The 72,089-nt window shown below is 39.0% G+C and overlaps 1 pseudogene; it reads right to left on the reverse strand.

Moving 5' to 3' along the window:
- Positions 1 to 18,051: 18,051 nt before the first annotated feature.
- On the reverse strand, positions 18,052 to 50,034 carry LOC145788417 (uncharacterized; annotated as a pseudogene).
- Positions 50,035 to 72,089: the final 22,055 nt, after the last annotated feature.

A 72,089-nucleotide genomic window follows, 5' to 3' on the forward strand; every position in this document is an offset into this window, starting at 1 on the left:
TGTTTTTAACTTACACCAATTGTAATCACTCAATCACGATTTTAAGGCTTACATTTTGTTTCACATGTGACATTTAGATGACATGCATAACTAATTTTTCCTTATTATAGTAAAACCAAAGATCCAACTGCCTTGAAACCAATACATTTTTATGTTTAATACCACCTAACTGTTTTGTTAAAATTTGAACTGTGTCGCTTTCCTGTAGTAGGCCCGCCAGGATTTGGAGCAAAAATCGCTTTAAGTGTCTCCATGCTTGCTTAACATTTGATGATCAAGCCACTCGCCAGACAAGATGAAAGCATGACAGATTTGCTGATATTGGCACACTGTTTGAAATGTTAAATGATAACTGCTCCAAACATATTATTCCAGCAGAGTTTCTGGCATTGGAAGAAACATTGCATCCCATGAGAAATCGTATTGGTTTCACGCAATACAACCCAAGCAAGCCAGCTAAACATGGAATGCTCTTCAAATCGATTAACGCAACTAACTACAGTTACACTTTACCAGCTATCCTTATTGTGGAAAGCCACTGGAAAATCCCACCGAGTATTGTGTTTGTGAAACGGAAGAAACTGTAAGTACCTTGTAAATAAGCTACAGCTCGGTCATGATTTACAAGGACAAAAACTATCATATGGCAGGCTCTACTCGAGTATTCCACTTGCTCGGTGGCTATCGAGTCTAAATATAACTTGCGTCGGGACATTGCAAAGCAACAGAAAAGGAATCCCTGCCGAAATCAAAGGTGTCGGTCAGCGGTAGGAATTGTCTTATCAGTGATATATCAGTGTCGACAATACTAAAAAACAAATTTACAGCCTGAACATAGGACGAGTATATTCGATACTGGAAATCATCTATATACGATGGCCAGTAATACAGATGATGGCCAACCTATTGCTACTGGGCCGCCATGCCATGTTTTGAAAGGAAATTTTGTTGTAGTGCGGTTTCCAGGACAAAACAGTGCGGCACACTATGTAGGGCAGGTGACTGAGGCGCTTGAAGATGGCGACATGAACTTGAAATTTCTGAAGTGTTGTGGCAATGCAAGAGCTGGTAGTAAACATCGTTCGTTTAGAACAGCACTTAGAACATCAATACGTCATAACCAGCTAACAGACATATTCAGACAAGAACATCCATACAAACGACTGTTCACGCACAAAAACCACAACTCTAAGAGCAGGATAGACAGAATATACATAAATCAACATACACATGAAAATTACCATAACATAACACATGAATACTTCACATCATCCGACCACTGTACATTACCAATAATTCATCTCCAATATCAACAACATACCAAATGGGGTGAATATTTATACAAAATCAATAACAGCATATTACAATATGCACACGTCATAACAGAGCTCGAAACGGCTTGGAAAAACTGGACTATAAACGTACCACAAATGGAACCACCAAACATGCTAATATGGTGGGATCAAGGCAAACAAATGCTGAAAAATCGTCTGATCGAACTCTCGCAAGATGTCGCACTCAAGCGTAGAGAAGACTATTAATTGAGCCTTTGCTCCAGATTTTAAATAATTTTCGTCTCCCACGAGTATTCAAATCGTCCTTGTAGCTAAGCTTCTCTTCCTCGTGGGAGACCCCAAAGTTTATCCGCTCTGCCTACGGGCAGACCGGGTATAGGAGTCAAACGTACCTGTGTTACGGTCACGTGATGGAGACGTGGGCGCTGCCTGGCTTTATAAAACTTCTGTCGCCCGGCCCGTCGTGAGCTGACCTTTTTGCGTTTGCAGAAAGCAAATCCCGTCTCCCTGGCCCGTTCCGCCATTCTAACTTTTGCGGACGAGTCGCACAAAAATCTCGATCCACACTTTCCTTCCACAGGTACCTAGACTCCCCAGCCTGGCCCCCGCGACCTAAGCTGGTGGATTTCCCTTCCGGGTGCATCGCCACCCCATAATCACGCCGCTCCCCGCCTCCACGGGGCGTGGCAGGCCGGTTCTTTAAAGTCTCTGACCTGGCTATGTTTATTGTGTTCTTCTCGCCGTGTCAATTATTTTGTACTCGTGCGTCGTTGACCAAAATAAAACAGTTCATCATCATATGCTCCTCACTCTGGACGCTCATCCAAACCACGTCTTGGAAGAACGTCGACCGGAATTCTTGGAGAAAATCCAAAATTTCTACGATTACAAAGCAATCGGATCTCAAATCAGATCCAGAACAACTCCAACAAGCGATGAAGAGCCCTCCAAAAGCTTCTTCAAAGCAGAAGAAAAAAATTGTAAAAGTAGCTCTATCACTGAGATACATGGCACAAACAACACAACTCTAACCAAAAAAGACATTCTTAAAGAAGTACACAGCTTCTATCACTCCCTATGGGGTGTGGAAGACGACATCAACCCTCAAGAACAAGACAACTACCTGAACATTCTTTGAGAGGCCAAAATTGAGGAAGACGCAGCTGAACAAGCGGAACAGCTGATCAGTCTAAAAGAAGTAAAAACCGCCATCGATTCTCTTAACAAGGATTCTGCACCTGGATCAGATGGTCTCGGCTCATTATTCTACCAAAAATGCTGGCATTTCCTGAAACACGACATTCTAGAGATGCTTACAAATTGCTACTTGAGAAAAACAATGACTCCCTCAATGAGAGAAGCAAAAGTGAAGTTAATCTTTAAAAAAGGTGAAAAAGAAAAGCTCAAAAACTGGAGACCGATCTCTCTGCTCAACACAGACTACAAGATCTTGAGTAAAATCCTCTCCAACAGACTCACACCCATGATCACAAACCTGATTTGTCCGAATCAGAAATGTGGACTGCCAAACTGCAGAATAGAGCATGTCACTATGAACATACAAGCTGCCCTGGAAGCATCCCAAACACAACACAGGGACTTGTACATCATAATAACCGACTTTGAAAAGGCATTTGATAGAGTTAGTCACTCCTTCCTCTATGGAATCCTGAAGAAACTCGGAGTAAAACCAATAAAAAGCAAAATAGAAATCAATGGAGCTTCAACAAAACGAATCAACGTCAAAAGGGGCATTCGACAAGGTTGTCCCCTCAGCATGCTCTATTTCATAATCTGTGCCGACGTGTTGACCCGTCGCATAGAGAAAAACCATCTTATCAACGGTTTTCGCTTTTCCAAGCTGACAATCAAAATCCAGCAATATGCGGACGACACTACATTCATCACAAGAGACATTCCATCTCTCAAAGAAATCAACAGAGAACTAGCCATCTACCAGACGATGTCCGGCCAGAAAGTGAACCAGGGAAAGACCCAGATCCTGGCGTCCAAACCTGACCTGGCCCAAAGAGCTCAGCAGCTCTTTCCAGAAGCTGCGATCTTGAACAACGTCAAGATCCTGGGCATCTGGCTAGAAACAAACAAAACAGAACCCGACAAGATGAACTGGCAGACCATCAAGAAAACCCAGTATAATTCTCCACCCTTCACCCTCTCCCATAACTTTTCCTATCCCCCAACTGTCGGGATCCGCAATTCCAGCCCACAGTTGAACACCCCTTTCTCCCCCCTGAAGCAATCGAACAAATTTCAAAAAGAAAAGGAAAGAAGAAGAACCCAGCTAAGACTGTTATTCACCATTTTTTATTGATATATTTAATTTTTTTTTTAACTTGGAAGATTTTCTGTTTCCATTTAATTAGCCTACCGGTACATTACATATATTACGTTATCGCTAATTCATACTAATCAAGTTAACTTGGCCACCAGTTATCCTTTGGTTCTGAATTTTGGACAGGTCACCCAAACATATATAATACTTGTTGTGTAAATTTTCTGAGTGATTTAATATTCATTTAACTGAATTATTGCAAAATTTCTGTCATTTTTATTCCGTCGTCGTAATATCCTAAAATTTGAACTTTTTACTAAATTCCACCAGTGCTAATTATTTAATCATTAATTTTCTTACCTTTTTATATTTAATAAACCCACTACAACGTTGTATTAAAGTTTGAATCCTGTGAATTACAAATTAATACAAAATTAACCCAAAACAGTTATAAATTCAAATAAGTTCACCGTATAGCCTAATTCATACATTACGTAACCAATTTTTCACACTTATTCAGTTTACTTGGCCTACAGTTATTATTTAGTTCTAAATTTTTCACACCTCATCCCAACATACCCAATACTTGTTCTGTTAAATTTTCTACCAACTTTTGCTAGCCTTTTTAGATTTTTTAAAGTTAGCTAGATAACTAAATAACTAGAAAGTTTAGAAAATAGCCCAAGTCAGCTAGATCGGTGGCCCCCCTTGCTGGGAACCACTGATCTAGGCGAGTAGTTAGCATTTTTCCCTCCCTGGATTTTTTTGGAATTAGCCTTTTCCCCTTAAGGGAATCAGCTGATTGCCACGTAGACAGGTCAGGTAAGAATAGTTAGCTAGCTACAGCGAGTCTAGACAGTACGTGACCAGTTTTTAGGGTGTGGTCAAGTCAGAATTAGCTAAATTTTCCTTCAGAAGGAAAATTTACAACTCTCAAAGTTGAAATTCGGTAAGTCTGTTCATTTTATTTTGATACTTACCTAACTTAACATCCTTAAAAACTCTACTTACTTCATGATGGGCGACTCTAAGGCCAGTGAATTTAAGTACGAAAGAACCTTGATAGTGCAAGCTTCAAGCCAGACCTGGCTCGATGTAAGTACTTTCATAGGATTATTTTTGGAAGGCGGCTTCCTTGCCAAGTATGGAAAGGAGCTTAAACCGGTGCGAACCAAGAGCCTGCGGCAGCACATTTTCAATGCTACTTTCTCAGCTTCTGAGAATGAAACTAAATCCTTGCTGATGGAACAGCTGGCGCTTGACCATCAGTCACCCGTGACCTACAATCACAAGGAAATTGATTACGTAATCAAAGCATGGCGCCCTATGCCACCATGCGACGTGATTACTTTGTATCCAGTGCCAGGCGAGTGGCATCTGGATTTAATCAATGAGTTTGCTTGCCAAGCAAACTGGGGGAAAGTCTACCAGATGACCAAAGGTAGACATAAGCAGCACCCCAATATCTGCAATGAGTTTCTGCATGTCTATCTGCAGAACACTAATTTGGAAAACATCCCAGAAAAGGTGCAGATGTTTGGTGAATGGATCTCCATCACCAAGCCTGGGAAAGAACATTTGCCACTCTGCCAGATCTGCAAAGTCCGGGGCCACCTAACATCCCAGTGCCCCAAGAAACCTAACAAGACCCAGGCCAATCCACCTCGAGACCAGGCATCCAAGGCCGATCCACCTCGAGACCGGGCGTCCAAGCCGAACAAAAATCGGGCACCTACAAGATCAAAACGCTCTCGGGACAGAAGCGACAATGTCTTATGTACGGAAACCGGTTTCCTTGTAAGACGAGTGGAGAAATCCAGATCGTGTTTTGCTGCACCCAAAACAAGCAAAACATATGTGTCAGATTCGTCGCCGACCGGGCAACAGATTGCCTGTCCTGTATGCCGATCAACAGGCTGGCACAAACCTGGCTGCAATGCAAAATCAAAGTTCCGGGAAAACAGTAGGAAGAGGAAGAACCCTCAACGAGCGACGATGGCTTTATCACCGTGGGCAAAGGAGGAAAACACAACCCCAAAACCCCCGTACGCAGCAGCCTATCCTCAGCTGCTGACATGTTGGATAACCACCTTTCCGACACAACGGAGTCAAAAATATCGACTCCAAAACAGCCCTTGCAAAAGCGGAGATCGATTTTCCAACCAGATTCTCCCATGGCGACGAATTCAAGAGACCACGACGCATTCCACACCAGCTCCAAGGATGCTCCGGTCTCAGTTGACAATGACAACTCGTCAACTGACTCGGAGTCCCTTTCTTAGAGAGAGTCTCCGCGGCTGGACTGCCCGGGACCTCTCCTCCCTATCGAAATGTCTTCAGTTCGGTGGGTGAGCTTCGGACTCATACGGCGACCCAGCCATCTACACGGTCTAGTCCAACTTCTTAAACTTTAAACTGCTTTTTCCCTATCTACTGTATAATCATGTTCGCAGATATGGAGAGTGACGATTCGGACGCCAGACTGGGCAACCTCAAGGTTGGCTCAATGAACATCCACGGAATATCCAAGAAATTGCAAGATGTCGAAAAGTTCTTTACATCTCAGACTCTCTGTACTGTAATTATTCTGCGGTGGGACCTCCGTCATCAGAAATCTATACATCATTAGAAAGAAAATAAAAATGTAAAAGTCGTATCTCCAAGCTTTTCTCTGTAAATTTTAAAATAAAAAAAGTTATAGTCGTTTCAATTTCTGCACTTAAATTGCCAAAATTTTCACTGAGCCGCCATTTTGTTTTTATTTTAATTCAACCCATTGGACCAAATCAAAGCTTCAAACCCCAATTAAAGTATACAAGAACTTCCCAACCAATTTGTCAGACCTAAATAACCTCCACCCTCATCCCTATCGTTGTTATCCCTTCCCACCTATCAACTGCCGGGATCCGCAATTACAGCCTGCAGTTGATCCCCTTTATTTCTCTCCCGGAAGTCATCAAACCAAGGACAATTCAGAAAAAGACAAAGAAAAGAAAAAACATAGCTAAGACTACTGTCACATTATTCTATTTTATTCATTGGTATTTATTGTGTTTTGTGCAAAATTAATTAATCAAGTTCACCGTACATTTAAAAAAATTCACCGCACGTTTTAAAAATTCACCGTACATTTCTCACACTTATTCAATTATTTGGCCTTTAGTTATTATTTAGTTCTAAATCTTTCACAATTCATCAATACTTGTTCTATCAAAATTTTTAGTCATTTGCTGATTAATTCACCAATTTGTTAGAAATTTTTTTGTTTTTTTTTCTCCGTTGTCGCAACTTTTCCATTTTTGTCAAATTCGGACCATTTTACTTAAATTTCACCACTGCTAAACAGTTAATCATAAATTTTATTGTCACATATTATTCTCTAAACCCACTACAACGTTATATTAAAGCTTGAACCCGGTACCGTAAGAATTAATACAAAATTACACTAAAACAGTTATAAACTCACATACCCACATATCACATTTTAGACATTTTTGCCAAATTTGCAGCATTGTTTTTAACTTACACCAATTGTAATCACTCAATCACGATTTTAAGGCTTACATTTTGTTTCACATGTGACATTTAGATGACATGCATAACTAATTTTTCCTTATTATAGTAAAACCAAAGATCCAACTGCCTTGAAACCAATACATTTTTATGTTTAATACCACCTAACTGTTTTGTTAAAATTTGAACTGTGTCGCTTTCCTGTAGTAGGCCCGCCAGGATTTGGAGCAAAAATCGCTTCAAGTGTCTCCATGCTTGCTTAACATTTGATGATCAAGCCACTCGCCAGACAAGATGAAAGCATGACAGATTTGCTGATATTGGCACACTGTTTGAAATGTTAAATGATAACTGCTCCAAACATATTATTCCAGCAGAGTTTCTGGCATTGGAAGAAACATTGCATCCCATGAGAAATCGTATTGGTTTCACGCAATACAACCCAAGCAAGCCAGCTAAACATGGAATGCTCTTCAAATCGATTAACGCAACTAACTACATTTACACTTTACCAGCTATCCTTATTGTGGAAAGCCACTGGAAAATCCCACCGAGTATTGTGTTTGTGAAACGGAAGAAACTGTAAGTACCTTGTAAATAAGCTACAGCTCGGTCATGATTTACAAGGACGAAAACTATCATATGGCAGGCTCTACTCGAGTATTCCACTTGCTCGGTGGCTATCGAGTCTAAATATAACTTGCGTCGGGACATTGCAAAGCAACAGAAAAGGAATCCCTGCCGAAATCAAAGGTGTCGGTCAGCGGTAGGAATTGTCTTATCAGTGATATATCAGTGTCGACAATACTAAAAAACAAATTTACAGCCTGAACATAGGACGAGTATATTCGATACTGGGAATCATGCATACGATGGCCAGTAATACAGATGATGGCCAACCTATTGCTACTGGGCCGCCATGCCATGTTTTGAAAGGAAATTTTGTTGTAGTGCGGTTTCCAGGACAAAACAGTGCGGCACACTATGTAGGGCAGGTGACTGAGGCGCTTGAAGATGACGACATGAACTTGAAATTTCTGAAGTGTTGTGGCAATATAAGAGCTGGTAGTAAACATCGTTCGTTTGTGTTCCCAGCCGCGGAATCAGAAAAATTAATAATGAGTTAACTCATAATATGAAAGACATTGTTCTGAAGCTTCTTTATGAAAGTCGGGTTTCTTTCCAAATATGGAGAAGAGCTAGAGCCAAAAGCCTGCAGCAGCACATTTTCCTCGTGACATTCTCTCCCTCCGAGAATGATACCAAGTCCTTAGCAGCTGGCGCTTGACCATAAGCGGCCAGGAAAGTACACCCACAAGGACGCAATCTATGTGATTAAAGTATGGCGACTTATGCTACAATGCGACGTTATTACCCTCACCCTATATCCACTGCCAGGCCAGTGGTCACTGTATTTAATAGGAATTTGCTTGTCAAACAAAATGGGGTAAGGTCTACCAAATGACCAAAGGTAGACATACGCAGCACCCCTCCATCTGCAATGAGTTACTGCACGTGGACCTGTAGAACATTCAGCGCGAGAACATCCCTGAAAAGGTGCAGATGTATGATGAATGGATTTCCATCACTAATTCTGGGCAGGGACATTAGCCACTCTGCCAACTATGCAAAGTCCACGGCCACCTGACATCAAGGTGCCCAACCAAAAAGACAAACCCAGGCCGATCCACCTCAAGACCGAGTGTCCAAGCCAACCAGAAAACGGGCGCCTGAGAGGAGATCGAAACGCTCACTGGACAGAAGCAACAAACGCTTCTGTATAAAGTCGGAGGCCGCTTTCCTTGCGAGGAACCCGCAAGCCAAGTTTCGCATTTCCCCGCTTAAAATGAGAAAAACATACAAATCAGAGTCCAAACTAGGCAAAATGGTTAGAGATAGAAACGATGCAATTGATATTGCTAGTGACACTGAAAATAGCAATGCAATTGATCTTGATAGGCCTTATGAGAAAGATTCGGAAAGTGACAGTAATGGTGATTGTAATTATAATTCAACACCCAAGAAAACAGCTTCCTGTTTATAAACAAAGCTGTAACGAACGATGGTTACAAGATAACGACTTGAAAGATTGGTTTCAAAAAACAGATGATCCACTAATAGAAGCCTTGTGCTGATACTGTGACTTTATATTTAATGCACAGAAAAAAAGTTATCTTTTGCGTCACCAACAAAGTAACATAAATGGAATACTTCTGCATCAAAAATATCAACTAAGCTCACACTTTTTTTTTCAAAGCCAATGAAACAGGTTCTGGTCTGCACTATAGCAAAAAAGTTGCTATGGCTGAATTACAGCTAGCAGGTTTTATTACTGAGCGTGAAGCCTTTTGCTGCTGCCAGTCATATGGTTTAAATTGTAAAAAAAAGGACAACTTCACCCATTGGAAGAGGAGTCCCTGAATATTATTGATGTGCTAAAAAATCAACATTTTAGTATTCTTATTGACGAAAGTGTGACTCAAATGTTGGCACTAGTTGTTAGATATGTGGAGGCTGACACAATGCAAATTGTTAACCGGTGTTTTGATGTAATTTAAGCTGGATGGAGCATTACTTGGATTGTTCAGGTCTGCTTTCAACGTACTACTCGAAAAGCATTCTATTCCTTCAAAGAATGTCATTGGATTTGGAGCAGACAACAGTGCAACAATGATGGGAAAAGTTTCTGGGTTTCAGGCACAGTTACAGCAAGCTTACCCAAACCCTTTTGTCAATGGTTGCATGTGTCATAGTAGAGGTAGGGAGTAAAGGACCTTCCTGAGGTGACTTGGTCAGAAAGAAGTGGCAATAGGCTCAAATGAAAGCTTTTCCTCCCAATATATCAATTTCAAGAAAAAAAATTTTTTTTTGACTTATGTACAAAAGCTGCACAGTGCACCCTCTTTTTTTCAAAAAAAATACATTTCTTGCCAATTTTAGCCTTTTCGTCCTAATACTTTGAAAAACGCTGTATAATGAAATTGTTTTCTTATGAAACGTGTTTGAAACAGTTGGTGACATTAATGTGACCAGGTGCTAAGGACTAAAGCAGTAAATGTTCATAAAAAATGTTGAACAAAATTTTTACTAAAAATGCTTTTCATTCTGAGGAAAACCTTAAAATCTGCACTGATGATGTCAAGGCCACATGTGCAAACTTGTCTTCAAAATGTGGAATATCGGTTGAGACTTCCAGACTAGCTGTGCAAATAGTTTGCAAGTATTTGTACCATCATGAGGTCTACTTGTCCAATCCAGCAAATGTTGACCATGAACAAGAACTACCCAACAAGAGAGCTTGTTTACCTCTTACAGCTTCGGACTATGAGCACCATCGATATGCAATTCCTTCAGCCAGAACAATTCCTGACTACAAGCAAATGCAAGCATCACATGTGGAGAGAGATGCTTCAATATATTTATTGAAGAAAACTCTTTCTGTAAAATCGACACTTTATTATGATACAACATCACGAAACAGCATTAATGGAGAATGGCCTGCTATTTTACTGAATTTCACTGATGGTGTTGAATTTGTGCTTCAACCATTATTTTTGCTTATGAAGATCGACAGCAAATTAAAGATTTGATAGTTGAAACCTTTAAACGGCTAGCAACTGCAGCTTCCATTGAAACTGAAAGTGAAGCTACAGTAAACGCTTTATGGAATAATATTGTTTTCAATTATGACTGACGCTGTTGCAAAAAATTTGACGATTACTGAACACATTGCAGCAGCAATTCAGAGCAATCATCCTGTTTATCTGTTATACAAGAGCCACACCGTAGAAAAAGTTGACGTATCAAATCAGGAAGTACTTCAAAAAGTGGAAGCATCAGTGAAACAACGAGAGTCTTTTGAAAAAATCAATCCATCACTCAAGTGATTTTTCAGAGGTAAAAAGACCACTGTTGAAGTAGGAATCAATGCATTTATCACTCTTGTTTCTCGAGATAAATGTGGCAAATCATGTTCATTAGCAGACGAGTTTGATCTCATATGCGAAAGAGAGGGATGTGTGAAGCGAATCTTTTTATACCAACAGAGGAAATTTGCCCAGCTTGGTAAAGCAGCAGCAGCCATTTTAGAAGCCTACCCGATTCTTCAAAAGCTGCTTGATGAATGCAGCAACACTTACTGACTGGTTGAAGCTTGCAGGTTGTACATGGAAAGTTAGTTATTTTATACTGAGCTACAATGCTTGGCTTATTTCAATCACCACATCACCTTCCCATTTCTTCATATGTTTGAAAAAAGTACACAATTGGAACTGGTTAAAATTTTGCCAATACTTTTAATTATAATGATTTATGCCATGGCAAAACATCAACACTACAAGCATTTGTTGTGAACGTACGAGGCATACAGATACAGGAACCTAGTGATGCACTTGCTCTATGCATTCTCAACAAAATGTATCAAGCTGCAGCTGATGGGATAAAGCTTCAGTGTGGTAGAGAGTATGGTTTTGCAAACAAAAATCAAACTTCACGAGCAAGCGATATCTCCATCATGAATGAATCACAACTGCAAGGATTGCCAACAAATAATCTAGCAGCTGAAAGAAATCTTGCAATTTTTGACAAGCGTGCAACAAAGGCTTCTAAATCAAGAAGTTTACTGGAGTGTCGATAAGAAATGATTTGTGCTTGTATAAAGCAGAACAAGCAAAAGTTCAGAGCAAAACGAAGCAAATAACAAAAATTCTTCTTGATCAAGAAAAAATGGAGTGCAGCTCAAAAATCCAAACTGAAGGGGAGAATAGAAGCAAAAATGGCAAAAAAAACGAAATTCAATTGACTATACAAAAAAGCTGCTTACTGAATGCAAAGTTTGGTCTGGGCCATGCACTTCCGCAGAAGAACTGATGCAGCTTCATCAGATGAGACCAAGTCAAGCAGTGTTTATTGTGAAGACAGAGATGGCTTACTATGCCCATTCACACAAGACCGACAAGATGCAGCAACCAGAATTGTATCGACTAAATGGCATATCTCATGATGAAAAATTGGAGAACCTCTTAATTTTGTTGTTAGCAAACTGTATTATTGCTGAAGAACCAACTGCAACTGTTGCAAATTTGCCATCCAATAATCAAGTTATGAAGTCACTTTTATGCTCATCATCACCATCAAATGCCAGTGAAGACCACAAGACATTGAGGGTCAACCAGCTATGAATCATGATTTGGAAAATTACAGAGAAAAATGAAGCATCTGATTGGTTTATTGCATATATCAAGTCGATAGATGAAGGAAACATTTGCTTAGACCACTTGTGTCAAGAAAAAAGGGGCAAATGAATGGTGGCGGTACCCAGCACAAGCAGATATTCACTTTATATAATGCGAACAAATCCTTAATATTGCTGTAGAAGGGGAATGGCAGTTCGATTCTCGCATCAACAGATTTGCTTTGTTCAACGTCAATGAGATCTAATTAGCATATGACAATACTCTAAACTGACAACTGTGTGACTCAGTGCAACAAATGCTTAATTTTTGCTGTGTATTATGTCGCCAATTGTATAAGCTTTATGTTTATTATACATATTTTGGAGATTAACTTGTTTGTGAAAAAGGTTGTTATTTGCAAGAAAATCACATTTTTCAAAGTTTAAAAAAAGTATGATAAAGCTAGATTTTCATTTCTGCTTGATTTTGTATAAAAAAAGGCATTGCAAATACGAGTTTAAGGTTTTCGTATGCTAATGCAAAGTGCCTTGCAGATTTTCTCAAAGAATTTTTTTAAATTTTTTTTCAAAAAATAGGGTGCAACTTTTGTATACTCACTTTTTTCAATTTTTTTTTTTAAAACGAGATATTCATATATTTTGGCATATAATAAGGGGGTTGCCGCTTGTTTTTAAAGATATACCATTTTACCCCCTACCTCTAGTCATAGTCTAGCTTTGCGCTTATATCATGCTTTAAAGAAACTGCCTGAATGAATATAACATTTCATTCGTGACATTTGCAGCTATTTCTCTCACGGTAGAAAACGAAAGAATTTTTAAAAAATTCAAGAACTAAGTGATGCTCCACGCCATGCCATTTTGAAAATCTCTCAAACACGATGATTGAGTCACCAACAAGTTGTTAAGTGAATTCTTGAGCAATGAGAATCATTGCATGCTTTTCTTTAAGAAGTTACTTCTTTGTCTCAACCTGCTTTGGCTCAGAATTCGATTTATCCACTGCCTTCATTTCAGATCTTAAAGCTAGATTATGTTTCTTAGCATATGTGCTGTGCAAAGTAAACAGTCTGAATCTTTTTGTTGCAGTGGGAAGATTTTACCCTCGACAGGGTTTACACTGAAGCATTGGATGTCCTCACATCACTGATGTCAATGTACATGAAGAATTCTGACTCTCTACAGAATCCAAAAAATCCACAAAATTTTGTTAATTTAGAGCGAATAAAATTGGGTGTGCACGCTCAGCTTGAGCTGAATAGCTTGAATGATGCAAAGAAAAAAGCAATACAAACTGTTTGGTTGAGTTATTTGGTGGAACTGTGCTGTCAGATCTGGAAACGGATTGATCTTTTAGAAATGAAAATACTTTGTGTGCTGGACCCAGTTTTGGCTATGGCTTATCAGATCCGCCCATCTATGCTACCTTTGGTTCGTAGGGTTCACCACTTGCTAGATAATAAGGCATAGGATGCAATGGGTGAAGAATGGGATAAACTTCTCAATGTGTCGAACATCCACTGCAAATGTGATGCCACTTCTATGACACCACTTCAGTTTTGGAACTATGTAAGAAGATTAAATGGAATGGGGAGAACCTCGTTTTCCACGCTTAGGCCCTTTCTTGTTCAAACTGATGTCGCTTCCACATTCAACAGCTGCAGTGGGGAGAGTTTTCAGTTCGATGAAAACTTCCAAACGAAACAAAATGAATTCAATAACTTTGAAAGGACAGCTTCCAGCTCGCCAACTTGTATCCCAAAGTAGTGGAGGCTGTACCAGCTGGCAACAATCAAATAGGCTAGTGGAAGATATGAGCAATGGTGGTCCACATAAAAGGGGTCTGCTACTATTCGGTGAGTCCAATTCGGTGAGTTCCTAACCTCTAACCCCTAACCCTAAAACGGCAATGATAATTAGGCTACGGTAGCCAATAATTTTAAAAAAAAATTGAAAAAATCCCCCGTTAAGGGATCGGACTCACCGAAACGGGCCATTCCGACATAAAAGATACATGAGCATGATGAACCGTTGTGACTAAAACTTCGACCTGGTGAAGTAAGCTAAAGTGTAATACCAAACTGCCACTTTAACTTGACGTTTCATAAATAGCCAATTGCTGGACTTGATGCTTCATAAAAGATGCATTTTGCAAAATCAGTTTTGCATTACATTCGAACTGCAATTTTCAGTAAAGTCAAACAATACATTTAAAATACGGGCCTAAGTTGTACCGTAGGTAAGCTTCGAGCCGCCGAAATTAGAAAGGTATTGAAATTGTACAATTATTTTAGTTGCATATAAAATTCTGCAAGCCAAGTAGTTTTTCTTAACTTGTTTTATGAATTAACTGTTAAGGAAATATTATGAGGAAGTCTAGATTTAATGTAATTGTTGTCATATTTTATTACTATATTCACAAAAAGCACCCGGGCTTTCAATTTAACGTTTTTTTATGAAAAAAATTTGATGTTTTTAAAATTGACGTGAGTGGTATATACTATGATCCATACTCTGGACGCTCACCCGAACCACATCTTGGAAGAGCGTCGACTGGAATTCTTGAAAAAAATCAAAAACTTCTACGACTACAAGCAATTGGATTTTAAATCAGATCCAGAACAACTCCAATAAGCAATGAAGAACCCCCCAAAAACTTCTTCAAAGTAGAGGAGCAAAATTGTAGAAGCAGCTCTATCACTGATGTACACGATAAAAATAACACAACTCTCACTACAAAAAACGACAGTCAAAGAAGTACTTAGTTTCTATTACTCCCTATGGGGTGTGGAAAACGACATCAACTCTAATGAACAGGACAGATACCTGAACATTCTCGGAGAAACGTCAACATGAGAAAAACCAACTGATTAAGTGATTAATGATTTTCGCTTGGGTTAGGGTTGAACAAAACAAAGAACTAGCATTATACCACACAATGTCCGGCCAGAAAGTCAACCAGGCAAAGCCTTAGATCCTGGCGTCTAAACTAGATAGACTGGAGCTAATCAAGCTCAAATGGAATATGTATTACTCTATCATTGTTTGGGTTTGCAGCTGCTATAAAACTGCAGTATTCTATAATCTAATTATCACACCCAGGTTTTTTTTGAAATATCAAACTAAGTTTTGTCTTAGTTTTCTGGGGTTTTGGAACAAAGTGCGAGAAGCTGTGAGATCATTTTAGTGTTGCAGCAGTCCACCGTTACACTAATCACTTCTAGCAAACATTCCATTAAATATACAAAGCTGATGCAGTTAGCTTTAAAGAGTGTTGGAATCAAAATGGGTTGACAGTGCGATACAAACTTTATTTCATGTCACAACTAAGGGTCAACGACTAAGGGTAAGGTCAACAAAAAGTCGATTGTATGAAATATCTGCCTAAGGCAAGAATAAACTAAAATTCGCGTCGAGCAGAGAGATGTACCCTGCTGTGAGATGTTCTTGCGACGGGTCGGCCACCACAGGATGTTGTGTATCTTTTTACAGACGCTTTTAACTTGAATCACATTAACATCTTGAGCATTTTGCTAGAAAGAAACAAAACCAGAGTTGGATAAAAAGCACTGGCAGATGGCCATCACCAACCCAGACAACCACAAACCTAGAAGAATCTTCCTATATGGAAAAATCACAATCATTAACACTCTCTTGGCACTTATCACACTCTACGGCATAAACATGAGACATGCAGTCTAAATTCCAAACAAGTTGTATCGGACGAATTCGCCAACTGCTTCAAGAAAACGCAACTGAAATCTGGCATGATTGTGGCATATTCAACCAAAGCTACAAAATGAGACATATAAATCTTGCCCTGTTCTCTAACAGCATTTAACACACTTCAAATCCAAACGACATGAATAAGGGTATTTTTAATCCCTTTGTAAGCTGAAAACTCTAAATCACGATCAGAAAAACACCTCTTACAAAAACTCTTACATCAACCGAAAAACGCAAAATGAAAACAAGATTTCCAAAATGGACCAACAAGGACAAACGATGGCTTGGAACAAGATTTTTTTGAGAAACAAAGAAATAATTTTCTGCCTCCAAAACGTACTAGTTCTTGACCTGCCACATTCCTATTTTGTTTTAACACCAGCATAAGGGATAGACAGGTCGAAGTGCTTGAGGTAGCGGCTACCTTAAGCACTTCGACCTGTCTATCCCTTATGCTGGTGTTAAACTGGTAGCTACCTGGTAGCCTAATGTCAATATATTACATCCACATATTACCATATACATTGGTGCGTCTCTTGGGAAAAACTCCTGCTCCTCCCTGGTAAATACAATTGATGTAAAAATGGGCATATAAGTATGGTGTGCCTGCTGAATGTTTGGGTGTGTGGACGGCTCCCGAAGCGGTCGCACTAATGATAAATCAGATAAAAAATTCTATTTGGTAAGAAACAAAAATGTAAACATACAAGTTGTAAACCCCAGGGTATTAATCTTGAACTCTGAGCGTTGTGCAAAAAGTAAAAAAAAAATTCAAGCATAATCTTTTAAGAAAAACTCACCTAATAAAAGGTCTGTTTAGTTGGAATCACCAAACCAACGGTGGAGACTATTTCATGTCACTATAACAGCAACAGAAAATAAAATGGAACATTAATAAGCTTAGGTTAAGAAGGTACGCTTGCAGCTTCAAAACTGACAAAGTGAAGTTATGCTACATTGAACAGTACAGATATGGACGTGTAATGCAATGGTAAACTTGCCAGAATGATAGATTTTTTTCCGAAATAATATATGATGATCCGATTGACAATGACGCAAATGTAGCTTAATGCGCCGTTAGTGGTCACATTGTGCGCAGTATAATGTCCAGTTAGCAAAAATATGATTAAGCGGAAATGCTCCAACGCTTCCAGTATGCTAATTCAAAGAACATGTTTTCTTTGAAAACATTCTCCCACATCCAGACACCCACGGTAGCCTACAGTTATTGAGGTAATTATCGAGTTTCACATCCCAACCAAACGTCAAACCATCAAAACGACACTATTGAACCTCAGCTGTTGAATCTTATGAAAAGCAGTGGTGGCCAAACTGAGGCTCAATGGAGTATTACCACCGGCCCTCGTCTGAGCTCTACAATATAACATCACAATCTTAAGGCTTCAGCCAAATTTTAAAGCAAAGTGAAAATTCTATGGAAAAGCGAAATGCGGCACGAGGCTAAAAAAAATTTGAGCACCCTGGTCTAAAGCATCTCAAGTATTGTTTGTTTAAAAGAAAAGATGCCAAACTTGCAGTACGTCAATGACAAAATGATTTTACAAAGATGGCAATCTAGGCCACATTTTGATTTTATCCATCAAGTGACTCGAATCGAATTTCGGAGACAACCTCTTTCGGAGAAAACCAATTCGGAAAATTTTCGAAAATTTGTAGGGATAATTTAGGTAGGCGGTTGCAGTGTTCACTTTTCCATACCCATGCAAAAGGTTAGGCAATTAATTTAACCTATAACACTGGTCAAAAAATTTTTAAAAGACAAACTAACAATCATTTCCAAGTAATTCTGGTGCCCAAGTAAGTAATTCAATACTAACACGTAGCTAGTGCTATGCTTGGTCCAAATTAGTATTGTTTTTGCTACTATTCGGGTTCTCCGAATAGCAGCAGACCGGACATAAAAAGAAGCAACCAAAGACCAACATTGTGACTGCTCACCAGGCTTGACTTCGCATCACTAGTACAAGATCAGATAAACTATCAAGGTGAGATCCCCCAATACAGTCGACTCAGGGATAAGTTTTGATGGCTTGCTGAATATCGCTATTACAAAATGGGCAAGTGAAGATCTTTTTCTTGCACTTTGCACAGCACCCGTGTCCACAAGGAATAAAAACAACGCTCTTCTTTAAATCCATGCATATTGCGCATTGTCGTTCTTCTTTTAACTTCTCCAGCTGCAACAACATTGCCAAGTTGAACCCACAAATAATAGAAACTATAAAGAATACACAATTGCAAACAGAACTTATTGATAGCAAAGTAAAATAATATACAGTATAGCCAAGCACACAAAATCAAAACAATAGCTATTAAAATATAATGGCAGCAAAATAGCTAAACAATCGTGCACAAGACGCATTTGCATTTTAAAACTTAAATTATCTCAGTGATAGCTTGAGAAAGCACATGAACTAAATGATTGAAAATCGGTGTATCTCATAGTTTGCTTTAAGCAAACATTAATTCAGGATTAACCTGAAAGCAGTTGCCTAACCCACAATAGCATATCAGAAAGGATATTTGTAAAATCATGAAACAGGTGGGCAAGCGAATTTTGAACATACAAAAGAAGGAGTGGATGAGTGACACAAAAGCGTTGCAATAAAACGCTCGTTTAAAGCAAACCGTAAATAAAATCAATACAATGAAATCTAACCGAACATTTCCAAAACACCAAGATAACATCATATGGTTAAAGTTTTATTCACTATATTCTCATCTTATGTTTTTTCTTTTTTAACCCTTTTCGAGTTGCCACTACAAAATCCAAAACATTTGTTTTTTGTTACACATTGAATTTAACTTAAAAAATTTGTTGCAAAACATTTGTGTGACCTGTTACACGAGTTATTTACGATTACATTTTTATGATATTTGTTATAAAAAAAATGATGCAAAACAACAAAATCAAGATTTACAAATGAATTTATTTTCCTAAATGAACAACGTCAAACAGTTTATACAATTGCGCCACACTCACTTCAGCATTCAGCTGATCCAAGGAATCGTTCATATCGTTCTCATTATGCGATGGATCCACAGCTTTGACGCTGCAACAGAAATATCATCGTAAAACCATTATAGTCGCTGTTCGCTCTCGCTCACCAACAATATTGTTCTGACAGCTGCTGAATAAGGTAATATGAGTAAATGTGAGTTCAAGTCAATATTTATAGGTGAATAAGCTGTTTTTCCATAAACTTTGCATTACATTAACACTTAATAGCAAGCATTTACAAATACGGTATGATAAGAAATATGACCTGCATTATTACTTTCATTTTGGTAGGGTCTTGCTAGTGTCCGCGCATGGAGTTCTATTTTCTACTAAAACAATACCACCAACACTGTGCATGATTTATGTCAACGGACAAGCAGGCTGTGGAGGCAAGCACGGAAAATTCTCTAGCTAGTTCTCCGCATCTGGCAGATTACTCATTTTGCGGTCAATCCACATACTAATTTTCTTCACAAATCTTCACCTCTGATACTTGGACAAGAGTAACAGTGAGCGATATGCCATACAGCTCTGATGTGCAATGAGCTTGCTCGCTTTAATGTCTCGTAGAGTTACGTCAGACTAGATTACTGAAAAATGCGATATCGGGAAAACTGCACCATCCTCAGGAAAGGCAACCAATAAGCCACGCAATGCTCGCACCCATGGTGTAGGTTTATTATATGTTGCTAGCTTGTGGAACACAATCGTGGCCTAACCACAGCCAACTAGCAATTCACGACGATCAAAATTTCGCTCGACACGATATAATTATGTTGCTTGCCCTGATCTTAGTGTAAACTGAAAATTTTATCTGAAAACAAGGTTTTTCCTTCTGCAATCAGCTCACACACTCAGTTTTGATAAAGCCAAAACTAGAAACACGTTTCGAAATCTTCTAGTAGAATCGAAAGAAATAATTCACCTGGTTCTGTGGCACTCTACAAGGCACTGCATCCAGGGGTGATTCGGTAATTCAGGAAGAGAGGCACCATGAAATATGAGGTAGCTTGATATCAACAAGCCCACCTGAATGTTGTCTCCCGCTGAATGCCTCTCTACAATCTTCCGCAACTGTGATACAACATATCCTTCAATTTTTGAGTGCCTGGATAGCATTTTACATCGGATAGCATTTTACATTATAGTCTTATGAACTTGAATATACCAGTTTACAACCTTAAACAATGACCTGAAGCAACCAACCTGGGCCCACTGTTGATCGTTGGAAGAAATACAAGCCGTCTGATGCAAAGGAGACTGCATGGCGACCATCACACACGAAAACTTGCCTTTCACGGAGTTTACATCCGCTCCTCCTCCAACCAACACCTCGACACAACTTAAGGAACCCACACAACATGCAGTGTACAAAGGGGATTCCCCATTCGAATTACACACATTCACATCGCATCCCTGCAAGATGGTCAGGTGGGTGAAGTGAACACAGATTCTAATAATATATGCGCCTACATGCCCTGCAGCTCTACACGAAGTAAGGAAAACATATACTCCTACCCTACTGGGATAATTAAAAAGTATGAAATACATCAAACCACGTTAATACCTATTTTACAGTTAACACAATGGTACCGATTTCAAATCATGAACAAAATGCATTAATAAAAAAATGATTTAAGCTTAAGCTCACTTTAATTTTTTTTTAATAATTTTCCGCTCACGTACCTTTGTCAAAAGAAGCCGCACAATGCCACTTTGGCTTAATTCCGCCGCCAAATGGAGAGGGTGGCGGCCATCTTGTGTTGGATGATTAGATAAAGCTGGATGACGTTTCAAAATGATATCGACAGATCTAACAATACAACATATTATACAATAAGTAGACTATATAGCGTACATGCTCAGTATGTTTATTTATCACTACATCATCACGTACTGGATATACTTTAATATAATTTTAGATGGTAAATGAAAAAAAAAAATGGAGTACAGTACTACAGTTCCTGTAAAAATAACGAAATATAATTTTCGTAACCAAGTCTCAAAACATATACAAACACAGCGCTTAGATTTTGAGACACGAAAGGTTATTGATAATATTAATTCAAGACTGCCTTATCTACAGCAGTTTTTCAGTTATTATTAAAAATGCATTATTTTATCATTTTTGCCGTGGTTGAGGGTTGGAGTTTCGTTAAAAATGCTGAAAAGTGAACATTTTTTACTTGAGTGTAAGTCTTAGATTTAAGGAAAGAAGATTTAAATATGCAAAAACATGAAGTCGGTCATGTTACAAACCACTGATTAGCATAAAACAAAAATATAAACTTTTGATTGACCCAATACCTTCATAAGCGTTTATACTTTTGTTTACCTACTCCACGAAAGCTCAACTCCACTCTACGATATTGCGAGAGTCTCCTACAACTCAAAAGTTGCAAACTCAGCAAATTGCAGTAGAGCAAGTGACAACTGATCAACATTTCAGCAGGTGGCTAAAATTGGTAAATGATGAACCTAAGCAAGTAAAAACGGAGAAAGCCGATACTTAAAATGTAACAAGTCAGCAAATTCAGTTTAGCAACCGATGACCAAGCAATTCCGATGCTACATACAATTTTCATTTGCTGACTTGGGCAGTAGCGGAGATGTACTTGCTGAGTTGTCGCATGCCGAGTGGTCCGACTACCGTATCGCAAGGGTTGGACGGCAGTTAATGCCGTTTCAGTCAGGTGGTATTTCTCCATGGCGCCCATGTTGAGCGAAAATGTAAACAAAAATTTTGGACCGCAATTCGCCCAGGAATCTTTACTGTTGTGGTAGTGTTGTGCAAGCATAGAGTAAGCTAAGTAATTGTAAAAGTGGCGAGTGGCAAAATCTTCTACTCACTCTTCATCTCCCTGGACAATGGCACAATGAAGCGGATTGTGGCCGGTCTTGTTGTGGATTGATAGCAGTGAGCTGGCAACAGGATGACCAGACAAAAGAGAAGTGATATCATGATTGTTTCGTCGATCCACACTCAGGTGCATTGCTGTGTTGCCATCACAATCCTATAGAAATAGCCGTGTTATGGTGCAATACTACCAATATCTTAAACTCATTTCAAACTTGTCGATTACCTAGCAGTTGATCGTCTTTCAGTCAAGTCAAGAAGTCAGGTAAGTAAAAATTTATTTTTGAAACCGATATTTACCAAACAAAATTTTTTTCTAAGCGTGGTATGTAAGAGAAAATTCTTTACCCTTTCTTGACTGCCGTCGTTTTTAAATATCTTACCAAGCTTTTGTGTTACGTTTAAAAAAGTGTGATGTAACATATTCCCTGTGTTTATGAACGGAAATTACGAATTCCGTCGTTCGACAAGTTTCTGCTCTTGGTACGGATTGTTTTATGTGAATCCTAGTCGGTTTTCACCTGCAAAGTAATGTCCGCTCCACGATCCAGCAAGAGTTGCACTGTTTCCAGAACTCCTCTGGATACAGCCAAGTGAAGAGGACGAGAGCCTCTCCCGGTCTTCATGTTCACGTCCGCAGAGCATTCATCTAATAAAAAGCGCACAATTTCGACGTGCTCACTGCAACGCAAAAGCGACAAAGATGTAATAGATTGCTGATACTACAAGCGCAGTTGTGACAAAGAGAACCGTCGGCAAAAGCACTGTCAGACACTATTCAAAACAGCAACTCGGGGATAATACAACAACCTATCTTATTTTAAATTGTTCTAACACAGGTTAATACGCACTACGGAGCCAACATCACTACAACAAACATAGCTATTGTGATAATAAAATATACATTGTTACAAATTTACGAACACTTTGAAAATGCCATGTTATAAACAGTCTGACCAAAAGGACACGTGAATGCTTTCATCAAAAACAAACTTGGATAGTTACGAGTTTAAAACATTTGTGGTTATGATACACATTGTGTGTCACATTAAAGCCGAGTGTGCCCGCTCGACGTAATAACTTAGATTTGTGAGCGCCCGAGAGCACGCAGCTGTGTCTTGGCACGAACGGTACCGTAGTTAAAATGGTAGCAGACGACTTAATGACTGAATAACACATCTTGAAATATTTCATCTTGTGATCACATTGTACCGTGTACAATTGTACTTAAGTTTGTCGCAAAGGCTTGTCACTTTTCGTTGCCAAGTACTTCATTAAAATAGCCTATGTGTTACTACATTTAAGTTGTTTAATCGAAGTAAATACAAATGTAAGAGTTATTTCTGTCTTGGACACAAGACACAAAGGTGGTGAGTTTACGATTTTAGACTTACAATAAAATTGAAGACTTGTTATTGGGTGTTAGGCTATTTAATAAAATTGTAAAAAAGTCACATTGTCGTTTTTAAACTGAATCGGCGTCATGTTGTTTTTACCACAAAATATACTAAAATTCACATTCCTATTAGTAACCTTGGCCTCTAGCTAACAATGAGGTATTACTTCTTTACAAATACCAGATGTAAAACGGCTTGGAATTTTTCAGATTGTGTTAACAAAAGCTCACATACCTGGCAATGGCATGGTGCAGTGGAGTCCAGCTTGACAAGTCCAAAACGTCACATCGCGCCTTTGATGAATTAAGTGGTTGAACTATATCATTACCAGAATAGCTGTTCTGGTTCGAAAAGTCATCAACGTATGCCTTATTAACATCCTGAGAAACACAGGAAATCAAGAGTTTGGTTGACAGTGTGATATGCTGAAAATAGGTCTAAAAAGTATAACCACAATTTGAAGATATTTTTCATGTTTTGCATAGCACTATACAAAAGCAGTATGCATAATGCAAATTAACTAGAACTCAGGAAAAGCTACTAGCCGGTTAGAAGCTGCAAAAAAGCCTTTGAAAAATTGAAATAAGCAAATAAGCAGTTGTATTCTGTCATCCCACAAGTGACATACGGTAGGATACGACAGTGGTTCTTAACCTGTTTGTCTTGTCGGACAACTTTTGGTGCACTCAAAGTGGTCGCGGACCCCTAAAATATCTGAAATTTCAGTATATTGCATCTCCTAACGGAAACAAAAGTTTCATAAGTTCCGAAGCGACACACTTAAAAGAATATGCTGAAATTGATGACATTGACGAAGTCATGTTATGACCTATAGTTATATGTTGGCAGACAATCAGAAATTAGTAATCTGTATCCTGATTTAACATTTTCGAAGTTGTCTCCCTCTCTCTTACAATTTTTTTCAAAAATTAATAGAACTTCTCCTATTTCTACAAACAATTTCTCGTTTTTCGTTTGTAATCAATATTTCGTTGTAATCACATTCATGTGAAGACACCTTTTCAAATCTCAAGCGATGCACAAGGGCGTCGCGTCGCACGGTTTGAAAATCACTTAAATAAAAATAAAGCACAACCAATTTTTAAATGTTGTAATTTATCAATCATGCTACAAATTCGGAAACTTTTACAAACTCCCTGATAACGCTTTGCGGACCCCTTGAGGGTTCGCGGACGCCAGGTTGAGAGCCGCTGGGATACACATTCACAACTGGCAAACATATTATTAATTTGAAGAAACAAACTAATTTTTCACTTTTTCTACAATTCAGAGTATTCTAAACTTTTGTGATATAAAGCTTCATGAAAAACGTAAAATATTTGTTGATTGAGTAAGGGCCCAATGCTTTTCTACTATCCTCACTTTGCTTGACTAACAAACCAACAAATAACAACTTGCAATGCTCCATAACGTATTCCGCTTGAAATTATAAGCCTAGCACTGGGTAAGCACTATACTTTTATAACCGCTGCCAAGTTCGGCGAAGATACAAGACCTAATTTAGTTGAAGACCTCAGATTGAAAGTTGCTCCTCACAGTTACAAAAAAAGAATAGAAAATATTGTAATGTAATAAAGGCTGTCCGTGCAGCATCTCATCACCAACAAAACTGTGAGCAAAAACTAAGAGTGTACGGTAGCTTTATGCTGCATATTTCCAAAAGGCATTGTACAGAAGCGCTAATCAAAATAACTGCGCTCGCAGCAAACAAGCAAATCATGCTTGTCAATAACGTAAAATAACGTAAACACAACGTCTACATATTTGTAATTTACTTAAAGAGCAATTGAGCCGGCGGAACAATACGATAGCCTGAAAACACACACGCCAGCTCAGTGGCCGAGGTGTTTCGCCTTCGGCTCTAGTGCTGGTATATCTGAAATTGATTCTAGATCAAGTCATACCGAACACTTTAAAAACGGTTGGGATTGTGTTCTTTCTTGCATAACGCAGTGAGGGTAAGTCTGGTACTAATGTGATGACATCGCAAACCTGATTTAAAATTAAAAATGAGCCCAGAGCTAAAAGACCATAGCTGTTGAAGGCGACAATAAATAAAAACTATAACATTATTATAAATGAAAAGCACACGCAAAGATCGGTATGCTGTTTTATTATAAAACATCTCACCAGTGCTGGTGAAGTTGACATGATCCTGCGCAAGCCATCTAAGTCACCGGTCTGTGAAAACCGGATCATCATCCGAATATTTTCCATAGGATCTGAACAATAAGCAAAGAAAAAAATATCAGGGTTCTTCAACCAGCCATCACAAGGCGAAAGATCATATTTCTTTTACCTTCCAGGCAATGAAATGAAAACTATGTGGAAGTTTAACACTACAATTATGGAAAAAAAACATTTTTTGCCTGTATTAAGATCATCACAACTACCAAAGTCTTTTACAATGCATCGCTCGCTAGGAACATGATGAAATGTCTGCGATTGTGTTACAAATCACAACACTCCATGATTCAGTTCAGTAGGCCAACGCCGTAAGAAAAGCCATTGCATTTCTCTCCAGAGCAGTGCACTGTTCATAATCATGAGAAAAATCAAGGGCTATATTGTCGAAGGGGGGCTAATTTGCAATTGACTCAATGAATAGTTTCAATCAAATACGACTGAGGATAACAAAACAAAAAACGCCAATTTATTATTTAAATTCAAAAGATAAGAGCCTACCGAGTAAGATTTTGTATGCAGATATGACATGTGTGATTTTGCAGGCGACACGTGATAGTATCGAATAACTAGATAGAAAGTTTAAGAAAAAAAACAAAAAAACAATTGAGATCAAGGATATGAAGCTGAATCTTAAAAGCAAAATCGATGATGAGTCAAGCTGAAGAAACAGTTTTAAAAAGCAAAATAAACCCATGTGGAATATAAGGTGGGATATGAGAAATTCAATGTAGTGTGAGAAGTGTAAAAATTGAATCGGTGCAAGCTGTGATAACACAACACCAAGGGAACCACAAGATTAGCAAAGTTTTGTTGAAGAAATAAAGTGTAGTATCATAGTGAAACAAGCAAAAGTAAAAAATAAAACATGGAAAGTTGGACTTTCTGGCAAAATTACCCAAAAATTCAAGAACAAAAAATTCTTCAACTGAACACATATCTTTAGACACAAAATTAAGTTTTTAAAATGAGTATGGGCCTGAAAATTAGTTATATTGTTATTCTCATGTCTGCCACCAAGTGACATTTTTTCGAATACTAATATAGTAAGAATTCGCCAAATATCAGAAGAGAAACGGAAAAAGCTCTCGCATAACACACCTCGACAATTTTTCGCCTAAACAAGTCAAATGGTGTAAGAGAAATAAAACTTGCTATCTCATAGCCTGGAAGCAAAAAAGTAGACAAACGGTAAGGATCGCTGCAAATCCGTTAACACCTTTGAAATGCAGTATACGTTCAGTCAGGCGCCGAAATCGTCGACTTACACGTAAAATGGTGAGTTAGACGAAACGTGAAGTTATCCGTTGTCGAGATAAGCGAGTATTTAACTGCATTAGGCGACTTTTTCAATTGTTAATACAAACTTAAGCACAAAGAATTTATTGAATTGTAATGAAAATGCCACTAAGTAGCTCAAGAACAAGGTTGTTCTGGTCTGGTGAGTACAGAAGAGCAAAATAACTGACGAGAAAAAAGCATGATCTTGTCACTTACCAGTATCTACTGAACAGGAAAGATTATTGGACAAATAGGAGAGATCTTCACATCTATCCGCGTGTTCATCTGTAGGTGCCTGAAAAGTATTTTACCACAGCGTCAATAAACAAAAAGTGCATGCATTGCATACACGGGCAATCGGGCATAATAAATTCTAATTGGTGTATTAGATTTCGAAGTGTCAACACCAAATAGTTTGAATGTTTATGAGGTTTACTTACATGTCTAACAATAATTCAATAATCCAATGTTCGCTGCCCATTCGATAAATACGAAAAAGCATACGCATAACAACGTTTTGTTGTGTCACTGACGTTGCACGCACCACAATAATACGCATCGTCGAAGAAAATAATGTAAAACATCAAATTTAAAAAAGGTATTCTGTAGAACTAGTGATTCCACTCAGTCTGAATAATGAATCGTGTGCTGTACCACAGTCAAGACAAACCATTTCAAAATCTACACAACAAATTTCTGTGAAATAGAGTTGGCTCTTTGAAAAGAGATAATTGCCAATGATTCGAAATGGTTTCATAGCGACTTTAACACGCAAACCAATGCTTGCATTAATACATTATGATTACACGTTTGTAAACGTTGAATCAATGTAAAAAGCGACTGATTTGCTGTCTGGGTGGTGATAACATTGTTGACACGATTGTACAGAGCTTTGAAAATAAAAATAATTTGTGTTGAACTTTGTTTCACCCGCTTTCAAAAATAAAACTTAAAACCAGCACTGTGTAGTGTGTAGCCCAGTTAATAGCATTGGGTTTGCCAGAAAAATGGTTGAACACCCCTGTATTAGGGACGTATAACATCTTATATCCCAAGAGTAACTTCAAACATTAACTCTTACGCGCCCAGCGATTTTGCACGATTTGACCGCAAAACCCAGGCATTTTTGCTATTTTTTCTCTAACTTTAACGAGTTGACACGCGTAACACCGATTGTGTATTTTGACATGGAATATCTCATTGGAAAGATAATTTCAAGTTCTGACTATAAATGTTAGAACCTACTTTTCTAACACAACATATTTGAAGATACAATGTTTTCAAAATGTGTACTTTTTTAACTTTTTTGTTTGTTGAAAATTTTGTGAAAACGAAGTATCTTACAAAAAAAATACTCCCACCTTTTCTGTAGAACCTAAAAAGATTTTTTTTCTTCAGTGGACTTCCTAATGATATGAAGTGTCAAGGAAAAATCAAACATGCCTTGTTCCTTTATATACATACTTTTGTTTCAACTGTTGGCTAAAGCAACCACACTTTGTCCAATTTGAGCAATTTTTGTTTTTGAAAAACACGAGAATATCAATAAAATAAGCATTTTACAAGGGACCAGTAAATTTATTGATATTCTGCTACAAAGACAAAGTTTTATATCACGCATCAAACAGCATCATTTTAAAATGATGCTGGGCGTTTCGCATTAAACCTCAAATCATTTTAAAATGATGCTGGGCGTTTCGCATTAAACCGCAAATCATTTTAAAATGATGCTGGGCGCGAAAGAGTTAAAGCCAGATATATACTCAAAATCAAAAATTGTTATATAATTTGCATCAAAAATTGTTATATTAAAGGAAGAAGGGTACGGTATTCAGAAAGAAAAATATCCGAAAGACTAAAGTTTAGCAAGACAGCAGTCCATCAGGCAATAGTTAAATTTCAAAAATTTGGAAGTTTAATGGACTTGAAAAAGGCTGGTAGACCCAGGGTTACCAGTCCAAGAGATGACCATGTGATGAGGAGGATGGTAGTGCGCCCACCCACGTGCTCCAGTAAAAAAATTAGATCGTCTTTGTTGTGTAAAAGTAAAAATGTAAGTACACCTACCATAAAACGCCGTCTTAGCAATGAATTTGGCGATGAAACAGCGCACTACCCTCCTCATCACATGGTCATCTCTAGGACTGGGTTCCCTGGGTCTACCAGCCTTTTTTAAGTCCACTAAACTTCCAATTTTTTGAAATTTAACTATTGCCTGATGGACTGCTGTCTTGCTGAACTTTAGTCTTTCGGATATTTTTCTTTTTGAGTACCCTTCTTCCTTTGATATCACAATTTTTGACCTCTCCACAGCTGATAAGCTCCTTTTTTTGCCCATTTTTTTTCAGCAACAAATCTTGAAAAAGAGTTTAACTTCTTTATTTCTGAACGAAATAGCTCATCATAATGGCTTAAACAGAAGGCTCTGTTACATAACAGTGCAGTAATGGCATAAAACCTAATATGACATAACATTTAAAATGATTTCCATAGATTATTGTAAGAATCAAAAATTTTGACAGCTGGTCTTAAACTTTTGAGCGCGACTGTAAAAAGAAATTACAGGGATAAAATGATCCGTGATAATAAAAGGACAAGTGCAAAAGGAAGTTCGCGTCATTTGAACCGCGGCAAACGACTTAATGCCGCGGTCAGAATGACGCCATCTCTAGGCCGCAAGGCACGAATGACGCAAGATCTGCATACTGCAATAAATGAATGAAGCGAGACTTGGTTATTTCTTACTAAAATTAATTGTTTTATTTAATACGATGGTAATTTTCTTTGCTAATTTCAAAAAATAATACTGGTGAATATTTGGGAACAAAAATAATTAATTCGGCTTCTAGAATTTGTAAACTGTTGTCTAGAATATTCGTATATGATAACTTTGCCATTGTACCATTTGTGCATTGCGGCCTAGAGATGGCGTCATTCGTGTTCGCGTCCTTTAGACCGCGACATAAAGTCGTGTATCCTCATTCAAATATCCAATAAAATCCCAAAGTGTTTTTATTTTCAAAATACTTTAGTAGTTTTTAGGGTCCTAAATGAGTTTTTTATTGACTAAAGATTTATTTAAAAACTCTGAATATAAAATTAAATCGGACAAGAAAAAATCATGGTACATGAAAGTATTCATGAATGGACAAAGATCTTAGACGCTTCCAAGAGGCGGGGCTGACAAACAAAAAAATAATGAACGCACTGCAGAAGTTAAATTCTCTCCAACAACATGAGATACAAAGATAAACATCAAAAGATACCAAGACTATGATACCCATGGGATAAAGATATTGATATATGCGTGATAACTTAAAACATTAGGCCCTACTAGTCATTGTTGGAAAAGTTTGAAGTACAGTATATCAGAAAAGATACTGATTTACAGAAAACGACAAGATGTCCTTCAATATCGCAATACTCATATGAGGGCATAAAACTCTTAAAAATTGAGAAAATGCCACCTGCAGAAGAGCATAAAAATATCTTAAGTGATGAAAAGTTACCTCAGTGGAGAACTCAAGTGATGGTAGAGACTCTTCGTTTGCTAATCGTAACAGGCTGTGATCATTATCTGTAGTAATAACAAACGTTGGTAAAAGATCAACAGAGCATGAGACAAAATCAATTCAAAAGATAGCACCAATAAGTTTTCTCGATGTATTGTGATGCAATTAAATTCAATAACGTACCGTCTCTGTCCGTAACAAGTCCTAACGCAGCTGGATGAATTGTCCATTTCATTTGAGCATTTCCTTTGACTGCGAGATGATGACGCTCGTACCTCACTCTCACATCTCCAGCATCAGTGATGCGATGAACCCAACCATTCTTTCCAATCAACTGTAAAACCACACATACTTTTAACTAACTTGGAAAAGCGCAACTGACAAGTTTAGCTAGAATGATAAACTGATTCAATGAAATTAGCTTGCACCAAATTGAAACATGAAGTCGATCAGCCAATAACCATGAGCAGTCAAAAGAATCTATTTTTGAGCCGAGCCTTAGGATATTGGTGTGCATTTTTATTTCTATCTAATACATTATGCTAACAACTTACATGTTCCATAAAGGGATCCCAGCCACCATGGCCAACTTGCAAGCGCTTTAGTAAATCAACATTGAGCGTGATGCGAACTGCATCGCCTTGCTTCAGGCCTGGAGATGAAGGTTTTGACACAAGTGGTAGTGGTGAAAACTGATGCTCTTTGCCTAGAGAAAGATTTTCTTCAGATATAGACGCAGCGCGGCAAACGCACAAACCAAAATAACAACGGACAAAAGTATTTTAAATTTGAGTAAATCTTTGAAGATTTTCAAACAAAATTAAGATCGTGTGTGCAATGCACAATAAATGGTACATCACATCTAAAAATCGTACAGGGCGTTTCAAAATTTTTTAACTTATTTAAGATTTAAATATCACAAAAAATATGTACTCCAAGCCAATGAAACTTGACAAGTACAAAAGGTAAACATTAGGGTGTTTCATTTTTTCACCATTTTTGAAATTCAAAATGCCTGGGGTCCCATCTGGTGGTATTTGGGGTAAAAAGTTTACACCCCATTTTTTATGACGTCATATTGAGGTGGTCCACGAAGTTTGAAATCTTTGGGCCTCAAAATCTCGAAATTTGGCCGTATCTCCGGAACCACTAATCATAGATCGACAAATTTAGTGTCAAAATGTGCATAAGGGTCGGTTTCCTATACTTGATGTAGAGAAATTAAGGTCTATCTGCTTCAAAAATAAAGTTATTTCAAAAAATCTAATTTTCGGTCTATTTTCTCCTGATGAACAGAGATCAGGTGATAAAGATAAAAACTTTTTCTGTATTTTTCCGCTATTGGAAGCTACCAAGCTTTGCAACCAACCAACTAATCACGGAACGCTGTTTGAGAAGTCTCCTAAAAGCCAGCAGGTGTGAACTGAGCAAGTGACAACTGAGCTAGCAACATTTGAGCAAGGGGCTGAAGTTGGTAAATGATGAAACTGAGCAATCAAATCTGGTATCATTCATGCATTGTGGCATTCGGGCCTTGTGTCATTTATGTCTTGTGGCATTCGACCTTGCGTCATTCGTGTCTTGCGGCCCAGAGATCGCGTCATTCGGACCGCGGCAGATCGAAATTGTAGATCGAAATTCTCAAACTTCTGCAACTTACAGACTTCTCAAACTTTTGCATAATATTGTGCTATAGCCAAGTTTCATCTTCATTTTGATAAGTGCAAAATAAACAATTTTTGTTTGTATAAAAAATTAAAATTAATGACGAAATGAAATCACTACCACATTCAAAAGAACAATTAAATTTAGTGTCTTGCATTAATAATTTTATGGCTTGCATTTTCAATTTAGTGCCTGCATTCGTGCCGTGCGGCCCAGGGATCGCGTCATTCAGACCGCGGTGTAAAGTCGTGTATCCCAAGAATTTCGATAATACCCAAAGAGGCCTGTTGATCTTAGAAACAATCATTATTGCAACTTTTATAAATAATGATTTAGCAATGTCACTTGGCATGTCACAAGTCAGCATATTCAGTTTAGCAAGCGGTGACTAGACAAGTTCATGGCAAGGTGGAATATTCATTTGCCGACTTACCTAGTAGCTAAAATGTACTTGCTGAGTTGTCGCATGCCAAAAGTCTGGCGACCATAAATCTCATGTAGAGGTGTACCGATATATCGGTATCGGCAAAATTTGGCCGATACTAAACACGTAAAAAAAGGCGTTTGCTGCCGATTTTCTACACAAGCAAAGATATAATTTTTTTAAAGTAGTAACTAACGTCACATTGATGTAGAAAAATAACAACCTGTTCAAATTTTTGATACGTCACACTCCCATGACTTTCTTGCGCGCACGTTTTAACATTGGTTGCTTACAATTAAACAAAACGGTTTGTGTCAGCAGTTTTGCGTTGTTCGATTCTTAAGTTGTGTAAGGAGACTCAATTTCTCTAGTGTTTCTTTTTTACTCTCAGCAGAGTAGGCCTATAAAACTTGTAACAGTTTTTCATCCATACAACGTCATGAATTAAATTATATCTCAAATCGGCATAATGACGTGACATCATCTAAACGTAACAGAAATAGTAAGAGCAAGTATCACTATAAAAAAAATGTGACGCAAATCGACAACATCAAAAGACATAGATGTTTTCTTTGACTTGTCAGCAGCAAGTGGTGATAACTGTGGCTGTGGGAGTTCGTTGCGCAATGCACAGCCTACTTACTCTGGCATTGTTTAAGCTTGATGAGTTTATTACAACGAAAGATGGAAATTAAATCACAAACTGATAAAACCAGCTTACTAAAAACAACCAAGTTACATGGGTTTTTTAAACGTTTAGCAACGTAAAAACGATGGAAAATTATACATTTTTGGTACCTGGGTAGTCTTGGCCTGGCAAAAGCTTCTCAATCAAACGACAAGCGCCCTTAGGGGTAGGAACTTTAACATACTGATATCCAATTGAACGAAACCGAACCACGAACCATCAGATGTTAGGTTGTCCGTCCAATTGTGACCATTTCAACATTCAGCCACAGAGTTGATTATTACTTTAAACTTTTTTTGGTAATTACACAACGAACAAGAGCAATAGCAGTGGTGGGAAGTTGCATTTTTCCTTTGTTCCGAGAAACGCAACCTTGATGACGTCATGAACAGCGTAGCTTCTGATTGGTTGATGGTTCGTGGTTCAATGGGATATCAGTATGTAAAAGTGCCTATCGCCCTTAGGTTGCACATTACTTGTCGAATAGTTTTTGTACGACTACACAAATGACTTGGTTTACATTTTACATCTTATTATCAGTTATGATACCTTATTTGGAGAGTTTGCGCAAACCCTTCATTAATTTTTCAGAAACCTCAATTATGATGTATAATGTTTCTTCCCTTATACCCCAGTCCTCAATCACGGTGGCCTTTCATTACTAAAACCTACTATTATGACACAACATTGAGTTGGGATTGAATTCTTGAATCTTCAAGTGCCAAGGACTTTCAAATCCGTCCATTGTCACTCATAATGACGTAATATTGCCCCTTTGGCACCTAATGTTGCCCATTTGAAGTTCCCCTTGCTGCTCTATAAATTAAAAAAGTTGGTTGGTTTTGTGGCGTATTTTGGAATTTATTTATTGTAAGCGCCAAACTTGAACACAACTAATTTTGAATTTTGGGGATTTTTTGGTTTTAGACTAATTCAGTGGTTCTTAACCTTTGCTAACCTGCCGAACCCTTACGCTAATCTGCAAGCTTTCGTTGAAACCTAAATTTTCGCTGAAGCACAAAAACAAAAACCAACCACATTTAATAGTAAAACATTACTGTATCAATGAGACTTCTGTTGTTTTTCTGACACCAATAGTGAGATTCGAGGCTTTGTTCCGAAAACAGCATCCTTATGTCATTTTCGAATGCAAGCAAGCTTCGTTTTTTGCTTTAACATCCACCAGAATAGAAAACGCATGCTCGCATAAATCAGTGGTTATGAATGGCATGAGAACTTCAAGGGCAACTCTTATAATAAGAGAATAACTTTCCATTTGTTGGCACCAAAACGTTTGAAAATTTGTTGCGTTGAAGTTTCTTTTTTCTATCTTTTATAGACTGTTGGTATCTGCTGTTGTAGTATCATAAGCAAATGGTTGGCATATCCATGCTGGATATTGCGTTTATTCAGGAAAGTAGTTTTGAAATAAATTTTGCAACTTCTGCAAATGCTCAGTTATTACTGGCATAAGCCTCTGAACTTCTGAAACTTCACCATTAATTACTGTATCGGAACTATTTAATACCTCGTCCTGACGTGGGAAGTTAGCGAAGTTGTTATTGCCAATACCACCACAACTACAATTTCCTCTGGAAAGCACTTATTTGCTCTTCAGCTTGTATTACATTTCTACCATTCAAACACATTTCTATCGTCAAACACACAGATATTTAATTGTTTATTTACCATCACGTAAGCCGCAATCAAGTTTCTACTGGACAATATTTTCAAAAAATATTCGCTGATATACCATTCAGTAGGCCGTGTGTTAATGTTTCAGAGGACGTTCGCGCCGAACCCCTGAAACAGCTTCGTCGAACCCCAGGGGTTTGATCGAACCCTGGTTAAGAACCACTGCACTAATTTGTCAATGCGTCAGTCGTGGTGGTGCCACGGCTTGTGTTTTAGCACAAGATCTTGTGGTTTCACTTTTGATCTTGTGCTTTAAGTTTTACCTTAGTTGCGTAAAACTATTAAAAAAAAGCTTTGAATTGGCATAATTCATATAATTACTTGCAAATATCAAAACTGCTTCTTTTCGTAACACTAAAGTATCGGCCAAAATACCGGTATCGGCCTAAAAAAGTGATATCGGTATCGGCCAAAATATTGGTATCGGTACATCTCTAATCTCATGTTAACTGAAAGCTGGGTACAAAAATATGTTTTTATTCCTGCTCCTGCCTGTCCATTAGCTTACATTGTCAAGCATACAAGTTTCTTAGTTTGTTGTTCATCTGACCAAGATTACATTGTTTGTTCAGGCCTACTGCAGTTCTGTTACCTTTAGATTTTAGAACATCGCAAAATTACTTTATTCAACAGCACAAACCTACAACACTTGTATCACTTACCACAAACTTGCAGATGCGAATAGTAGTAACGTGAGCCAGAGCCTGGCTTCAGAAATTTCAGGTCAACTTTTCCTCTGTGCCCAACTCTGTAAATGTTTCTACTTCCGCCCTTCCACTCCACCTCAGCTACACTGCGTTGGCTTGTTGGCATTTTATCTCTGGTGACAAGAAATACACAAAACCTGAAGTTGTAACATCAACAAACATGATCTGACTTTAAGGTCAGTGTAGTTCAGCGTCCAGCATAGTGACCCTATACAAACACCAGAGTTGGATCAATGACACAGCTTTTAGTTCAGTTACATTACAATTACACCATCAAAAATTCTATATACAATTACATTGCTCAGAAATTTTCAAATTATAGTCACTTCCAAACATAATAAATTAAAAGTTTCAATTACAAAACTAAATGTTGTTTTACAGTTTGATTTTATCAAAAACAAATAGACTTGCGTTTGATAAAGATTAGGTTACAATGCAGAGGTCCCTTCTGAACCCCATCTACCGGCTTAATAGTCAATAAAGGTATTGATATCATGCGTGCAACTTGCCATATGTAATTTAGTCCACAATTTTTTAAAATTACATTTACACAACAAAACGTCTCAATTACAATTACATAAAAATAGTTAGTTCGTGGTTTTACGTCTTTTGTTTCCGTATTGCGAGAGCTGAGTGCCAGCAAAATTCGACCCGGCTTGATGGCAGCTTTCCATTACTGCTATTTTGAACATTGGCCGCCACAAGGTTCCCCTTTCAGAGGTTGCTCCGTAGTTATCGCACCACCTCTTCTTTGGTCGCGCACGTGGATTACGCCCTTCTACTTCCAGCGACTGAACCTTCGAGCCAAAAGTCCTCTTCCATTTGTTGTACGTGGCCGTACCAACAGAGTCTCCTTCACCGTCGCACCTCTTCTACTTGATGGATGTCAAGCCTTCTTCTCAATTCTTCACTTGACACTCTGTCCACCAGTCGCTTTGGGCATATCCACCTCACCATAGCGTTGTAATTATGGCTCAAAATGTGTAATTAATTACACTCAATTACAATTGATACAACTCGGATATGTACAGGCCTTGCTAAGGTGCGAGCCTACAATAATGACAGGAGGCCAATGTAGCTTTGATTTTGAACTCTAGGCTAAATGTACTTTATCTTTCTTTAAAAAATAACTTTGAGAATCCAAATTGTCAAAGAGCGACGCATGAATCAGTAGTACAAACTTCTAGTTTTACTTTAAAAAATGACCAAGTTTTTACTGTTACCAGTGTCGTCGGCAGCAGTGGCCGAGTGGTTAGCGCGTTGGGCTCGCAGTCGAGAGCCTGCATGTTAGACTCCAGCCACCCGCACTTGCTGTTGTTTCTCTGGGCAAGAAACTTTACGACAATTGCCTCTATCCAGTGATCGATTTCGAGTAATGGGTAGTACAAAATTTAAGTCATAAGTAGACAAGCGGAAACAGACATTGCCGTCGACTGCAGCGACTCTTTGCGGATACACGATTTTATGCTGCGGTTTGAGCGATGCATACACGAATCACAATACCCAAATGACGCAAGGCCCGAATGCTGCAACACATGAATGACGAGAGACTTGGTCATTTCTCAATAAAACTGCTATTAATCTAATATATATTAAAAGTGCTTTCAGGGATCGCTTTCAGGCAATAAAAGTGCCTTCAGGCATCGCCCCACCAAAACTACGCAGAAAGAATTCCACCACACGGCTCGCATTGAAGGCAGATGTCAATGATCGCCCTCTACTCCACACTGTAGTCCTTTACACACAACAGCTCACACGTCAACACCTGCCTTCCAGGCGCCCTTTTTCTCGACACATTGTGGCGCTTTATGAAGGTCACTTCAACCTGATGAAGTCATTAAGAGACCGCTGGGAAACCATCTCACGGCCCAACCAGTTTCAAGTCACATCACACACTATGGTACAACCTGGCTCAGACCTGCCAAGAAAAGAATGGGTGACTCTGAATCGCCGTACTGGTGTTGGTCGCTTCAAGCACAATATGTTTACCTGGGGATTGTGTGACTCACCAGCCTGTGTTTGTGGTGACTGTCAAACAGCACAGCACATCATAAATCACTGTCCAGTGTTTCGACCTGCAGAACATGTGGATCTCATAGACTCATAGACCCTGATACGAAGACATTGCTCTGGTTGCAACAATTGGGAGATGTTGCCTGAATTGCTGCCTCATAAGCAAGAAGAAGAATAAAATTAATTACACTGGTTTACAAAAAAAGATTTGTTTTCTGCTCTTTGGATATTGAAAATTGATTTAATGTAATTTTAGGCTGCTAAAACCGAGTCTAAACTCAGATTTTTACTATCACATCAGATTTTTGAGATATGATAACAAAAATACTTGATCTTTCCCAAAAGCGGAAGATTTGGCGTTGCATTTACCACAACACCAGGAACATATGCAGTGCCATAGCAAAAGGTTAGTGTTAAACAGATCAAAATAGCTTAAATAAGGTTACTGGATAAGCATTGCCATAAGCCTGCTTAAATCTTTGTTATTTCATGCAAAAAATTGACAGGGGGGAGGGTCGATTATACATTTAGCTTCACTTTTAGCTTGATATTACTGCTTTGTTAATAATGTTGCTTCCAAAACAAATTAGTGTCAAAATAGTAGTTTGTGGGACGTATTTCAGCTATTTATGCACCACATGGCCTGGATTTCTGGATGCAGCACAATGTGTATGTGTAATAAACACAACGTCAAACCTTCCACTTTTGACAAAAGTAACAATTGGCTGTTATCATATCTCACAAACCTGACGTGATAGGACCAATCTGAGGTCAGATTCGGATTCCGCAGTCCGCACGCCAAAATTACTCTAAACCAGTCTTCAAAGTTCATAGAGCAAAAATTGTGTATATGTAATTACTGCCTTGAGACTATCAATACAAGCTTAGTGGATTGCCTAGACTAGGACAAAGTTGTTCACAACATTCACCAATATCATTAGTTTTTTTGTTTTTTTTTATAACTTTACTGTAGAAACTGTAGCCTACGTTCAATAATTAGTTTTTTAAAACTTGTTTGCCGAATTTAGGATAATCTAGAGTCCCTATCCAAATTGCAGACGTGTCTTAATTTTTGTCTGTTAAGAGTTTTTTGTCATGTTGCGCATAAAATAAAAATCATCAGGTTTTAATACAAATGCTTCTATTGGATAATGGGTACATTTTCGAATGTTGTAGACCAAAAATTGTCTATATGCTCATCTCAAGTTAACTGTTTGACTACGCGTCCGAACCTAATCGGTTGTCTTAAAAACAAGAGTGTAACTGACCTGTTTTGTTCATGAAGCAGGGAATAGCAAGATTTAAATGCAAGAAGCCAGACTTACACTTCAAGTTTGCAAAACGTTTCTGATTAATGAGGTTTTTCTGCAGACGTGTTCAACTGTTCATTAAAACTAAAAAGCAACAAACGAATTAGTGGCACCTTCATCTTTATTTAGTTAAGTGCAAAACAACATATTTTTGTTTGGGTAACAAATACAAATTGAATTGCTACCGTGACAAATGAAATTAATATCGAATTAAAAAAACAATCAATTTTAGTAAGAAATAGCCAAGTCCTGCGTCATTTGTGCCTTGACGCCTAGGGATGCGTCATTCGTGTTCGCGTAATTCGGACCGCGTCATTAAATGGTGTACCGATTCTTGACTGCTGTCAAGCGCAGGAGTTTGGCGTTGCGGTCAAACTCGAAGCTCTCATGTTGGCATGGCCTACCTATATACTATAGGTCCCAATAACCTCTCGTTGTAAATATTTATTTCTGAGCTGTCTAATCAGCAATAAAAAGTAGCTTCAATAAATCTACAAATTTGTTAATAAAAATACAACAAACCTGCATACTGTATGCTAAGCGTCATAGAAATACAGTACATTGACACAAAAAATGATCATTTGCACATGTAAAAAGTTTCAACAAAAAAGACTTACAGAATCATTTTAATGATTCCCGTTTTGCCAATATCCTGTTCTTCCCATTCCCAGTTGTGTCCTCTAACAACTTGTGCTCCGGGAAAACATCCTTTACTGTTTAACACATTACTGCACTCGCATCGAGGAGGAACTGCAATCCTGTGACAATCCAAACAGAACACAAAAAAACATGAATCCTTCTTTGAGATACAATAGGCCAATCTCAAAGTACAAGAAATTGACAATACTACAGCGGCAGCGGCTTACCCAGACCCAAAGCTTGAATCAAAACGATAAAACTTGTGAGAGATATCATGTCTTCCATCCATGTAGCAAGGCGTACATAAGTCGGTGTCATTGCATTGCTGACATGACCATCTTGCTCCATAAATTACACCTTTGTTGCAGCCATCACATTGCTTGCTTGGGTGTTTTACACCTAGAAACACATTTCACATTTTTCCGACTCATATTTTCAATAGAAAAAATGAAATGTTTCTTGTCAGCCGATTGTAGCAAGAAGAGTTTTCATGTGATATTGCAGTGGTTAATTGTCTGTTTATAGCCTACTCATTGTTTGCAAATATACAAATTCACTGATTGAAAAAATTTTCCGTTGTCATGCCAGAAATCATCCATATAAAAAATAAAAATAAACAAAAAAATTTTTTCAAAAAATTAAACCGAAATAATATTTAATAGCATTATAAAAAAGATACTTTTAATCAAAAAGTAATTTTTGGTCAAGAATATAAATTGGGCGACAAAGAGTTAATTTACTAAATCCCCCCACACTTCTCAAAACCAAGCTAAATACCCAAGAGTTGATTTTCACTTGCGAGCTATCAGTGAGGCATTGAATAAAAGCGTTTTCAGTTGAAATAAAGATTTTCACCGTCAGGATCATGGCTTAAAAGGACAAAAAAGAGTGATTTTAGTAGAAATGGAAATGTTTAGGCCTCTTGAAGCAGGGTACCCCATCATCTGAGAGCTAAAATGGTACCGTAGTCATTTCGAATTAATTTGAACATAGATCTTCAACACATTTTTTTGCCCCACCACAAACTTCTAACAAGCTTTCAAAAATATTGTTTACTAAAAAGGTAGGTTTAAAATTAAAATTGATAGAACACATCTTGCAATAATGCTGTAGCATTAGCAAATACGGATTACGGACCTGTCCTGTATTGTATATTAGGTTTTAGAAAACTTATATTATATAGATACTATATCATGCTTTACAAGTACATGGAACAGGCAAAAATACTTTGCGACAAAACTTAACATCTCGAAATGCTTTTCAACCGGCAAACAGAAAACAAGAAACTAACTGACGCCAGGATCTAAGAAACAAACAAACAAACTAAGGTAAGATTTACACTGCACTTTAGATAAAAAATGCACTTACACTGCACTTTAGATATTACGAGCAATCGAGCATCACATCAGTGAATTGGACTCAACTGAATAATGAAATTAAATAAACTACTACCTACCAGCAGGAGCACTATCAAGCACACACAGATCATAAAGTCCTTTGTGTCCAATGCAGTAGTTGGTACGTTTTCCACAATCCCACTGAACGATCACAGTGTTTTTGGCCAGTTTGGGGCTGTCTACTTCCACAATTGTACCTGTGTGACCTTCACCTCCATCCTGCAAATAATCACATTAATAAGATTACCTTGGGTTTCATGTCAGATAGTCAGTAAATAATAATAATAACAAATTCACATATAGTGCCACATCCACTGTGCAAACTCTGCTCCTGGCTGCAGTACACAAGGATGGTGACAAAATAATACGGCACAGTACTTTCAGTCATAACAGAGATCACAATCAGGGTATTTCTTATTTATTCAATATTACTGATATCACTGTCATCATTCAAATTCGGTTTTTAACCGAAAGCCTAATCAGTAGGAATTACTGTTACGGTAAATAAAGTTAATTTAATAAATTTTACTAAGACGATTGCCGAACTTGCCTATGCTATATGGACTGGGGTGGTGACTATGTTATGTTTCTTCTTTGTTGTGTGAGCCTCTGGGGCCAAGAATCTATTCTTTTACCACCCCAGATTCATGATGTTCCTGGACAACACAGGGAAGCTACTAAAGTTGGTTGCATCATTCAAGACGCACAGACCTTTCACTATGTTAGGTGGCTTAAAGAATAAAGACGGCGATAATGTAGTAAGCGGTCTGTTCCTTGGCATCACTTTCACAGGAGGAAGAGGCCAGGCCCATTAGTGCATGATTGAGTGGAAAAGTCCAACGCCCATGCAAAGATGATTGAGGCACATCCACGCCTGCCTTTGTTGTGTCTGCTTAGCTCTAATACCTGGGATGCAGATATCTGGTCACTGTGCGCAGAAGTACTGTTTATGGCAGTGAGCACTGCGGCACTAAACAGGTGCACACTGCACAGTACCCTGCTGAAGAGCAGGTTAGACAAGGGCTAAGGCTGCTATACACAAACTATCAGCCCTCGCTCCCTGCTGAAGCCTGCCAGGCGCTTGAGTAACGGGTCTGCTACTATTTGGCTAGTTTGATTCGGCTAGTTTCCTATTCCGGAATGGCCCATTTCGGTGAGTCCGATTTGGTGAGTTCCCTATTCGGTGAGAACCTTTTTCGGTGAGAGCCCTATTCGGTGATTCTTTTTTTAATTATTGGGTACGGTACCGTAGCCTAATTATCATTGCCGTTATAGGGTTAGGAGCAGGGGGTTAAGGGGTTAGGGTCTTATTTTAACGTTTAGCGACGTTAAAACGATATAAAAGCGGCAATGATAATTAGGCTACGATACCCAATAATTTTCAATTTTTTGTGACTTCAAACATGAAATCATTTTAGCAAACTTTATCGAGTTGAAACTACGACACAACGAACAATTACGCGAATATAGTTTGAAGAAAAAATGCATTTTTCAAAACTGTCATCCGTGTTTTGCTTCAGTAAGCACTGTATTGATGTATATATTTTCACACTATATACATCAACAATTATGAGAGAACTGCACTACCGGTATTCAATAATAGACTATAAAGACATACGATAAAAAACAGAAGAGAAAACAGTTTGCCGTTGTGAACACTTTGAAGGTAAGTAATTAGCAGAACGAGCGAAACAAGATAAACAAAACTGATAGCGGGTTTCCACTCTGCTTGAAATCATGATTTTTTGCGTTTTATTTCGATAACTTCACTGTCTTGATCGTTGTTATTCACTCACACGAAAAGGAAATGAATCGGCTTGTTCTCCAACTGTTCCAATTATGAGCTAACAATATCTAAATGTTTACGATAAGGCGTACTGCATGCGTAAAACTTTGAATCGTTTCAAGCAGCGGCTCTATTAAATTCGGTTTGCGACCTAGGTGTCAATATAAACAAGACAGTAAGCTTAAACAAAGACTATTTTAATTGAGTAATACGGTTATGACGTCATCACCTTTCTCGCCCCCCCAAGGTTTTTTGAAAAGTCGGCGTCTATGTCTCTTTTATCATTTTTAATGTAAAAATTCCTATTATGGTCCCTGTGTCTGGAACAAATCCAAACTGTGCTGTTGAAATTTCCGACTTTAGTTTTGGTCTCAATCTTATCATCATGATTCGGAGTAAGATCTTTGTTAGATGATTCACAAGGCTAATTGTTCTGTGGAGTGAGCATTCTGTTGCTCCGGTTTTCTTTGGTAAAGTTATGAATATGGAACGACGGAACGTACCATATCACTAGAAATGTTTCCGGTGTCATAAATATGATTTAAAATCTCAGTGGTTAGGTCTAAACCTCACTCATCTAAAGCTTCGATAATTTCAACTATAAAATAAACGATATTGTGGAATAAAATATAACATTCTCTAAATAAACAGAAGGTGTCGTTGGATTTGGAATTTTGTAATAGTTGAAGATTCTAATATATTCTAAGGTTGCATACAGACGGTGACGTAGGATACATGTCGATTTTATGTTACGAGCAAACATTTAAATTTAATAGTTCAAACATTTTGCGCTAAATTTCATTTCAATTTATTTTTCTTTGTCGGAATGCAAAAGAAACGATATTGTGGAATAAAATACAAAATACAATTCAAAACTGTAGCCGAATAGGGAGCTAGCCGAATCGGACTGTAGCCAAATCAGACTAGCTGAAACGCGCCATTCCGTGAGTAATGCAGCATGCGATGTCAGATTTTTGCGTGGTGACACCATATCTTGGCGGTATGTGAGCAATCTGTCTAATGTCATCCCAAAGTATTTTGGTTCAGGGCAGAAGGTCAGAGATTTTGGTTTGTTCTGGGCATGTAGCTTATGATCGGCTTCTCGATTGTGTAGATGGAAAGCTGCTGCGAGTTTGGGTTTTGCTGAGTTTCAATCATTATTTCTGGAGAAGTGGAGATGAGCAGAGAGGGTTTTTATGTCCCGGCTCAAGAAGGTGTTCTCTAGGTTTTCCTTGACTTTGTGGAGTGAAGAATTGCCAAGTCATCTGCATATGCATACTTTGCGGAATGCGGAGGCCGTGGTTGTGGGTGTACAATTGAAGAGATGCGGAACCAGGACCAATCTCCGTGGAACACCATTTTGCCATGCCTGTGTTTTGTCTTTGCCTGAGTTATGCCGCAAAAAGCTAATTTATTAAGCTGCAAAATGTGACGCTTCACAATTCACACCTACTTGAATTACGTGTTTTAGAGTCTCTTACAAGTCAACAGTTGTGAACTGAGCAAATGGCAGTTTAAGCAACATTTCAACAAGTGGCTGAAGTTCGCAAATGATAAACTGAACAAGCAGTAGGCTAACTAAGCAAGTCAAAACTCGTGATGACAAAGCAAGTCCAATCTGAGCAAGTAAACCTCATTTGCAGACTTGGCAGTAGCTGAAACGTACTGAAACTGTTGTTTCTATATAACTAGGTTTTATTTTAACTTGCAAATGATTTTTTTAGAATATAGATTGCTTATACTAACAGAAATTGATCCTGAAAAAGATTACCATTGACCAGCCCCTCTGTTATACTGTTAATAAACCAAAAAAATACCGGTAGTGATTTAAGTCAACTCACTTGCTCATTCCAACTCCAACCAGGTCCTCGAACAACACGAAAGCCAAGCATAGTTAGTTGTGTGTTTATTGTTTACATTGGCCTTGAAAGCTAAATAACAACCAAAACAAATGATTAAACGGGTACAACCTATTTTGTCCCATGAACACTTCATCTCACGATTCCATCCCCTAAAAAGATCACGAAAAAAATACACCCAGAGCCGAAGTCGCTGATTGAAGTTGCCGCAAAATGCACAAGCGCGGTGCTACTTTTGCTTTGTGGCCTTGTAGCAGCAGGGTTGCCATATTGGCAAATTTATTGCCAAAATAGAGAAATCTGGCGAATTTTTAAGACGTTTGGCTCTTTTTGATAACTGATTTGGCTTAATTAATTGTTTTTGGCAATTAATCAATATGTACCAAAGACAGGCAAGACACAACAATACCACAGGGTTGAGCATTATTATAACAATAAATTGAAGAAGCAAAAGAAGAAGCAAACTGCTTTGCTGAAGAGGGGAGAAGCAGCGACACTGAAGAGGAGGATGGTGGTAGAGCCACAGAGGACTTTTTTGCACCACTTTACGCAAAAAAACAAGAAAGCAATGCGCGTTGAATCTCCTGCAGGAATATTTGGAAGCGGACCCTGAGCCCAAGTTAAGCAGATCCAGATTCACAAGCGGACCGATAAAAATTTTTACAACATAACACTCCCATACCGTCAAGTGCTGCAGTGGAAATATTAGTTTCATTGCAGCACTTGTCCATCACCAGACTTTACTCGTTCATCTCTGACGCCGACACATGCCCCATCGGCCTGACACTACCAAGACACCAGACAGGCATGGGTTCACCTCAACCGTCTCCGTACGGGCGTCAGGCTTTTCCGCTCAACCATGCACCAATGGGGAATGGCCTCTTCCTCCTCCTGTAAATGTGGTGCCGAGGAACAGACCGCAGACCACATCATCAATGACTGTACCATCCTCAAGCCACCTAACAGAGGAAGGTCTGCGTGTCATGGATGATGAAACCATAGGCGCCGAATTTTCAAAATAGCTGGGCGGGCGAACACATACTGTCACGTCATAAAGGTTATTTTGTGCGTTTTTCAAAGGGGCGATTTTGTTACGTTGTTGGGCTAGCCTAGTTTTGTGATTGATATGTGCGGGTTGCGGGACGAAAACTGCCATACTGTACTGGTTCCATAATTTCATTACTATTGTTGATACAACACGATAACACACACACAATACATCGGTGGGTTCATACGATAAGTCGCTCCTAGCGGGCGCACAGATAAGAAACAAGATGCTGTAATGCAACGCAGAAGCGATTTTACGGCAATTCAGCTCTCCCGAGAAGCCCTTAGCGGAGAAAAGAACGAAAGGTATAAAACACTTTTTACAAACGGCGCTCCATAGCATAGTTAAACAAAAAATGTGCTTTTCCGAACAGTGCTTTCGGAGATAAACTGCGCAATTATTTTGCCTTTGTCAAATACATCAACTTCTTCTTTGTGAGCAGTCATGATGCAGGCATGGTTAAGACGGGTGTCTGACAAATTGTTCGTAAGCAATTGTTCGTAATGCAATTGTTCGTAAAATTAATTCTTCGTAAAACAATTCTTCCCAAAGCATTTTTTCGTGCATGCAGTTAAAATTTGATGTAAACGAAGAAATGCTTTACGAAAAATTGTTTTACGAACAATTGCTTACGAACAATTTGCCTATAACCGTTAAGACATTTCTGCGTCATGTTCGTTCGCAAGTAGGTTTTCATTCTTCGCAGTGTGCTAAAAGATTGCTCCGCCTCGCATGAATTGCACAGCAAGGTCAAATACAGCTTGGCAAGGTTTGCGCAATTTACTTTGATTTATAACACTGGGCTACGAGTGGCAGAGTGGAGACAAACGGCGCGGCTGGACACTTTTGCTCGTTTAACGGTCAATCAACGTTGCATGAATGTAACAATGGCAATAATTGACGAAAACTAATCGCTTAATTAGTAGGGCCTATCATATATATGGCGACAAAACCCTGCGAATAAGGTAAGTAGGCTAGTATCAGAAGGTGGCAGATGGGTACAGAAATTTTGGGACTTAAAATTGCATTAAATTTTTTTTCAATTCCTAAAATGTCCGGCGGGCGCGGTTCACCCGCCCGGGACTCGGCGCCAGTGGATGAAACCAAAGTCTGGCTGCTCTCTAGTAGCTTTCCAGTGCAGTCCGGGAACATTGTGAATCTGGGGTGATAAAAGGGCCCCAGAGGCTCACACAACGACGACTATTGGGCAAGGACATTTTAAACTCCAAAAGCAGGCCTAAGTGACGAGCACTTTGAAATGCTCGTATTTTTCAAAGGAAATAAACATAATAGGCTATTGAGTAAGTTTTTTGAATAAACATTGTTGGTTTTGTAATTGTGCTGTTATTTAGCATGGATGGCTCTAACACTATATATCAAACATTGCGCTAAACTGGACTTGCATGCAGAGCTGGCCAGGTGCAGAATTTTATGTTTAGATTTGTGAGTAATTGAAAGTAACTGTAACTAGTTACTTTTTGAAATCGGTAACTGTAACGGTAACTCAGTTACTATTTTGGCCAAGTAACTGTAACTAAGTTACTTTTAAAAGTAACTTTGCCCACCTTTGATAGTGATTAGGGTTAGTGATCACGAGCTACCACACTGGAATGATCTATTCACTTCCAACAAACATTTCTAGACAAAATTACAAAGAAAAGTCCCTTAATTTTGTGGTGGCCCATAGAAATACAATAATTAGTTCAAGGGAAGAATTTTAAAGTGTTTATGAAAACTCTGATCAATGACTTCGACTTCGTAACATTTCTTCTCTTGATCTTTTCAGGTGACGAAATCGGGGAGCGAAGTGTTCAGGGGACGAAATAGGTTGCATCCAAAACAAACTGCCTATAAGTCCACCTTTAGCCCTTTACGCTCCTGGTGGCAATCGTGGTCATGGTGGCCAAGAAGTTATTAAAAAGCCTCAAAAACTACCACGCCGGTACTCGGCAGGCTATGTTTGGTCGTTCATAAGCCAACATTTATCCACTTTGTTGGTATTTGAAACTTTTTAGATCACCACTCACGTTTCTACATGAAACTTTTTTCTTTTTACTTACAATCGCAATTTAACTTAATTCAGAAGGTCCTTACTTAAACCTAGCGGTCTATACATTCTTATCCAATTCTCGGAGAAACATTCGGGGGAAGGGGTAGGAATATACTTAAAAAGTGTTATTATTAATAGCAGTAGGCAATAAATGGGCAATTTTTTGTTTTGCTTTAGGGACAGTTTTTTTGTGTTCCATTTAGCCTATCTCAACATAAAATGACAAAGTTTTTGGTCTGAGTTCTAAGAAAAAAGTGTGCAGGGCGAAAATTCAAAATGGCCGCCATTTTTCCCGAAAAATCATGTTTTTAGCCATACCTTGGTCATTTTGGGGTATTTTTACCTGGTTGTGGTGTCTTACCCTATGTTTGTGGGGTCAGGCAATCTGTTTAAGCAGTAATAAATAGGCTATAACTTTTACATGTAGAGTTATGATATAGTTTGACAAAATAACCCACTTTTTTAACTTATTTTGTGGTTGTTATTTCGATCACCAACAGACTACAAACTGTATGAAATTGTCCTGCCTTCAGCTAAATCTATAAACAAATTCAAACACAAAAAGGCACTCTGTCAGGAAGTAGCAGGTGCAAATGCCTTTGTAAATAGGAAGCCCACAACAAAAGTAACTCTACACTTTGACACCACACAGAGAAGTAGGATAGACGATAATTGCCCCTGTCTCATCTTAAATTTCCGTGATGTTGAATACACTGAATGTAATAAGATGATCTCTTTACATTCTCTCTTTTTTGATTTTGAAGATAGAGACCAAATAGTTGCTCTTTTATGTTGAGACGATGAAGAGACTACAGGTAGCTGCCAATGACCCTCGCTGGTCTGCAGTACGTCTATGGGAGCAGATTGATGCCCTCGTGACAAATGCCACAAGCAGAAATCTCAAGATTGAGATAGGTGTTGCAGAACAACTTGCATCAAAGCATGTGCCATATCATTTGCTTAGTAAGTCCCATACATATGAACGGTTTGATACAGACAATCTTACAGCTATGGCTGCTCTCGAAAACAAAATTAGTCTTCGTAAACTCATTGTAAAGATAGAGCCAGCATTGCAGGCCTACCGCCGGCAAAACAAATCTGTGGTTGAAACTGCTCTGGCAACTCTTTTAAAGCTCGTAGCCCATGAGGGAGATGGCAAGACAGCATCTTTAGCAGAACAGTTTGATTTGATTTTAGATGAAACTGGAGTATATAGTATAAGTCGTTTAGCCTCTACAAACAGCCGCAATGGCCCGTTTCGGGGAGTCCGATTCGGTGAGTCCGATTCGGTGAGTCCAATTCGGTGAGACCGAACCCTTAACGGGGGATTTTTTCAATTTTTTTTTTTAATTATCGGCAGGGCTGCGATTTTTTCTTTCTTGTCGAACGACCAAAAATTCTGCGTTTGTTTGTCGAATAGTAATATGACGTCATAAGAGTCAGATTATACGCGTATTATCACACAAGTTGTGTGGTATCAGAGTCACTTACTTAAGTTTTTAATCGCACGCTGGTTGAGTGATTGCAAAGGAGTATCAAGCGCTAAGTTATGTACCTACCGGACATGTATATTATTTGTTTTGCTCCATGGAGAACTGTTGTAAACGCGAAACTGAGGATCGCAAAAGAAAAAATCCCTTAGGCTATACACCTAGCGTAGCCTACTGTGAGAATTTTTCCTTTGGCATCTCTTTAGTCTCGCTTGGTACGTAAATGGTTAGGCACGTACCCGCACGCAAACACAGTTAGGAGCGAAATATGCAAGTTACCAAGAAACACAGCGAAGATATAGTGAAAAATGAACTGCAGATAAAAGAAAACGCAACAATAGTACGATAATACAAAACAATGGCGTAATGTTACAGCGTTTAAGGTGTGCCGAGATGGCAAACAAGCCCCTTCGTACAACATTGCAACTTTAGACCGAAACCCAGATCTTTCGATTGTTGGTGGTACTTCAACATGAGAGGTTGTTTCAACTTCCTGATGAGCTTGAACATCTAGTGAAGCCGTGCTATCGCCAGGGCCTGACCTTGTATTTGCAGATGGTAGCTCACCGACCGAACTGCTTGTGCAAACTCAGAAACGTCATCACTGTCTCGTCGAGAATGTAGGCTATCGATGCGTTGTTTCTTGTGCACTTGAACAGGTTTATCTATAAAATTTTATTGTTGAAAAGTGAAAACGTAACAGGCGCATTTTACTAAGCATGCTTTTGCTTACCACTATTAAATTAAACATGTTCTAAATTGAGAATGCTTTGCTACTAAACGCTATTAGCCGGAAGTTTACCTGAATGATAAGTTCCAAAGTGACATGGCAATGCTTCTCTCGATAGCTCCTTCGAACAGATCCCGCACTTCACTCGCTGTTTGCTGAACCTTAACCGCTTCTCGGTAAGACCGACCGAAGCTTTTGCAATCCGTGTTGTCGGAGGATTCTTTCGTTTTTTAGTCATTATAGGATACTGGTAACTGAAGACTATCTTATCTGTAGTTGGGCAAAGCTATGCTGTTCTTACAACTTGCCTATTACCTTGCCTTGTCCACTCCCAGTGACTACCTACTATTCTTCCAGAAGCGAACTCTTAATATAGCGACCTTTCTTATCTGTGTTTCTGATTCTGAACATCTGGTCGGAAACTAGGCTATTTTCTTGATGTAAAAAACTTGCGTAATAAGTAGGCTTTATTGTGTTCTTTTATTGTGTGCTTCTGCGATTATTTTCTCCTGTATCAATCACCTGCTTTAAGTTATATAACGAAAAGGAAATCTTAAATTTGTTTTCATCATCATGCACTGGCTACATAAATCCATCATTGCTTTAATCTTTCAAAGGATGGCATCTCGCCTGGTGCGAGACAAATTACCTGCAGATGTCCAGACTTCCCATCCAGCAAACTTGTTTATACATGTCATGCATTGTGACTCAACGTCTGCAGACGTTGAATCAATGTAAAAACGACGGGTTTGGTAGCTGGGTTGTGTGCTTTTGTGAATGTGCAAAATTGCCTATTACGTAATCACAGAAACTCTTTTAGTGGAAGGAAGTCGAGTTGCAACCGTGTTTATCTGTCTACTAGTCTTTATTCACATTGCAAAACATTTCTGCAATCTTGGAACAACAAGTGCATGAGTCAGACATAAATACAAACACGTTGACAACTAAAAGTAGCCTACTTCGGTTATTTTATCTATAAAAGAAACCGGTTGTGTCGAATAGCACGAAACGTGTGTGGCGAAATGTTTGATGGCAGGCGTTAGAACTTCAATCAAAGCATTTTCCCGCAGTGTTCAAAATGTTCTGGAAGAGAACTCCTTTCCATAAAAATAGCGGCTTTTTTCATCTGTATTTCTGAACATCTGGTCGGAAACTAGGCTGTTTTCTACATGTGAAAAACTTTCATAGCAAGTATCCAACAGTCATTTTACCAGAGCAATATTGTTAATTGGCTCAAACGGTGAAATACAAACTGGCATAGACGTTGACAACTTAACGTAGCCTAGGTTATTTCATCTATAAAAGAAACCCGTTGTGTCGAATAGCACGAAAAGTGTGTTGCGAAATGTTTGATGCCAGGCGTTGGAACTTCGATCAAAGCATTCTCCTGCAGTGTTCAAAATGGAGGCGCTAACGCCTTGGGAGTTTCTCGTGTGAAGCGTCGCTTTTAGACCTTGCTTTGAAGTACCTGGCGCAAGAAAGTTTACGCAAGTCAGCACTTTTATGATTGCATCACGTGATGCCCCCCCCCGATTGTTCCTCGACCTGACGACGTTTAGTCCTCTCTCAGTTTTTTTCCTTTCCATTTTTTTCGTTTTTTTTTTTTTCCGTAAGGCATGGCGTTTGTCGAATAGTGATGGCGCGTGTCGAGTGACCTCGTCACCGAAAAAGGCAAAAATCGCAGCCCTGATTATCGGATACCGTAGCCTAATTATCATTGCCGTTTTAGGGTTAGGGGTTAGGGGTTACAGGTTAGGAACTCACCGAATCAGACTCACCGAATTGGACTCACCGAATCGGACTCACCGAATAGTAGCAGACCCACAAAGAGCGGCGTTTTACCCGACTTGGATATCAGGTAGATGCAGTCTATGATTGCATTCCCTATATGAAGCAGTTACTTGCCAAGACATCACTAAATAATTTTGTTGGAGCTTGTAAAATTTACCTTGAGAATGATTTCATCATAGCAGGATTCAAAGCACTTGCAAATTTAACATGCCGAGTGACAATGCCCTTCCTTAAAGGGGTACTAAAGGAAAAACCTGACTTGGCGATTTTCCACGTTCTTTGTGTTTAACATGCTACCATAAAACGATTTTCAATAAAATTTTGCCCCATTGCGGTCTGACCACCATTGTGCGCGTGCTTTTGTCAGAGCTTTCAAAACGAGATTGGCCTGAGCAACGAAGCGTGCGACTGTAAAGAACGTCATAAAGTCTACGTCATAAAGTCTAGCAATCAACCGATCACGCAGTAATTGTTACTGCGGGCGATTTGACTGTAGGCTATGTATGTATGTTAGGGTGGCCAAAAAAAATTGAAATTTTTTATTTTTGTTTGCACACCCTCTCATTTGAGGAGGATTCATGAAAAAATGACACTGTGAAAATTTGAAGTGAATCCGACAAGAGGAAGTGCTCTCCCACCGACCTCTAAATTTGCTTTCTTTGGCATAATTCGTCAAAATTCCTTGAATATGTGATGTAATTCTTTTTTGACTTATCTACATTGCAGTTGCAGCATTTTTGTGTTAACCATTGTTTTACTCTGAATTTATGATACAATAAGTGTTTCCACATGCAGAAAAACATAAATAATACACAAAATAGATCACATTAACATGCGTTTGGTATGAAATTAAATGCACTGATCTTTAGCTAAAACCGCATAAAAGTACGTTCACCAGTCATGATCGCAACGCTTCAGGTGACAACACATTGCCCAGAAAAAGCAAGAGAAATGTTTGTAAAGAGTCAAGCCATTGGTTGACTTTATTGCACTTGTTGGAAGCAGCTTTCTGTGGTGCTCGACCACTTAATAGAGGAGCTGGCGCAGTGGGGCTGTTGTTCATTTTTTGTAAGGACTTCATTGAAGTCAGTAGCTAATTTGACTGCCCAGTGCCCGCTCTGCACAATCATTGACGGCTATGAGATGACGCCAAACTTTGCATGCTTCTTTATAATCATCACGATCATGCCATGTGTCGACAGAAGCAGTGACTCGAAAAGGTTAAGTGAACGCTGTGTTACAAACTGTGCCAAAGAGAGACGTTAAACTTGACAATTTTGTTTGGGGCAACACGACGAACATCTTCGGGAAATGGGTCTTTCTTAAGAGCATTAACGATTGCCTTCTTTTCATCATCTGTGTCATTATCACTGAATAAAGGCAGTGCAGCAAGATCCTCACTAATGTACCACAAGCGCAACCTCAACTTTTTTCTGCCACTTGAGAAATTGCATTGTCAACCTCTTTACAATCCTCTGTGAACTGAAACATTGCTAGGTCATTTGTAGGGGCAGATATTGATGAAGGTGCTGCAAACTAAAAAGTGGCATAGATGGTAGTAGTTATTACTTTATCTGCAACTGCACTGCACGCAAGTGGCAGTGTAATCTTATTGACCTTCATCTCGTAGTAGAGACGGTGAAGAACCCCACCCGATACAGGCAGCTGACGTGGCCCTCAAGAGAGTAAACAAATGGACACCCACTCTCTAGTGTTGACTCTCTTGAGGGGCCATGTCGGCTGCCTGTATGGGGTGTGGTTCTTCACCACCTCCACTACGAGATGAAGATCAATAAGGTTACACTGCCACTTGCTTACAGCAGTACAGCACAGTTCTTGTGAGTGAAAGCTAATATTGCTACCACTGCAAAGACTCACGTTGTTACCAAACTAAAACGCATCCATCAAGAGCATATAGGAGAATCAAAGCACAAAGGGAGGCGAAATCCAGCTTCCCAGATGACCTCAGAAGCTGACTTCACCCAGAGCTTAAGTGCATTATTTGATATTGCAATAGCTAACTAGGAGTGCCGCACAACAATACCAGAAGACTGCCAGTTTTTGATAGACCAATGTGGTGCATGACAGATACTGATGAAAACAGAGGACCCAGTGCATCGGCAAGCTGCTGCAAAGTATACAAAGCGCAAAGATGATGAACAGAGACGCAACAGAAGTCGCATTGATCCAGTACCATCAAGTGCTGCTGCTTTCTCATCTGAAAATGATCAGCAGATGATGAAGATTCTTCCAGTGACCCGCTGTTTGCACCGTAAATCCAAATAACACCAAAACAAAAGAAAACCCAGTAGGAGCAGCCATTACCAAAACACTGCATTATCGATAATCCACTGTTTAATGCAGCACTGAACAGAACTATAGCGTTGTCAAGTCAAGATGTCGTCAAGCAATGATGATCGTCACTCCTGCTCTTGCTGCAGCTGGAATTGATATAAATGAATTGACAATGTCACATTCCTCTGTTATGAATGCTCGAAACACCTCACGTGAAAGCCTGGCAGCTGCAGTGCGGAAAAATTTAAACCAACAGTTCCACTTGTAGCTCATTTCCATGGTAAACATTTGACTAATGCCAATGGCACAAAGTGCGACTCTTTGGCCATTGTAGTTTCTGGTATGCATGTTGAGATACTGCTTGGCATTCCGAAGCTGCCTGTTGGAACGGGATCACTAATGGGCCAAAAAGTAGTGGAATTCATACACGAGTTGTAGCAGAGCATTTAGCTGCACTTTGTTTTGATACGACATCACGCAATACTGGAATCCACACTGGAGCTATCACTGCCGTGCAGCAGGCATTTAATCGAAGGCTGCTATTTCTTGCATGCCATGATCTCAAAGTCGTCAATGATTGTGTAGAGCGGGCACTGGGCAGTCAAATTAGCTACTGACTTCAATGAAGTCCTTACAAAAAATGAACAACAGCGCCAGCTTCTCTATCAGGTGGTCGAGCACCACAGAAAGCTGCTTCCAACAAGTGCAAGTAAAAGCCAACATGCCAACAGCTCCATTAAATAAAATCAATGGCTTGACTCTTTACAAACATTTCTTTTGCTTTTTTTGGGCAATGTGTTGCCACCTGAAGCGTTGCGATCGTGACTGATGAACGTACTTTTATGCGGTTTTCGCTAAAGATCAGTGCATTTAATTTCATATCAAATGCTTGTTGATGTGATCTATTTTGTGTATTATTTATGTTTTTCTGCATGTGGAAACACTTATTGTATCATAAATTCAGAGTAAAACAATGGTTAACACAAAAATGCTGCAACTGCAATGTAGATAAGTCAAAAAAGAATTACGTCACATATTCAAGAAATTTTGACGAATTATGCCAAAGAAAGCAAATTTAGAGGTCGGTGGGAGAGCACTTCCTCTTGTCGGATTCACTTCAAATTTTCACAGTGTCATTTTTTCATGAATCCTCCTCAAATGAGAGGGTGTGCAAACAAAAATAAAAAATTTCAATTTTTTTTGGCCACCCTAATGTATGTACATCAAAACAGCACATTTCAACATCAAAACAGCAGACAGTTTGCTCAAAACATCAGATGTGGTAACGTGGCTTTTGTTATTGCTGGACTTTATGACGTATTCTCGAGCTGTGTTTGCACGTTTTGGTCATTTTGAAAAAAATGAAAGTAAATGAAACACTGGACTTTGAGCCTTGCCAGCGCTATTGAAAACAAATTTTTTTGGGTAATTGTTTTTGAAATGTATTCTTGAATGTTCAGTTTACTCATTTTAATGCTTAATTCCGGTTTGAAATTTTCCTTTAGTATGCCTTTAACTGTGTAGAACGAGCAAACCAGGATTTGGTAATTGACATCCTTCCTCAGATCTGCAGTGACCTTGCTGAAAAAAGACACACCCTTCGGGACTACCATGTAGCATGGACACATGTGAAAATTCTTGAAGAGATGTGCATCCAGGCTGGAAAAGGAGTAGAAATGCAGTGCAAGCTTGAGTAGGTGGAGTGTTGATCTTAATGCTGCTAGAGCAACTTCTCTCCATACACGGGTATCAGACCAACGAAAAAAACCTGCCGACAAACAACTTGAATGCAGAGAGGTACTTGGCCAAGTTCGGTTATCTTGCTACACCATCGACCAAACACTCAAACAGAATGTTCACGGCAAAGAGAATCAAAGATGACCTTATGCTATCAGAAAGACAAATCACTGAAGTTGAGCGGTCAACCACTACTATTCTCAATTAACTAGTTTAATGGAGGTGACCTGAAGCAACAAGCAGTAAACAGAAGAAAAAGCAAAGGTTGAAAGAGAATTTACAAAAGAAAGTGACAGCCAGTGGTTTTATTGACCAACTCCTTGTGAAATAAAAAAACATGGGGGCTTTTTACATCTGTCCATGAAGTAAACACTCTTGTTTCTAAAAAAGCCACCTGAGCTAAAGACATTCTTAAGGCAAGAAATCCAATATCAGAGAGTCATCCACCAACATGATGCAGATGTTCGCAGAGATCTTTACCAGGTCTGACAGGTATCCCAAGAAGAGATGATTGAGAACCTCACTGTACTCCTTGGAGATGATTTCCAAGTTGAGGAAGCAGTGGTCTTCCCTTGTGAAGAGGAAATAGTGCAAACACTTACAGGAGCTAAAGAGGCAGAGGGTCGGGATAAGGAAGGTCTGGTGTTCTAGCCAAACCAATCACATGCCGTCATATAGGATGTATGAGAAAACAAAAGTTGGTACTTTGGGTTTTACCTCGACGATAATGGGTCTGCTACCATTCGGTGAGTCCGATTTGGTGAGTCCGATTCGGTGAGTTCCTAACCTCTAACCCCAAACCCCTAACCGTAAAACGGCAATGATAATTAGGCTACAGTACCCAATAATTAAAAAAAAAAAATTGAAAAAATCCCCCGTTAAGGGATCGGACTCACCGAATCGGACTCATCGAAACGGGCCATTCCGGACGATAATGGGGATGAAACATCTGACGTGTGCTGGCACTGGAGATGAAACTTGGCAGCGACCACCTGGCACTGATGACATTCAGGACACCATGGAGCAACAGATTGTCAATGTGACAGTTTCAGGAACTTCAGTCTTTTCTCTTAAGAGAACCATGTTACATTTTAAACAATGCCCCTGAAATTGAAACTGTGTTTAAAGAAATAACCAAATAAAGGAGAAAAAACGTTAAATTAGCATTTAGTCAACTTCCAATTGTCAGTGACTTTTCTGATATGCACTAACAGATTGCCTGACCCCATAAACATAGGGTTGGACACCAGAATCAGTGAAAACAACCACAAAATAGTGAAGTTATGGCTAAAAATCTGATTTTTCATGGAAAATGGCGGCCATTTTGGATTTTTGCTCTGCATACTTTTTTCTTGGATACAGTATCAAAAATTTTGTCATTTTATGTTGAGATAGGTTAAAGTGCCTCTGACAGGAAAATAAATTTGCTAAATTTACCTAAGATACCAAAGAGATGACACTAACAAACTTCCCTGACCAACAAATCGTAAAAAATATCAACAGGCTACTAAGTTACACGCTTGCAAACTTTCGTTCACTTTCGGCAAATCTGGCACTCATTCAATTGCGAAAATAAAAACGGCAACTTTGCTGTGATGTCACCATGGGTGGGAAGGATACATTCTTTCTCTGTGGCGAGTTGGTAAGGTATGGTACGACTGCTTCAAAACGTCAATGTGTGGGGCTCTATTGGTCTAAAGCATGTGCAAAATGAGAATTACCGAAATGAAAAAGTCAACTTATTATTATTATCAGGTTTAGATCAAATAGATTGAGTTTATTTTTATCAAACAACATCTCAATTCAACTGAAATTGCAGTTTTTCTAAACTCTTGTAGGGCTACAATTTGGATAATTTTTTATTTGTCCTAATCTGGCTATAGCCATTTGCAGTGTAACAGCAGTATCTCACAGACAGTACCCTTAATTTATGGTTGAGGTAATGCCTGGAAATTGCTGTTTATGTGACAGATTCAGTGACAAAGACGTGTGCTATCTTTTCATGCTTTCAAACAAAACAAGGTGCTGAGAAGAAAATAGTCAAAGTTTTCTTCAAGTGTTCGAAAGTGGGATGGACCATACAAAACTAGTCGTATATTCTTCACTTCAATGGAGATGATTTTGTTAACACCACAACCCGATTTGGATCTTCTCAGCAATGAGTGGCGTGCTGGGAACTGTAGGTGGTGCGTTTGCCACAAGTGCGAGTCTATGTCCCAGCCTAATGAATGTGTATGTTGCCATGAAGTGCCACAGACGAAAGAACTTTTGAAGAAAGACGCATCTAGCTGTGTTACCAAGTTGACCAATTTTGAGGCACACTTACATCCTGCAGTTCTGAGGATTTTTTTTATGAGGAACAGGAAGAACTGGAGAAAAAGCAATAAACCGAAAGGAGAAAACGGAGACCTATCAAAAGAGTAAGGATGCTACATTAGGCTAAAAATACCTTCAACGCTAAAGAATGCACACTAAACGAAGTGATTTTATTTCCTTGCGGGCAGTATCGGTAATTAATCGCTTACACTACAGGCATGTATTGGAGTGGATACTACATTACTACAAGGTGGTGCTCTCGGAAGCAACAATCGGATTGTGCGGCCGTCATGCATTGTTTGGCGAATCCGAAACAATTTTCAAGTCCATTGTTGTTCCACTGTTCAGGAGAAAAGGGGATGTGAGAAGTTGCAGTGCATATAGAGGTGTAAAACTACTAGAGCATGGAATGAAAATTGTGGAGCGAATACTAGAAAAGAGGTTAAGAACATTGGTGAAATTAAATGATATGCAGTTTGGATTTATGCCAGGAAAAGGTACAGTGGATGCTCTGTTTATATTGAGAAGAATGCAGGAGGAATACCGAGAGAAGCAGAGAAAACTATATATGTGTTTCGTCGACTTAAAAAAGGCATTTGACAGAGTACCAAGGAAAGTGATGGAATGGGCAATGAGGAAAAGAGGTATACCGGAGGTATTAGTGAGAGCTGTGATGTCTATGTATGAGGATGCAAGAACAAAAGTGAGAGTTGGATCAAATTATTCAAACGAGTTTTCTGTGAAGGTTGGTGTACACCAGGGATCAGTTTTGTCACCTCTGATATTTGCTATTGTGGTTGACGTTGTAACTGAAGGAGTGAGGGAGGGCTTATTGAGTGAAATTTTGTATGCAGACGACCTGGTCTTGACAAGTAATAGTATGGAGGGAATGGAGAGAAAGTTTGAGAAATGGAAAGAAGCATTTGAAACCAAGGGTATGAAAGTGAATCTTGAAAAAACAAAAGTGATTGTGAGTGGAGCAGAAGGAACAGTTGTTGAGAGTAAAGTAGATCCCTGTGGAATATGTGGCAAGAGAGTGATGAGAAATTCAATGCAAGAAATGTGGAAAGTGGGTACATGCAAGATGTGCTAATGTCAAGAGAGCCGCAACAAGATTGGCAAAGTGTTTTGTTTGTGGGAAATGCAGTAAAGGAAGGAATGAAGTGGAAGGCCATGATGATGAGTTCTGCCATGGCATCGAAACAGTGACAGACTTCTGTTATCTGGGTGATCGGATAAATGGAAGTGGTGGATGTGAAGCAGCGGTGACAACAAGGGCAAGATTGGGCTGGGCAAAGTTCAGGGAATGTGGGGAAATGTTGCATGGCAGAAAATTTTCACTAAGGATGAAAGGAAAAGTCAATCGGAGCTGTGTGCGGCCTGCAATGCTATATGGTAGCGAGACATGGGTATTGAGAGAGAGTGAACTGGCAATCCTGAGAAGAACGGAAAGGTCAATGGTGAGAGCAATGTGTGGGGTGAAAACGAGAAGGGAAAAAAGGACTGAAGAATTGTTGGATATGCTAGAGATGAGAAAGACCATAGACCAACTGGCAAGGGCAAATGGAGTAAGATCGTATGGACATGTGATAAGGAGGGAGGAAGGAAGTTTTATTAGAAAGGCACTAGATCTAAAGGTGGATGGGAAGAGGAAACGCGGTCGTCCAAGAAGAACGTGGAAACAACAAGTGAAGGATGAGTTTAAAAAAGTCGGACTGAAGGAGGAAGATGCAAGGGACAGGGTGAAATGGAGAAAAGGGATTAAGACAATTGCTGCGCGGAAACAATCGGCCACCCCCACTAGTGGGGAACAAACCGACGATGGATTATGATGATGATGAGATGGCCGTTACACCGGATTTCAACGGCCAACTGAAGGCACATTATGAGAGAGAGAGAACTTTTATTTATTTATGAATAGTGATGAATGATGATGAATTAAATATGAATGATGATTCGTACGATTTCTTCATTTTTCACTTCAAGTATATTTTAGGTTTTGTAGGAACATATCCAGTACAGTTTTATTAAACTGCTAAAAACAATAAATCTTTGAAAAAAGCAACCGCTTGTACCAACTCCGACCAAACAGTGATCCACCAATTACATCTAGAAAGCATTTGTTTTATCCGTCGCTAACGACGCCCACCCACGATGATGTAACACCACCAAAGTCGTCCCAGAGCAGTGAAATATGGAGTTTCGCCTGCGGTGGCGCTGCGGAACTGTCGTTTTGTATAAATTTCGCCCTAACCAGTCGAGCTTCGAGGTTAAGATTAAAAAGTTCACTAAGCATAATTCTGCGCTAGAAAATGCTTAGAAAAGTTACTATACTTGGGTCCAACCTGTCAGGGGCACTTTAAATGGAATAGAAAAAAACTGTCCCCAGTGAAAAACAACAAAAAAAGTATTTTTGACCCGTGTATGTACACCAAGCGTGATGACCTAACCATCATGAAAGAAAAGGTATTTGAGTCTCTCTTTCTTGATATTTTCAGTGGTGGTGAACAAGTGACCTGTGGTAGCATTTATCCAGCACCTGCATTGGATACTAACTCAAACTTTTTGTTCTTATAATTTAAGCAGTGGCTATTTGACCGCCTCCGGTCTTTGAATCTGAAACACAATTTTACCGGTCATGACGTCACTATATAGGCACTTTTTTCTTTTTCTCTTTTAAAGCAAAGGACGAAAAGGGAAGAAAAAATGCCTATATAAGTTCTAAATTCGACAATTTTAATCAACTGGGTCAGTGACGCGTACCAGGGTTCACCTTAGCACTGGTCCTCTGGTTAATCCCTAGTGTGAGTTCCCCGCGGACCAGTACGAATCGTTTTGCACTGGTCCGACTGTCAAGTGCGAAAATATCATTGTATTATGTTGTTTGATCGTTTAGAGTGTGTACTTCTCTTCAAACAACAAAACATGTGATCCGTGAGTGTTAAACCGTAAGAAAAAGGCAATCGCAACATCACGTGTTCAAGCGTAAGAAAAAAGCAATTGCAACATCACGTGACGGTGTTAAATCGTAAGAAAAAGGATAATCGCAACAACACGTGAGCTCTGGTAGCCTAGTACACTAGTACAGTACTCTCAAGAGATTTGATGCATAAAAATGTTAAGATTGTGCTAGAGAGCATGTGAGTGATGAGGCATTAAATTAACTTAACAAATAGGTTGAATTAATACTGATTGTTGACTGTTAATATTGAATTAGGTACCATTGAATAAGAATATCGAATTAGGGGTACCCGGACATTTTGCCGAAAGGACATTTTGCCGAAAGACATTTTGCCGAAAGACATTTTGCTGAATGGACATTTTGCCGAAATTCCTTTTCGTGTTATATGTATCGATATTCTCCACAGTGTGTTTTAGTCTATCGTTCACAACCTTAGTCCTTTCGGCAAAATGTCCATCGGCAAAATGTCCTTTCGGCAAAATGTCTTTCGGCAAAATGTCCTTTCGGCAAAATGTCCGTGCACGGAATTAGGTACTATTGAACCTGCCATACATCTATGGGGTTGCAACCTAGTTCGTACCCTGAAAAGATCGAGAGAAAAAATTAAAAAAAACTGAAGTCGCTGATTCCGCAAACATTTTAAAACTTTTCCCCTGAAAAGATGGAGAGAAAAACGCAGTGTCCGCAAACAAACAAACTGAAAAGATCGAGAGAAAAAAATAGAACAAAGCCGAAGTCGCTGATCGGAGTTTCCGTTTTTCCGCAAACATTTTAAAATTTTCAGTAATGATCCTAAGAGTTTGCCAAAGTCGCTGATTGCAGTTTTAGCAAACATTTTAAAAGGGCTGTGGTGGGTGCAACCTAGTTCGTACCCTGAAAAGATCGAGAAAAAAATTCAAAAAAGCTGAAGCCACTGTTCGGAGTTTCCGCAAACACACAAACTGAAAAGATCAATAGAAAAAAATAGAACAAAGCCGAAGTCGCTGATTGCAGTTTCCGTTTTTCCGCAGTTTCCACAAACATTTTAAAATTTCATGTAATGATCATAAGAGTTTTTCGAAGTCGCTGATCGCAGTTTTCGCAAACATTTTAAAAGGGTTAGGGTTAGGAAAAGATTGAGAGAAAAAATTCAAAAAAGCCGAAGTCGCTGATTGCAGTTTCTGCAAACATATTAAAAGGGTTAGAGTTTAAGGTTAGGAAAAAATCAAGTGAAAAAATTCAAAAAAGACCAAAGTTGCTGATGGAAGTTTCCGCAAACAAACAACTGAAAAGATCGATAGAAAAAAATAGAACAAAGCCGAAGTTGCTGATTGCAGTTTCCGTTTTTCCGCAGTTTCCGCAAACATTTTAAAATTTATGGTAATGATCCTAAGAGTTTACCGAAGTCGATGATCGCAGTTTCTGCAAGCATTTTAAAAGGGGTTAGGAAAAGATTGAGAGAAAAAGTTAAATAACGTCGAAGCCGCTGATTGCAGTTTCTGCAAACATTTTAAAAGGGTTAGGAAAAGATCAAGAAAAAATTCAAAAAAGCCAAAGTCGCTGATTGGAGTTTCCGCAAACAAACAAACAAACTGAAAAGATCGTGAAAAAAATAGAACAAAGCCTAAGTCGCAGATCACAGTTTCTGTTTTTCCGCAGTTTCCGCAAACATTTTAAAATTTCCAGTAATGATTCTGAGAGTTTTTGTTTTCAGAAACTGCAATCAGCGACTTCGGCTTTGTGCTATTTTTTCTCTCGATCTTTTCAGTTGTTTGTTTGCGGAAACTTCCATCAGCAACTTCGGCTTTTTTTAATTTTTTTTCTTGATCTTTTCAGGGTACGAATTGTTCCGGAATGGTCCGTTTTGGTGAGTCCGATCCCTATTCGGTGATTTTTTCACTTTTTTTTGAAATTACCGGGTACCATAGGCGTCGAAATAGGGTGGGCCGGGTGGGCAAAATATGTTTCGCCCACCCTGTTTTCATGACACTTATGAAGTGTTTGTTACAATTATTTCCGTTTTTCATAAACGCTGGATTATCCAACCAACTGCAGCGCAACTTCTTGTTTTACGCTATGTCTCTCGCTAAGTATCCGACAGAACAAAGCAATTCCGCAACAACGCTGCGTTGAAAAAAAGTCAGTATTCACTGCATTGTTGTTGGTAAGGCAACTGCCACACGCTGGCAATTCATATTGAGAGAAAGCCACGTTTGATCTTTTCTCGGAATGGTCTTATTTTCGTAACATCACAATCAAACTTCAGTTCCCGGTCAGCGTAAGGGAATATGAATATGACATCATAATGAACATGACAACAAAATAACCGATACAAACTAAGGGGACGTACTGAAACAATCGCTTTTACAAATCAAAATGCGGCAAATCCGAAGGCGCCACTTTAAAGATAACAGGTCACGAGTCACGCGCTTTTTAGGTCACAAAGGAAAACATAAAAGAAGTTTGTTTAGTTTAGCAGCGCTCATAAGATCGCAAGGTGCAAGAAAGAAAACATCCAGTCTATTAAAGCTTAATTGTTGCAGCGACGCTAAACGCAGTCTTTGTGAGAAAGACTAACCACACTCTTCGAAATTACCTTCGGCAATTGCCGAGGTGATTGTAATTGTAAGGACCACAAGACTACAATAAAAAACTAATTTTCTTAGACTACACCAGACTAGGATGTTGATTCAATGTTGCTGGATGTTTTATTTGGGTTACTTCCTACTTCGCCGGCGCTTAGACAGGTGCCCAGTTGGGAGAATCTTTCATAGAAATATCACCCTATTTGCATTGATTAAACTCCAGTAGACGTCAAATTATTGTAAGCATCTACTCCTTGTTGCGCCTCGCTTTCCATTATCTCGTCCAGCTGATACAGCATTTGATGATACCGATTCTGACTAGATCATCACACAGACTTTGTGTTGCTCGCAGTCAGGGCTGCAATTTTTGTTTTTTCGGTGACGAGGTTGCTCGACACGCGCCATCACTATTTGACAAACGCTGTACCTTACAGAAAAAAAAAAAAAAGGAAAATAAAATGAAAAAAACTGAGAGAGGACTAAACGTCGTCAGGTCGAGGAACAATCGGGGGGGGGGGGGACATCATGTGATGCAATCATAAGAGTGCTGACTTACGTAAACTTTCTTGCGCCAGGTACTTCAAAGCAAGGTCTAAAAGCGACGCTTCACACGAGAAACTCCCAAGGCTTCAGCGTCGCCATTTTGAACACTGCGGGAGAATGCTTTGATCGAAGTTCCAACGCCTGGCATCAAACATTTCGCAACACACGTTTCGTGCTATTCGACACAACGGGTTCCTTTTATAGATGAAATAACCTAAGCTACGTTGAGTTGTCAACATCTATGCCAGTTTGTATTTCGCCGTTTGAGCCAATTAACAATATTGCTCTGGTAAAATGACTGTTGGATACTTGCTATGAAAGTTTTGCACATGTAGAAAACAGCCTACTTTCTGACCAGATGTTCAGAAATACAGATGAAAAAAGCCGCTATTTTTATGGAAAGGAGTTCTCTTCCAGAACATTTTGAACACTGCGGGAAAATGCTTTGAACGAAGTTCTAACGCCTGCCATCAAACATTTCGCCACACACGTTTCGTGCTATTCGGTAGGCACTTTAACATTACCCACTCGTCGAAGAGTGCCTGCTTTTCAATGTGAAATTGCTTTGTGTTTTAGTCACAATTTTCCTTATAAACTCCATTGATTGCAGTCATTAAGATCCTTCTTCCACTCAATTCAGTTGCAGAAGAAAAAATAGTATCAGCAGAGGGTGGGAATCGAACCCACAAAATCGAAATTACTACCCCTCTGCCCTAACCATTAGGCAACGCTGGTTGTGGCGAAGCATTCAGTTAAATTTCTTTGTATCAAAATTTTTCGATCAGAATATCACGTGTCGAGTCACATGACTGAAATCAGCTGAATGGCGAGTACGCTTTTTCGACGAGTGGGTAATGTTAAAGTGCCTACCGTGCTATTCGACACAACGGGTTTCTAACTTTCTTTTATAACCTAAGTAGACTACTTTTAGTTGTCAACGTCTATGCAAGTTTGTATTTATGTCTGACTTATGCACTTGTTCCAAGATTGGAGAAATGTTTTGCAATATGAATAAAGAATAGTCGACAGATAAGCACGGTTGCAACTCGACTTCCTTCCACTAAAAGGGTTTCTGTGACTACGTAATTGGCGATTTTGCACTTGCATTCACAAAAGCACCCAACCCAGCTAGCAAAACCCGTCGTTTTTGCATTGATTCAACGTCTGCAGACGTTGAATCGAAAAAAAAACGAGATGCGAAAAATATACTAGAGTACCGTAGGCGTAGTCTATCACGACCGCACTGTTTGATTTGTTGTGATGTAGTAATACCAAAAGTAGCGATACGCACGCTGTTACGTTAATTTATGTTAAATAACTCAGGGGGGAAAAAGTAAGTTAATTTTGGGTTGATTCAACGTTCGAGTCAGCACAAATCGATTTAATTTTCCTGGCGGGTTATATTGCGTACCCAGACAGCAAAAAATCATCATTTTTACATTGATTCAACGTCTACAGACGTGAAGTCAATGCAAAAATAACAAATTTTGCTGCATGCGTAACAATGCTCAAGAAGAAATTTACGTTTGTTTTACATTAATTCGACATCTAGCGACGTTGAATTATCATAAAATAACGTTAATTGTTCAACCAGGTACCGGTAACAAATTAATAGCTCACTGCGAGATGATTGCCTCGATTTACGTTTACACTAACATAATTTCGGCACAATTGGGATACTGCTAGCAAACACGAGTCTGTTTGATAAAGAACTAGCTGTCAGAATAGGAATCATCGGAGGATGAGGTTGTCGCGTCGTCACTGGAATACTTGAAGACGCAAAACTGCCTGTTCATGAACGCGCGATGCCATATGATCGGAAGCATTACTTTACTGCCAAAGAACCATTTATCGAATTTCGTACTACTTTTTGGTTATAGGCAAGTTGTTCGTAAGCAATTGTTTGTAAGCAATTGTTCGTAAAACAATTGTTCGTAAACTGTTTTTCGTAAAATGAAATCCGTAAAACAATTCTTCCTAAAGCATTTCTTCGTATACATCAAATTTTAACTGCATGCACGAAAAAATGCTTTAGGAAGAATTGTTTTACGTAGAATTAATTGTACGAACAACTGTTTTACGACCAATTGCTTACGAACAAACAATTTGTCGGACACCCTACTTTTTTAACTTGACCCCGTAGCTTTTCTAATTCCGATTTGTTTCCGTGATAAAATTCTTTACAAATTTTGCAAAATACCACACTAACTTTTCCTTCTGTTTGATAATCTATAGCAGGTAAATTCCACTTTTTAACTGTATCTTCTTTCACCATGATTTATATTCGCAACGACACCGGTAAACAATAGCCTAAGCATTCGATGAAAGAATAACTTTGCGTAACAATAAGCCGGTATTTATAAGGTTGCAAACTTTCTACAGTCCACAAGAGCATTGTCAGCCCATAAAATAGCTTGCGTGATGCTCTGGGCTACCGCCGTGTGACACGCGATGAAGAAGCGCATAAAATTTCGTTTGATTAAACATTAAAACATACGGCAATTGCTGCCGCAATCCAAGGTTTGTTGATTTGGCGACTGCAATGTTTTTGCCGTCGTAGATGGAAGCTAATTTCGAGGGCTGTATACATGCCCGGTAGGTACATAACTTAGCGCTTGATACTCCTTTGCAATCACTCAACCAGCGTGCAATTAAAAACTTAAGTAAGTGACTCTGATACCACACAACTTGTGCGGTAACTCGCGGCCAAACGCTTAAAATTTGACTCTTGTGACGTCATATTACTATTCGACAAACAAACGCAGAATTTTTGGTCGTTTGACAAGAAAGAAAAAATCGCAGCCCTGCTCGCAGTGTCCCAATTGTGCCGAAATTATGTTGGCTTATAAGCTTACGTAAATCGAGGCAATCTTCTCGCAGGGAGCCTCTTGATATGTTACCTGTACCTGGTTGAGCAATTAACGTTACTTTATGATACTTCAACATCGCTAGATGTCGAATTAATGTAAAACAAACGTAAACTTCTTATTGGGCATTGTTATTACGCAATATAACCCGCCGGGAAAATTAATTCGATTTGTGCTGACTCAAACGTTGAATCAACCCAAAATTAACTTACTTTCCTCCTCCCCGTGAGTTTTTTAACGTGAATTACGTAACAGCGTGCATATCGCGTTGTTCGGTTTATCACTACTTTTGGTATTATTACATCACAACAAATCAAAAAGTGCGTGCGTGATAGACTACTCTAGTATATTTTTCGCTTCTCGTTTTACATGTTTTAGTATCAAAAAAATGAAGTATCTTCTGACAGGTGTCAAACCCACAAGTTCACAACAATGCTTGATATGAACGACTCGGTTACATGTCTTGTAATGCAAAGAAATTTATTCTCACATGAGTCAGTTCCAGAGGTGAGCAGTAGCGCGCTACTTTTGTAGCGGCGCTACTTTTTTGGTAAAAGTAGCGGTAGCAGCGCTACTTTTTAGTTGGAGTAGCGGCGCTATTTTTTTCCAAAGTAGCGGTAGCTGGAGAGGCGCTACTTTTGTTCAGTCGCACTCCCGCTACCCGCTACTTTTTAAATTAAATTGAAAAAAATGCTTGTTTTTTTTGCAATACTGGCGTGGTCAAGCAGCTATATAATCGGCTTGGTTGCAAAGTTTCGGTCTTTTCTAGCTGACGTCAACTTCTTCGGCGAATATCTCCGTGTGATGAAGCCTATCTGCTAGGCTTTAGACATTCTCCAGGGCGAGTCCAAGGCATATTACGGAGTCTTGCTTCCAACTATCACAATTTTCGGGAAGAAGTTGACCGAGATTAGTGATCTTGTGACCTGTGAGGAGTTGAAAGTGAAAGTCCTTGAAGGGGTGAAGAAACGATTCAACAAGTGCTTCAACAACATGAAATGCGTTATGGCATCATGTCTTCATCCCTCCTTCAAGACGTCGTGGCTACAATTTCTGCACTACGTTTCCACGGATGATGCTGACGCACTGCGAGAAAAAGTTAAGACAGATGTAATTCGACTGTTGCGGGAGACATCAAGCCAGGTTGATACCGAGAAGAGTGACACCAACATCAGTCATGACTCCGAGGATGTATTTTTTGCAGTGTTTGCGCCATCCCGTGAAACGTCGGTGCAGAAGGAAGCAGCAATTATGGACGCCTTTTTTTCGGACAAGAGCAAGTCCTTGAGCTTTTCGAATACCGAGTTAATACATCTGTTCATTAAATACAACACCCCCATTCCTTCCAGTGCTGCGGTGGAGAGACTTTTCTCTGTTGGAAAAGATGTGCTGGACTTAGTGATGTGCTGGACTTAGGGTCCAAAAAAGCGGGCAGGACTTGGTGACTCTTATTTTGAAATGCTCGTGTTTTTGAAAGTTGTGTAACAATAAATTTCCCTTGGAATGTGTTTTCTATAACGACGTTAAAATGACAGCGTAAACGAATGATAACACTCGTTTTCAAGGTCATTTTTGTGTCACTATAGGGACTTGAGTGTTTCCTAGTGTCATTTTAGACAAAAGTAGCGGAAGAAGTAGCGGTAGCGCGCGCTACTTTGGCCCGAGTATCGGTAGCGGGTAGCGCGCTACTTTTGTAAATTGGTAGCGTGTAGCGGTAGCGCGCGCTACTTTGGCCCAAGTAGCGGTAGCGGGTAGCGCGCTACTTTAAAAGTAGCGGGTGCCCACCTCTGGTCAGTTCAATCATATATACAGTAGCTAAATATCGATTTCGATCAGCTAGAAGCTAGATCATGTTCAGTTAAGCTTATTCAAATAGAATCGACATGTTTTAAACCGACATGTTTATAAACCGACATGTTTTAGTACAATCTTTTCCTTCTAACTGTTCACAGCAATTGCCGAGGCAATTCCAACTTTTTTGCCGAAGTAAAAATATGCTAATTTCGAAGACTGAACCATTGCAAATTTGCAAACATATACAAAACACATTCAATGAAATCTGTTTGAAAGCTCTCGCCCACCCAGAATTCCTCTTTTCTAAGAAAAAATCGACGCCTATGCCGGGTACCGTAGCCTAATTATCATTGCCGTTTTAGGGTTAGGGGTTAGAGGTTAGGAACTCACCGAATAGTAGCAGACCCGAATTGTTCAGGCTACAAACTAGGTTGCATCCGTTGTGGGTTAGGGTTAGAAAAAGATCGAGAAGAAAAAATTAAAAATAGCCGAAGTTGCTGATCAGAGTTTACGCAAACAAACAAACTGAAAAGATCGTGAAATAGAACAAAGCTGAAGCCACTGATTGCAGTTTCCGTTTTTCCGCAAACATTTTAAAATTTCCGGTAATGAAAAAAATTGAATAAAATTTCCGGTAAAAAAAATAGAACAAAGCTGAAGTCGCTGATCGTAGTTTCCGTTTTTCCGCAGTTTCCGCAAACATTTTAAAATTTCTGGTAATGATCCTAAGAGTTTGCCGAAGTCGCTGATCGCAGCTTCCGCAAACATTTTAAAAGGGGTTAGGGTTAGGAAACGACCAAGAGAAAAAAATTAAAAAAGCCAAAGTTGCTGATCAGAGTTTCCGCAAACAAACAAACTGAAAAGATTGAGTGAAAAAAATAGAACTATTTTTACGCAGTTTCCCCAAACATTTTAAAATTTTCGGTAATGATCCTAAGAGTTTTTGTTTGTTTGCGGAAACTGCAATCAACGACTTCGGCTTTTTTAAATTTTTTCTCTCAATCTTTTCAGGGTACGAACTGTTTAGGGTAGGCTACAAACTAGGTTGCATCCCATCTATGGCTGGCAAACGATTCATCTGTGAGGTCAAGAAGGCCCGACACTGGCTATGTGTTTACAAGGCCAGACAAACCGGAATGGCCCGTTTCGGTGAGTCCGATTCGGTGAGTCCGATTCGGTTAGTCCGATTCGGTGAGTCCGATTCGGTTAGTCCGATTCGGTGAGTCCAATCCCTTAACGGGGGATTTTTTCAATTTTTTTTTTAAATTATCGGGTACCATAGCCTAATTATCATTGCCGTTTTAGGGTTAGGGGTTAAGGGTTTGGGTTAGGGGTTAGAAGTTAGTAACTCACCGAATCAGACTCACCGAATCGAACTCACCGAATCGGACTCACCGAATAGTAGCAGACCCCAGACAAACACACATCAGATTCCGATTATGACCCATCATCGGATTCAGAAATTGAAGAAGAGCCCCAAGTAGATTGAAGACTCAACGTAGAGTCGTAGATTGAATGTCTTGCCTAGAAAAACTGTTGTTACTGTTATTGCCATTGTATATTTCCATGTTATTGCCACCATTCATTATTGTCGTTTTAAGGTGGTTTTCCCTGGGTTGGCCTCATGCTTTCCACGACAATCTTGTTTATACCAGTAAACAGGACGGACCAGTGCGATCTTGTGCGGACCAGTACAAATGGTGAGCCACTGGTCCGGTTGGCCAGTGCGAAAAAAAGTTAAGGTCAAATCCTGCGTACGATAGTTCTCCGGCTGGTGTTGAGTTCGATACTACCTAGAACTTAGAAACGTTCTTTTTTTTTCTTTTTGTGGTAAAGTTTGAATTTGAATAGCCTACAGCCTAATTTTTTATGTCAATTTTCAAATATGAGTAATTAAGTTAGAGTTTTTTAATTTGTTGGAATTTGAGAATCTCTCCGAGTAATTTAATCTTTCTGAGTAATCTCTGAGAATCTCTGTGAGTTTCCGTTCGTCATAAGAGGATGTGATCATGTTTGCCAAACAACGCATTACATTTTTGCTCTCAACAAGTTACTTTGGTGGCTGTCAAAACTTATATACAATAGCCTACTTCTTTAAAAAAATAGTTTCATCAATGTCAAGTTTACTTTTAGGCAGTGTTTTTTAGCAGGCAATTTAGTTTGAAGTACAATGCTTCTGGGTAGTATCTAACTCATACCCTTGGGGATACCAGTGGGCGTTATCGGCTAGCGTGCATGATACCAAAGCAGGACGATCAGTTCAAAATATGGCACGGTCGTAACACCTTTAATAAAATTTTCATAAATTGAGAACAAAGAGAAAAAAAGGCTAGTGAGTTTTTTTTCTTCAACAATTAATATGAGTAAAAAAAAAGTCTAAATTCATAAAATTTTTAGGTGTTACGGCCGTGCCATATTTTAAACTGATTGTCCAGCTTTGGTATCATGCACGCTATAACGCCCGCGTTTTGTCGTTTCTACATTTTCTAGACCTCTGTTAGGTTAAAAAAGAAAAGAACGCTTTCGGGAAGTATCGAATTCATTCCCTTTGGAACACCAGCCGAAGGACTATCGTACGCGCCACTGACCCAGTTGATTAAAAAATTTGACAAATTTAAAACTTACAAGCACTTTTTTTTTCTCTTGTCGTCTTTTGCTTTGAAAAAGAAAAAAGTGCCCATATAGTGATGTCACGACCGGTTAAATAGTGTTTCAGATTTAAAAACCGGAGCCGGTCAAATAGCCACTGCCTATAATTTATTAAACTATGAAAACATCAATATAAACCAGGGGTCACCAGCCTTTTTTGCATGCGGGCCACTTTGGCACTATAGAGAGCTGTGGCGAGCCACACAAATAAAAAGTTAGGTAGGTTGACTCTTATGCTAGAAAAGAACGAATTTCATACCTAGTAGGGGAGACCGGGGTATTACGAACCACGGGGTATTATGAACCAGGCCATTTTCTGGAAAACTGTTGGAAATCCTAAGATCTCATTTGCATATTTTAGTCACAGGATCACCATGCTTTTATGGTACCATCATTTTTGGTCAGCACTTCTTTGTTCTCAGTAGAATTGGAAAAATGTAGTTTTAGAGGTCAAAAGTAAATTCAGTTTTCCATTTTGGTAGGCCTGGCATGGTTAGTACAGGGACTCTAGAAATCTAAATTTTTATTCAGGGATAGGTTATATGTATGAAATACTGATGCAAACTGATTTTAAGCTTTATGTTGATTTCGTTTTGTTAGGCAATAGCTTGAATAAGAACACTCTAGCCGGGGTATTATGAACCAGATGGTTTTTACCGCAAAAGTGAAAATTCACTTTCAAAAAGCCCCCATCTGGTGATGTGAAATATGTAGAAACTAACCAAATTAAGCAGGTTCTCCCTTATCCCACCTACACAGAGCAGACAACCAGAAC

The sequence above is a fragment of the Aplidium turbinatum genome, chromosome 2, assembly GCF_918807975.1.
Source record: "Aplidium turbinatum chromosome 2, kaAplTurb1.1, whole genome shotgun sequence".
Lineage (NCBI taxonomy): Eukaryota > Metazoa > Chordata > Ascidiacea > Aplousobranchia > Polyclinidae > Aplidium > Aplidium turbinatum.